Source organism: Quercus robur, chromosome 7, assembly GCF_932294415.1.
Source record: "Quercus robur chromosome 7, dhQueRobu3.1, whole genome shotgun sequence".
In the NCBI taxonomy this organism is placed as follows: domain Eukaryota; kingdom Viridiplantae; phylum Streptophyta; class Magnoliopsida; order Fagales; family Fagaceae; genus Quercus; species Quercus robur.
Window position 1 is genome coordinate 32,361,531 of NC_065540.1, and position 72,089 is coordinate 32,433,619.

A 72,089-nucleotide genomic window follows, 5' to 3' on the forward strand; every position below is an offset into this window, starting at 1 on the left:
AAACATGTTATATTTATTTTTACCCTTTTTGGCTTCTAAATTCTTGATTTTGTATATTTTTCAATTTTTTTGGTCTTTGTTTTGACACGTAAATCGGGGTCGGACAAAATATGGTATCAAATTGACTATTTAAGAATGCAAAAATCAATAATAAAAAACCAAAATTAAGTGAAGACCTATATAAGGAAGGATTTGGTTTTTTCGGTGAGAAGAATTACCTTTATGCATGTGAGTATAGCTATCTTCTTTCGTTTTTGTTTTTCTATTAAAGTAGTTCAATTATTGCTTAAATTCTATGATATTTTAAAAGTATTTTAGATAATGCAATTCATCTTAATTATTGATATATATTTTTTATTTGTTGTTCTTAATTCATTGTGCGGATTATTTTCTCACTTATGGTAATATCAAAATGGTCATAACACTGGTAATTAATATGTAAAGTTTTACATTTATATTGCAATACAATTGTTGTTTTCAAATTATGTACCTTTATTTATCTATTTCTGAAATTGTTTTGATTGTGGTAGCCTAGTAGGTCTAGATACTTGGAAGAGCTATCATCTTTTTTATTGTGTTTATATTTTCTATTAGCATAGTTCAATAACTACTTAAATTCTATGATATTTTAAAATTTTAGATGATGCAATTCATTTTAATTATTGATATTATTTTTTTATTTGGTTTTCATAATTGACTGTACAAGTTATTTCCTCACTTATGGCAACATTAAAATGGCTATGATTGGTAATTTATATGTAAAAAACATTTACATTGCAATAAAATTGTTTTTCTCTACTTTTACCTTGATTTATCTATTTTTGAAATTAGCTTGATTGTGGTATCCTGATAGGTCTAGATACATTTTTTGTTATTTATGAAATTTTTATGTAAGAAATTCTATAGAATTGTGGAACTCATCTACAAAATAAACTACGTATATGAAATTAGGAGATTATATGAGGAGATTTATTATCGTAAGTGTAAGGTTGAATTTATTCAACCATGTGTTGGATTTATTCCGTACGAAATTTGCTTGTAATTCAGCAATTAGAAACCCTATATTTAGGTGGGAATTATGTAAGGGTTATGTGTGAGAGAGTGAAGATTTGATCAAGTATGTGCATTCAAGAGCATTCGCGCGACTGACTCGTGAGTGGTAGCTCGCCAGAAGTGTCACACGTGTGGAGCATGCAGGAAGTTGAAGGGTCATGACAGCTAGATCACTACAGGACAAAAAACAATACAATCTAGTCATTCTGTTAGTTGGCAACTGGAACTCGTGACTTATCCCAGTCGCGAGTCACTCAGCCAAAGCCCCTTATTTTTCAGAGAAATGACTTTTCACATTCCTTCTCATACTCTACTATAAATACCCTTATACCCATGAAATGTAGAGAGTTTCTAGAGAGAATTTTGAGAGATAAACCCTAGAGAACAATAAGATTGATTCATCCACAATCTTATACCTTTTATTCTTAAATTCCTCTACTCTCACCCTCTCCATTGTCATACCCTTGAGAGGATCTTTAGCTAAATCCTTACCTCACCATATCCATATCAGTGAGAAGGTTATTTGGTGTTTAGGAAGCAGTTCAAAGAGGATCAATTCATTTTGATTGATGCAATGGACTTATTGCGGGATCTGGTAAGCTAGAGAAGACAAGGTTAGGCTTAACTCTGTTGGAGCAAGAAGCTTGGAGGACTTAGGTGCATTGGGTAGATTTGGTTTAGAAGGTCTATTGCTATTCATATATCCCATCTGATTTTCTAGTGGATCATTTTACTGCTTGGAGGGCTGTGGAGAGGTTTTTCACCGAGTTCTTCGGTTTCCTCTTCAATAACACGTGCCGGTGTTATCTTGTGTTTGCATCTCTCTAACCCTTACTCTTTGCTTTTAATTACTGCTTTGTTGTGATTAAATTATGGCTTAGATTTATTTGCTTTTTTGGATATAACTTGTACTTATCATTCCGCACAAACATTGTTTGAGTATAAGCTTGTATTGATAATTTTCAAATTGGGGATCTAAACATTCACTAGTGTTTTACACACCAAGTGAACTTTGATGGATTTCTATATCCTTAGTGTGATCCTTAACCCCTAGGATGGATAGGTCTCAATCCCTCAATGCACCTCCCTTCTTTGATGGGAGTAATTATGCATTCTGGAAAATGCATATACATACATTCTTGTGCTTCATTGATGAGAGTGTGTGGGATGCTGTTGAAGTTGGATGGACAAAGCCGGAGGTTGCCAAATCTACTTGGGATAAGGCAGCTCTTGTAGTGATTAATGCTAATAGTAAAGCTTTAAATGCTATATTTTGTGGTGTCTCATCCAATGAATTCCACAGGATCTCTCATGTGGCAATTACCAAGGAGGCATGGAAAATCTTGGAGACCACATATAAAGGCACCAAGAAGGTGAAAGATACAAAGCTACAAATGCTTACCACTCACTTTGAAGAATTAAAGATGAGTGAAGATGAGTCATTCGACTCCTTCTATGGAAAATTGAATGTGTGAGCGAGAAGACAGAGGGCTCCAAGGTTGTTAGGAAGATCCTACGATCATTGTCGGAGAGCTTTCGTGCCAAGGTGACTGCCATCGAAGAGAGCAAAGACCTTGATGAAATAAAGATTCAAGAACTCATCAGTTCTCTTCAAACATATGAGCTATCTCTACTATCACAAAGGAAGAGCAAATCTCTTGCTCTTAAGATGATCAATGAGAGAATTAAAGCTCAAGATTCCTCGAATGAGGATGAGGTTGAAAAAGAAGTGGCATACCTTGCAAAGAACTTTCGCAAGTTCTTAAAATTCAAAAGGGATGGGAAGTATTTTGAGAAAGGGAAATTATCAAATTTCAAAAAAGACAAGAAATACTTTAAGAAGAATGATTCCAAAGACTCTTCTCCATTTCAAGCAATCACTTGCTATGAGTGCAAAGGGCATGGTCATGTGAAGAAAGAATGCCCCACTTATTTGAAGGCAAAGGGTAAAGTCTTTGCTACAACCATTAGTAACTCGGATAGCTCCAACTTCGATTCGGAAGAAAGCTGTGATGGAGAAGGAAACTACACGCCTTTATGACCATTGCACCTGTAGACTCTTTGGAAGATTTGAGCACTCTAGTGGAAGAGCTCGGTGAGCATACTAAAGTGGAGTCTATGGGGGTTAAAGAGGAATCTGATGTTGAGGAAGAAGAATGCATCTATGAAGGAATCAATAGATTACAAGAATCCTACAATGCTCTTCTTGAGAAGAGTGGAGGGTATGCTAGAGTGGCTAAGGCAGCCTTTAGAAAAATGAAGAAAGTAGAACAGGATTACAAGAGCATACTTGTGAGGTATAAAGAAACAAAATGTGAAGTTAAAACGATGAATGAAGAGCTAACGAATACCTATTATAGGATCAAGTTTCTTGAGCTTGAGGTTAATCAAGCTAATGCTAAAGTGGAGCATGTTGCTTCAAAAAAGCTTGATGAGGTGCTTGCCTATCAAAAGCCCTCTTCCGATAGAAGTGGCTTGGGATATACCAGAGAAAGTAGCTCAAGCACTAATGTGTCTAAGGAGATGAAGTTTGTTAAGGCCAAAGAACCGGTGGTTATAACCCCTCTTGTTGAAAGTGTGAAAGTTGAGAAGAAGCCAAATGTGGTTACTTAAAAGGTTTTGACAAAGCCTTCAAATCAATTTGTGGCCAAACCCAAAGGCACAAAGAGGTCCTCAAACTCAACACTTTTGTCATCATTGTGGAGTCTGAGGACATACTAGGCCAAATTGCCACAAGCTTTAAGCATTGAAGAATGCGGGTTCTTGATAGGCCAAGAATGTATTGACCCCTTGTGATGAATTAACAAATTAATTAGCCAAGTTAATTAATTAATTCAATTAGCATGCAATACGTGTGGTAGCACAAAAAAAATCACCAATTAACTAAATGTAGTAGAAATTAAATTGATATGGTGATTTGTTTACGAATGGGGAAAATCTACATGGCAAAAACCCCACCAGGTGATTTTAAGGTCACCACTTCCAAGAATTCACTATTATCACAACAAGCGATTATAAGTAAAGGAATTCCAGTACCTTATACCAACCTACAGTTGAACCCTTACCCTAATACCCAATTGGGCTTTTTTTGTAGTGACAATCTCTCATTTTCAATGCACGGCCCCTAGTACGTAACTAACTAATTCAATGCGCGGATCCCAGTACGCGGCTTACTCACCAACTTGAGAAAGATATTGGCTGCAAAGTTCTTTAGTTCATCACACGATGAAGATCACGAAACTCCTTGGTCACAAAACCCTACGGTGTACAAACACAGCATCTTCTTCAAGAGGAAGATGAACTAGGGCAAATTCTGTCTCCGGTCACATTTGCATGAACACAACTTTGCTTCACACTCATGCAACCTTTGACGGCCCTTAAAATAATTCTTATATATGTTTAGGGTTGTGAGAAAAGAAAACCCAAATATATACACATGGATTGGATGAAAATTAGAACTGAAAATCTATTTTTCATAAACCTCGATAGATAGCTTATCTGTCGAGTTAGCTGTCGAGCATCGGGCTTCAGCAACTTTTAAAGCTCAATAGATACTAGCTGTTGAGATAGCTATCGAGCTTTAAAATCTAGTACTTTACTTGTTTCTTAGACAGACTTGCATGGCTTTAGCACTTGATCTTGAAACCTTGTTTTTTGAAACATTAAACACATCCTAGATCTACCCAATTGAAGTAAAGTGCGTTTTGTTAAAGGATTAGCCAATTCTAATTTGACATATGTTCCTAACATTAACTCACATATGTTCTAATAGTTCTCAAAGGCTAAGAGGACAAGAAAAGGGCAAGGGGATCCACAAGCAATCAAAAGGCCGAGAAGTAGATCCTGGTATTGGTGATGTGATGAAGATGATAGACACCATCACCCCTTATTTGGCAAACTTCACCCTAAGATTTGAGAATCGTAACTTAAGTACCCAATCCTCTAAGGATATCACCCGAAACGCACGTGCCGTGTGGGTGAAGAAAGGTATTCATGCATAAAAATTATTACATGTCTATGCATTAATTCTTTCGATATGTTGTGACATTGTTGGTTGTTTGCTTATGTTTTTCATTCTAGCATGTTTATACTATTTTTTTTTTTTTGTTTAAAAAGCTTTGAATATTTCTTTATTTATTTTTATCAATCTTTACTTGCTTTGTGTCAAAAATTCAAAATACATAAAAAGTAGAAAATCCAAAAAGTTTGATTGGCATTATTGTGTATTGTCACATGCATGTTTAACCTTGTACCTCCGTACTAATGGCTTTGTGCATTTATGAGTTTAGCTTGTTCTTTATGCACATATATCTTTATGGGAAAAATTTTGACATCTATGTGATTGTTGTAAATCAATCTTCAAACTTGTCATAAATGATTAGTTAATAGTTTTGTTGATCTTGAGACATGCGTAGACTTGTGCCTATATATCTTCTCACTGTTTTATGTTTTTGCTTAAAGAGCTCAACCAATGTCAAATCTCAAAAAGAGATAATGAGCTGCAAAAACCATCGCACATACTAGTATTTGACTAGGAAAAAGGGAAAGTGACTTGTATTGAAAATGTATGGTGTCTAAAAAGCCAAAGGCTTACTCTTAAAAATGAAATATCAAAAATTTCAGGCACCGATCTCAAAAAGAGATGTAATGTTCTAAAATAATCAAATGTTATGAATTGTAAGAAGTCAAATGAAAAGCTTCGAAGTTATGTAATCAAGTTTATGTGGGAGGTCATATATGCTTATTTCTATAATTGAGATTGGTCACTCTACTTAGTGCTAATTGTGTATGCTTTGGTTGAATTGATCATTGAAGTTTCATGTTAGACTAAGAATTATCTCACATTTGGTACCCACCCACATCACACATGTCTATGTTCAATGAATGCCTTACTCATTTGTGTGATTGTACTTGATTAAATGTGTTGTACATACTCAATCATATGTTGGTCAAACACAAAAATATTTTTGAGTATTTTAGTTGTTTTTGGAAAGTATTTTGTTTAAAATATTTTCACAAAAATCCAAAAATCTTCAACTCAGCCTTTTGGCGACTCACTCACTAGTCATGTGAGTCGTGAGGCCCCAGTCATGAGCTTATACAAAAGGTTTTGCGAATCCCTAGCGGGTGAGACTTCCAGTTGTGAAAAGTACTTAGAAATTTTTTCAAAAATTCTGGATTTTTGTCATTTTCACGACTACTTCGCAAGTGGAAGTCCAGTCGCAAGGTTACTCAAAGAGGTTCGTGACTCACTGGCGAATGGAAGTCCAAGTCGCAAAAAAGACTCAGAGAAATTTTTCAATATCTTGCACAAGGGATTTTGGCGACTTGCTTGCGAGTCATATGAATCACGAAAAACGCGTGTTTTGCACAGATAAGGTTAAATCTCAGACAGTTTTCAAAAAAATTTCAGTTTCCCTCGCATCACATGCAAACCTCTGTCTTCTCAGCCTCTCCTTCTCCCAAAACTACCATTTTCACTCACAAAACCTTCATTTTCATCTTCAATCTTCAATCAATCTTTAAGAAAAGGTATGAGTTTTTACTTATTCTCACTCTATTTTAAGTTTAAAACCCTAGTTTTCTTGGATTTGGTGTTTATGTTGAGATATTGAAATATGGTTGATGTTTATGGGTTTTTGATGTTTTGTTGAGTTTGATGTATGGGTTTTGTTGGATTTAATAGTATAATGCTTGTTTTACATGTTTATACTTCATGCTCATACATTATACTATGATTTGTTTTGTGTTGTGCATATCATGTTGATGATAAAAATGTCTTATAGATGTTTTTGTGTGTATTTTTGGACTCCATTGAGTACAAAAATTATGGGGATAATCATGTTTCTTTGTCTTTGAAACATCAAATGATTATGTGTTTTCACACATTGCCCCTTACAAAATACCCTAATTGCACACTTTTGCATATGATGCACACACACACCCCCTTTGACATGTTGAATGTATAATGCCATAATTGTATCACGCTTTGATGTTTAGCAACTTCACATGTCATTTTTCTGAATTACTATTTAAATTCCAGTTTTTAGGGTTTTAATTCACAGTTTATGTTTTGGTACTAACTTGTTACTAATCAAGTTTGTTACCGAGTATTGTGCCCTGTTTTGTGGTATTTGTTGCTCTGTTTTGCAATGCCTCCACGAAAAACCACTGCTCAACATGGTGACAAGAGGAAATGCATGGACAATAGCTTGTTCGCTCCACTCAATACTACGAGCGATACTCTCATCACTTTGAAAAGGCTCCAATCATTTAGGAGAGATTTGTGAACCTTGTTGAGCTCAAGGAATCCTTCATCCCTAGCTGTTTTGAAGGAAGAGGCTGGGAAAAGCTCCTTGGTGATCTCCCTAAAGTTTGTGAGCAACTGATTAAAGAATTCTACGTAAATGCTACACTCAAAGAAGATTACATAGAATGTTGGGTTAAAGGTCGTGAATTCACTCTTGATGTGGGGGACATTTATGGTATCCTTGGACATGGAGAAGTAGATCATGAAGACTTCATTCCTTACAAAGACAGAATGGCTTCTCTAGAAATGGTACAATTTTATATTGGTGGCGCTAGGGAGGAAAATGCCTCAACACAACCACCTTCCCTCCAGATTTGAGATGCCTTGCCAACATCATATTATTCAACTTGTATCCAGTAAGGAAGTTGACCACCATCAACAATGCTAGAGCCAATTTCCTCATAGAGCTTCATGAGAGAACCTACATCGACATTGGTGCTCATGTGTACACCATCATTGCTGAAGCTACAAGGACAACCTCAAGGGCAAAGCTTGTTGTTCCAAGTTTGATTATGAGGATCTTTCATGAAAAATGTGTGGAGACTCCATAGGACATAAGCCTAATGAGTGTGCCTCCTTCCATCAACTCTTAAACAATTCTAAGGAGTAGAGTTCATCTTCCGGGCGATGAATAAGCTGATGAACTTGAACAAGCACCACCTACAAATACAGAAACTGAAGTGGAAGGACAACAACCTCCTCCAAGAAGAGGTGGTGGTCGAGGTAGGAGTAGAGCTTCATCGTCTTCAACAGTGCCTCTAGACGCTTTTTAGATCATTTTTGAGAGGATTGATGGTCTAAGAGATGTCCAAACCGAGCACTTCATGAACCTTGCAGCCATCTAGGACCAGATCAACTTATTGTCAGCCAAGTTTGATAGCTTCACTCATCAGCCATAGCCCTTTGGCCATTCCGGTCAAAAAGGGGGAGTAGTATGGAGTAGCTCTTGAGGGGGAGAACTTTTTATTAGTTTTATAGTTTTTATGGTTTTTCATAGCACTTATTCTAGTACTCTATGGTTTTAATACTTTGGTTTTTAAGTACTCTATGGATTTAGTACTTTGGTTTTAAATACTTGGATATTGTGTGCTTTGGATACTTGGGATGTTTTTAGCTATTTAATTACTCTTAATTTTGTACCTTTGCTTTTGTAGCTATTTAGTACTTTTAGTTCATATTTTGCATTTACTTTAGTACTCTTGTGCCCTTGTTGAATCTTGTATCTTTGATGCAATTGCTTTAGAGGTATTGCATCGACTGTGTGTTGGACCAAATGATACTTTGCATTGAGCTTATTTGCTTACATGTTCGAATGTTCATTCACCGTGTGAGTGTTCATTGTAGTCATTTTTTATAGTGATTGTTCTTGTTTGGTCAAGCTATGCTTTATTATCATATTCATACTTGCTTGATCATATTGTGCTTGCTCCATATGCCTTCTAAGATTTTCCCTTACAATAAACTTAATGAGGTGCATTTTGTGATATTGTTTTCAGGAAACTTGTCGGTATGATTCAAAAGCTTCATAGATCTAGAATTAGGTGTGAGTGAGTTTTGGGAACTATTCCCAACTCACATTTTTAAGTCTAGAGTCTGTTTTAGGGTTTTGTCATAGAATAGCCAAATGGGAAGATTGTAAGGTTGAATTTATTCAACCATACGTTGGCTTTATTCAGTGCCAGTTTTGCTTGTAATTCAGCAATTAGAAACCCTGTATTTACGTGGGAATTATGTAAGGGTTTTGTGTGAGAGAGTGTGAAGATTTGATCAAGTGTGTGCATTCAAGAGCATTCTTGCGATTGACTCGCGAGTGGTGACTCTCCAAAAGTGTCACATGTGTGGAGCATGTAGGAAGTTGAAGGATCATGATAGCTAGATCACTACAGAACAAAAAAAATACAGTATGGCCATTCTGTTAGTTGGCGACTGGAACTTGTGACTCATCCCGGTCGCAAGTCACTCGCCAAAGCCCCCTATTTTGCAGAAAAATGATTTTTCACATTCTTTCTCATACTTTGCTATAAATACCCTTATACCCACGAAATGTAGAGAGCTTCCAAAGAGAATTTTTAGAGATAAACCCTAGAGAATAACAAGATTGATTCATCCACAATTTTATACATTTGATTCTCAAATTCCTCTACTTTCACCCTCTCCATTGTCATACTCTTAAGAGGATCTTTAGCCAAATCCTTACCTCACCATATCCATATCAGTGAGAAGGTTATTTGGTGCTTAGAAAGCCGTTCAGAGAGGACCAATTCATTTTGGTTGATGCAATGGGCTTATTGTGGGATTCGGTAAGCTAGAGAAGACAAGGTTAGGCTTAACCCTGTTAGAGCAAGAAGCTTGGAAGGCTTAGGTGCATCGGGTAGATTAGGCTTGGAGGGTCTATTGCTATTCATGTATCTCAACTAATTTTCTAATGGATCATTTTACCGCTTGGAGGGCGGCAGAGTGGTTTTTCGCCGAATTCTTCAATTTCCTCTTCGATAACATGTGCCAGTGTTAACTTGTGTTTGCATCTCTCTAACCTTTACTCTTTGCTTTTAATTACTGCTGTGTTGTGATTAAATTATGGCTTAGAGTTATTTGCTTGTTTGGATATAGCTTGTACTTATCATTCCGCACATACATTGTTTGAGTATAAGTTTGTATTGGTAATTTTGAAATTGAGGATCTAAACATTCACTAGTGTTTTACACACCAAGTGAACTTTCAGTAAGTGATGATTAATTAGCACCTGGTATTGTAATACCTAGAAGGAAGGAAAAAACATATAGTATTTCCCTTTTAATCATTATTTTTCTAATTTTTTCACCTCTACTGCTCTAGGCAAAATTAACATGTTGAAAGCAAGTATAATGGAAGAATAGCATGTCAAAATTTTTAAATGCCACATAGAGAGAGACAAATTACAATTTTACTACAATGAACTTTTAGAAATTTAAAACTTGCCATAAATATTAAAATAGTTTATAATATCTTATAATATATATATATATATATATTTTTGCATAAAAAGATACCTAAATAATAGACATTTTCCATGTAACTTATTTTTATTATTTTATATTTTTATCATTTTATTATTTATTCAATTTGATTATACTATCAAAAAATTTATATTTTTTAAAATTTATATATAATTCTTTTATTAAGCCATGCATTGGGCATAATACTAGTTATTCTAAAATGAATTGTAAGAATAATGATGCTTCCACGTTGGCATTGGAGACACTACAATACTTCAATTGGCCGCAAATGCATCCTAAAGCCAGCTGTTGGTAAACATGAACATTGAACCCATAACTTTGCAAATTGCATTTGGACTATATGGATTAAAATCCGAGGACCTTAAATGATTAGGCTGGACTGATATCCAAGACAATTAATTTGTAGAACTAGGTTTTAGGGCCAATAGTTGAGTCTAAAACAATACTTCCATAAAGAGAATTGAGAATAAATCACTACAAAAAAAAATTGTATGATAAAAAAAAAATTTTGGCATTATTTCTCCTTCCTTGGAATTACTGAAGATTGTTTACACTTTGTAGGATATTGTATTTTGTCCACCCTCGATTTGCGTGCCGGATTCCGAAAATTCCATAAAAATTATCTTTTCTCCACGGGGCCATGGAAGCATCTAGATTGGCATGGCGCAACCCATTCGAGCATCGAAGCACTCGAAGTGCCTTTTTCGGTCAAATTGACCATGATGCTCCTAGTCAACCTTGGGTTGACCGAAAGTCAAATAAGGTCAAAATCTACCCGAAATAACATCTTTCGTGCTTTTACATCAAACCCGAGTAACTCAAAGATTTTTGTCAACTTTGACCAAGTTTGACTAAATATGACCCGACGTTGACTTTTAGGGTGTTGGAAAAATACATGTTTGTATCGCATACAAAACGTATGCAGCAGAAAAATTAAAGGATCTATTTTATTCGTAATTGATAACATGTACTATATAAATTTCAGAAGTTAAGAACAAGAGAGTGTACCTTAGTGTGGTGAATTTCAAAACAAAGATTAGAAGTACTGGGGAACACTTTTAATCTTCACTCCAATTCCACTAATGCCCAAAGAGTGTGGTCTCTCAATCAGTTATATGAATTTGTTCAAGGGAGAAGTAAAGAGTGTCCAACACTCACATACAAACTGTTTCATGTGTATTTTTCAAATTCTATATATTTATTTTCTTATAACTGATTATCTAATTGGGTTAGCCTTTTGGGCCTTTTCAATTAGACTCTAGTATGTGGCTTGGAGTAGGACCAAAAGAGAACAAATAAGACACTAGCTACAATGGGCCTTGGGCTTTTCAGTCAACTCTTGACAAGTCCATAGTTACCATTAATTATATTTAATACCACTATATAAATATAATTGCACTCTAGTCCTTATTAATAAATGATATCCCAAGACTTTATTGTACATACAACCCCTTCCTAAAATATTTGTACTAATACAAAGTCATGAATATAGTCTGCCACTTTGTAAATTACTACATCTTAATCCTTGAGTATCTAGTTTAATCCTTTAAGTTATTCATCATATATTTATGAAATGCAATTTCATAAATATATACTTTAGTAACTATTTACTAAAGTAGTTAGGTCTAACATTCTGAATGAGAAACCCATTAAACTTATCTCAAAGGAATATTTTGTATCTCCGTTATTCCATCTTGAAAATATATGTTCCATCAACACTAAATGTGGCTGCCCAACATACTAAGGTTTTGACTGTGACTTTAGATCTCACTTTTGATATATCAAAGCAACCTACACTTTATGATCAAGTCCATTATTCTCTCAGGATTAAGAGTTCATGTAAATAAAAGTCATGAGATTTATTATTCATTTGACAGTCGTTAAGAGAATAATAAATCTCACAGCGGTCCAGCTCAATATGTTTTAACTCTTAAAACATATCAACATATTAACTAGAAGTCTCCACTTCTATGATCAAGACAAATTATCTTAGTTGATATGTTATAGTCTTCGCAGATGAAATACCCAATTTCATCATCGACTACAAACTAAAATTCTGAGTTTACAAAGAACTTGTGATTTATATCTTCTGTAACTTTTCACATAAATCACATACTATGCATCTCATGGACTATATGATAATGTCCAAATATTCATGTTACCATTATTTTAGATAATAATAAAGCAACTTTATTAATCACAACATTAAGTCATACATAATGTCAAACATAATAACATACATAGCATCATACAATAAGATTTTAGGGCACTAATCCTAACAATCTCCCACTTGCCCTAAAGACTATTGTGCACTAATCTAACTTCCATTCCCTCCAAATGTGACTTGAAAGTCCTTTGAGGCAAGGCTTTTGTAAAAGGATCTGCTAGATTATTTGCACTTTCAATCTTTGCAACTACTACATCTCCACGAGCAACAATGTCTCGAATGATGTGGTACTTTCTCTCAATGTGCTTTCCTTTCTTATGATTCCTTGGATCTTTAGATTGTGCAACTGCTCCACTATTGTCGCAAAACAATGTGATAGGAACTTGCTCCATTCTTACTACACCAAGATCAGAAAGAAATTTCTTGAGCCAGACAACTTCTTTTGTCGCTTCACAAGCAGCAACATATTCAGCTTCCATGGTGGAGTCCGCAATACAAGGTTGCTTAACACTCCGCCAACTTATGGCTCTACCTCCCAAGGTGAACACACAACCTTAAGTGGACTTTCTAAAATCTAGATCTAATTGAAAATCTGAATTTGTATAACTAACGGGAATCAAATTCTCACACCAGTAAACAAGCATAAAATCTCTCATTCTCCGTAGATACTTGAGAATATACTTTACAGCTTGCCAATGTTTTGGTCCGGGATTTGATTGATATTGGTTGGCCATGTCAATTGAATAACAGATATTTGGTCTAGTATAAAGCATAGCATACATGAGACTTCCTACTGTAGAAGCATAAGGAACTTCTCTAATTATATTTTTTTCCTCTTGAGTCTTAGGCCTTTGGTCATCAGATAGAGGAACTCTATGTCTGAAAGGAAGTAATCCTTTCTTGGAGTTTTGCATGCTAAACCATTCTAGAACCTTATCTATATATCCAGCTTGTGATAAGCCTAACACCTTATTCTTGCGATCTTGCCAAAGCTTGATCCCTAGAATAAAGTTAGCCTTGCCCAAGTCCTTCATATCAAATTGGCTTGACAACCAAATTTTTAATGATGACATTACCCCTACATCATTTCCAATGAGTAGAATATCATCAACATAAAGCACTAGAAACATTACTATTTTATCTCGATGTCTTTTGTATGCACATGGTTCATCAAGATTTTGTTCAAAACCAAATGACTTGATTGCTTGATCAAATCTGATGTTCCATGACCTAGATGCTTGCTTAAGTCCATAAATGAACCTTTTCAACTTGCATACCATATGCTCTTGGTTCTTTACTATGAAACCTTCCGGTTGCATCATATAGATTTCTTCTTCAAGATTGCCATTTAGAAAAGCAGTCTCGACATCCATTTGCCAAATCTCATAATTATAATAAGAAGTAACAGATAAGAGAATTCTGATAGATTTAAGCATTTCTGCTGGTGAAAAGGTTTCTTCATAATCAATTCCTTCTTTTTGTGTATACCCTTTTGCCACTAGCCTTGCTTTAAAGGTTTTAACCTTTCCATCTATCCCTTTCTTCTTCTTGTAAACCCATTTGCAATCAACAGGTTTAAGCCGTTAGGCACCTTTACAAGATCCCGAACTGGTTGGAATACATTGAATCTAATTCAAATTTCATAGCTTTGATCCAATGATGTGCATCTATATCATTCATTGCTTCTTCATAAGTGTAAGGATCAATTTTGGCCTCTTTTGAGATAGCTTCATAAGTTTCTCCTAGACCTATAAATCTTATGGGTGGCTTAACAATCCTTCCACTACGACGAGGCACCTATGTACTAGAAATCTCATGAGTAATATCATGTGGTGTATCCAATACAACCACATCATCCCTAGTTTCATCCATTGGTTATTCATTTACAGGTTCATTTATTTCAGCCAAAACAACTCTACTTCTAGGAGTATAATCATTCATATAGTCATTTTCCAAGAATTTGGCATTTGAAGTAACAAACACTTTATTATCTTTATGACTATAGAATAAGCCTCCAACAGTTCCTTTTGGATACCCTACAAAGAAAACCAATTTTTTTTTAGACTGTAACTTGTCAGACTTTCCTTTTAACACCTGTGCTGGACAACCCCAAATATGGAGATGTCTCAACTAGGCTTATGCCCATTCCACAACTCTACAGGTGTTTTAGGAATAGACTTCGAAGGTACTAAATTCAGAAGATACATTGCAGTATTTAAGGCATATCCCCAAAAAGAAATTGGTAGAGTCGAATAACTCAAGATGGACCTAACCATATCTAAAAGAGTCCTATTCCTTCTTTCTGCTACGCCATTTTGTTGTGGAGTTCCAGGTGCAGTCAATTGGGATACAGTCCCATTTTTAGTTAAATAATCCTTAAAATCCCCAAGAAGGTATTTGCCACCACGATCAGATCAATGGCTTTTATGCGTTTACCCAATTGATTCTCTTCAGCCCTAAACTCTTTGAACTTTTCAAAGGTTTCGGACTTTCGTTTCATTAGGTACACATAACCAAATCTAGAGTAATCATCAGTGAAAGTAATGAAATACTCATAAGCACCTCTTGCTTGGATTGACATAGGACCACATACATCTGAATGCACTAGTTCTAGCAACTCTTGGGCTTTTCTACCTTTTGCATTAAAAAGTCGTTAGTTCATTTTACCTTCCAAACAAAATTCATAAACTGGAAATTTATCAAAGTCCAATGGCTCTAAGAGACCATCTTTGATTAGTCTTTGAATCCTATCTGAATTAATATGACCCAAACGTAAATGCCAAATGTTGGGAAATTTAGACCCTAGTTGATAGAATTAACAAGTTTTAAATCCAAGTTGTTAATTAGATTTATTATTGATAGGCCATAAACTGAATGACCCCTTGTGATAGAAATTAATTGATTAATTAGCCAAGTTATTAATTAATCAATTTATCATGCAAAAGCGTGGTAGCACATACAAATCAGTAATAAACTAATTATGTAGAGGAAAATAAATAACACGGTAATTTGTTTACGAATGGAGAAAACCTAACGGCAAAAACCCCACCGGGTGATATTCAGGTCACCACTCTCGAAACTCCACTATTATAACAACAAGCAGTTACAAGTAAAGAAATCTCAAGTACCTTACCAACCTACAGTTGAACTATTATCCCAATACCCAATTAAACTTATTTTGTAGTGACAGTTCCCTTTTCTGGTGCATGACTCCCAAGTATGTGACTAACCAATTGCGCGAATCCTAGTACGCGACTTTGTAAGGTTGAATTTAATCAACCATCTTGTAAGGTTGAATTTAATCAACCCTTTTATTGGCTTTATTCCGTGCCAAATTTGCTTGTATTTCAGTATTAAGTAACCCTGTATTTAGGTGGGTTTGTTGTAAGGGTAATGAGTGAGATAAAGTGTTGATTGCTCAAGAGTGTGCAAGAAAACAGAGACTCGCGGCTTGTTCTCGCGGGTGGCTCACGGCTTCAAGCCGCCAGACGCAGCACACGTGTCAAGCGTGCCAGAAGGTGAACAGTTATGCTAGCTGGAGCACTACAGGACAAAACAGGACAACTGGCCATACGGTTATCTCGCGACTCCGTCAAGTCGCGAGGTCAAGCCGCGAGCCACCCCTGTTTTGTAAATCCTAACGTTTCACATTCCTCTCTTACTCCAGTATAAATACCCCTTTTACCCACAAATGAAGGAGAGCTTCCAGAGAGAATTTTGAGAGAGAAACCCTAAAGAAAAACAAGATTGATTCACCCACAATCTATACATTAGAGTCTCTTCAAATTCCTCAACTCTCTTCCCCTCCATTGTCAAATCCTTAAGAGGCATTTTACCAAACCTTGTTCTCACCATATTCATCACTGTGAGAGGGCTGTTTGGATTTCTGGGAAGCAGTTAGGAAGGAACCAATCTACATTGGTTGATGCTACGGTCTAGTAGCGGAATCCGGGAAGCTAGAAAACAAAAAGGTTTGGCGCAACCTCGTTGGAGCAAGAAGCTTGGAGGGCTTAGGTGCACTGGGTAGATTAAGCTTGGAGGGTCTATTGCTGTCCATGTATCCCAACTACATTTTCTAGTGGATTGTTTACCGCTTGGAGGGTGGTGGAGAGGTTTTACGCCGAGGGCTTCGGTTTCCTCTTCGATAACACATCGCGTGTTGTCTTTGTGTTTGCATCTTCCTTCCCTTTCATCTTTGCCTTTTTATTATCTGCTGTGGGTTGTGATTTTAATTTGGCTTAGATAGTTTTTCCAATTCTATATTATAGCTTATGTTCATTTTCCGCACACTAGTTGTTTGACATAATGCTTGAATTGGTTAAGTTGTAAATTGGGGGTCTAAACGTTCAAGGGTGTTTATATACATATTTGAACTTTCACATCTTATTGGCTTTATTCCATGCCAAATTTGCTTGTATTTCAGCATTTAGTAACCCTATATTTAGGTGGGTTTGTTGTAAGGGTAGTGAGTGAGATAGAGTGTTGATTGCTCAAGAGTGTGCAAGAAAACAGAGACTTGCGGCTTGATCTCGCGGGTGACTCGCGGCTGCAAGCCGCCAGATGCAGCACACGTGCCAAGCATGCCAGAAGGTGAACAGTCATGCTAGCTGGGGTACTACAGGACAAAACAGGACAACTGGTCATACGGTTATCTTATGACTGGCCAAGCCGCGAGCCACCCTTGTTTTGGAAAAACCTGACGTTTCACATTCTCCTCTCACCCCAGTATAAATACCCCTTTATACCCACAAATGAAAGAGAGTTTTCAGAGAGAATTTTGAGAGAGAAACCCTAGAGTAAAACAAGATTGATTCACCTACAATCTATACATTAGAGTCTCTTCAAATTCTTCAACTCTCTTCCTCTCTATTATCAAACCCTTGAGAGGCATTTTACCAAAACCTTGTTCTCACCATATTCATCACTGTGAGAGGGCTGTTTGGTGTTCTGGGAAACAGTTAGGAAGGAACCAATCTACATTGGTTGATGCTACGGTCTAGTAGCGGAATCCGAGAAGCTAGAAAAGAAAAAGGTTCGGAGCAACCTCGTTGGAGCAAGAAGCTTGGAGGGCTTAGGTGCACTGGGTAGATTAGGCTTGAAGGGTCTATTACTGTCCATGTATCTCAACTACATTTTCTAGTGGATTGTTTACCGCTTGGAGGGCGGCGGAGAGGTTTTATGCCGAGGGCTTTGGTTTCCTCTTCGATAACACATCGCGTGTTGTCTTTGTGTTTGCATCTTCCTTCCCTTTTATCTTTTTCTTTTATTATCTGCTGTAGGTTGTGATTTTAATTTGGCTTAGATAGTTTTTTCCAATTCTATATTATAGCTTATGTTCATTTTCCGCACACTAGTTGTTTGACATAAAGCTTGAATTGGTTAATTTGTAAATTGGGAGTTTAAACGTTCAAGGGTGTTTATACACATATTTGAACTTTCAGACTTCAATCACCAACTAAGAAGATTGTTAGTTGCAAAGTTCTTCAGTTCATCCACACGATGAAGATCAAGAAGATGCTTGGTCACAAAACCCTACGGTGCACATACACAGAACTTCTTCAAGAGAAAGAGATGAACTAGGGTAAGAACTTCGTCTCTGGTCACAATTTGCTTGAACAGAGTTTGCTCAATGCTTATGCAACTTGTGAACTATTTGACGGCCCTTAAAACAATGCTTTTATATGTCTAGGGTTAGGAGAAAAGAAAGCCCAAAGACATATTCACAGATCCCAAGAAAATCAAATCAGAATTCTGAAATTCTTAAACCTCGACAGATAGGAGGTGTTGAGCAGCTGTCAAGTAGATGTCGAGCACACGGGGCTTGAACAGCTTTCTTAAGCTCAATAGATGCAGCTGTCGAGCTTTAATGAATTTGCACTATCAGCTTGTTTTCTTAGACAGACTTGAAGGCTTCAACACTTGATCTTGAAACATGGTTTCTTGAAGTATTTCAACACATCCTAAATCTACCCAAATACAAGTAAAGTGCGTTTTGTCAAAGGATAAGCCAATTACATAAAATAGTGGCATATGTTTCTAACAAGTGAAACACATATGTCCTAACAATTATAACTAAAACTTGTTAAAACAAATAAACATCAATATCATGTCAAAATCATGCAGCAGAAAAATAAATAAGACAAGATATGATAACCCAGGAAAACCAATGAAACAAACTAGTTTCACAGTAAAAAACTTGGGGGGAAACCTTCCCGAAAAGCAATCCACTATATTAAAGAAAAGTTTCAGATCTAGTACAAAACCTTTGTCCCTAGACTCTACAATCCTCGTAGATGAACTCATAGCAGAAACCTTCTATCGTTTCAGAACCTCTGAACTCTTCAATATATGAACACCACCCTTTGATGCACGAAACCCAGTACATGACTAACCAATTGCGTGGATCCCAGTACGCGACTTAATCACCAACTAGAAGAAGATGTTGGCTGCAAAGTTCTTCACTTCATCAACAATGAAGATCAAGAAGTACTTGGTTACAAAACCCTAAGGCACAAAAGACGCAATAGCTTCTTTCAGAGAGAATAAGGCATCGGTCACCTTTTGAATAGGTTCTCCTTGTATTCTCTTATATGACGGCCTCTAAAATAAGCCTTATATAGGTCTAGGGTTGTGAGAAAAGAAACCCTACACATACATGTCAGCATGGGCTGAAAATCAGATCTGAAAATCTGAAATTCGTAAAGCTCGACAGATAAGGTTTCGAGCAGGTGTCAAGGAACATCTCGATCGATCCACTAGGTGTTGAGAAGCTATCGAGGGGACAGGAACTTTCTTGATCGATCAACCAGCTATCGAGAAGGTGTTTCGATTGCGATAAGAAACACCTTAAGAGACTCGATAGATAGCCTAGCTGTCGAGAGGTGTCGAGCAACTATCGAGCTTTAAAAACTCAACACTTCTTCACTTGTTTCTTGGACAAACTTGATGACTTCAACACTTGATCTTGAAACCTTGTTTCTTGAAGTATTTGAACACATCTTAGAACTACCCAATTACAAGTAAAGTGCGTTTTGTCAAAGGATTAGCCAATAACATAAAATAGTGACATATAATCCTAACATGTGAATCACATATGTCCTAACACCAAAGATATGCATCACTAGTAGAAGGAAACTTTCTCTTTAATGATTTCACATGAGAGTTATTATCTAATTTAGAATTATATAATTCATGTTTATTAGGAGTTAATATATAAAGACCATCCACAATATTGCTAGAACAGATGAACACTTAACCCTTCTTTATTACAACATTGTCTTTAAGGATAGCACAATATCCATGTTTACCTAAATATGTTACAGAAATTAAATTCCTACAAACATTAGGTACATATAGACAGTCTTCCAACATTAAAACCCTAGACCAAAGCATAAATTAACAACTCCAACAGCTACAACTGAAATCTTGCTCCTATTAGCCAAAGTAAAAAACAATTCTCCTTCATTAAACTTTTTGGTCTCTTGGAACCCCTACAAAGAATTGCAAATATGATTAGTACAACCTGAATCCACACACCAGGAATCTGTGGGATTTTGTACTAAACATATTTTAAGGAGGAATGAACTTTTCATACCTTTATTATTGGCAGCCCTATATTTTGGACAATTCCTCTTCCAATGTCCTTTCTCACCACAATGGAAACACTTTCCTTTGATCTTCTTTCCTTTGTCGGCAACCCCTAAGGCAATTTGTTTACCTTCTTGCTTGGTGAAATCCTTCTTCTTCTTCTTCTTATCCTTGCCTTTCGACTTAGGTTAAGAAGTAGAAGCTTCAGCCATATTAGCATCAACACTAGATGTACCAAGAATGCCTTCCGTCACTACCAACTTATTCATTCATTCAGACAATGAATAAATATTTTTGTTCATATTATAATTGAGTCTGAATTCCTTGGATGATTCCGGTAGTGACTAGAGTATCATATCCACTTGTGATTCTCCATCAATATCGGCACCTAAAACTTCCAATGTATTCAGATTAGAGATCATTGTAAGACAATGCTCCCTCACTGAACTACCTTCAGCCATTTTAGTATTATAAATTTGCCTCATATTTTCTTACCTTGTAGAACGACCTTGCTCACTAAACATCTCCTTCAGATTTAACATTATGTCCGGAGCTAGTTCTACATCCTACATTTAATGCTGTAGAACATTTGAGATAGATGCTAGGATATAGCACTTGGCCATCTCATTAGATTTCTGCCAATAATCATATCCTTGTTTTTCCTCAGAATAAGCATCTAATGAGGGAAAGCTAGGACATGGTTGAGTAAGCACATATTTGTGCTCTTCAACTGTAAGAATAATGTTCAAATTTCTTTTCCAGTCAACATAGTTGGATCCAGTCAATTTGTTTTGATTAAGAATAGTAACAAGTGGGCTAAATGATGCCATGTTCAAATATGAAAATAATAAACATGAATATAATAAGTAAACTGGATATTATCAATTTAGCATATAAACATATAGTATGGAATCTTAATAAAACCATAATATAATATATGCAATGACAACCGAATCTCATATTCAATATCCCTCAGCATAGAGTGAATATTAAATACTATGATTGATTGAGAACTATTCTCATTATTAGAGCTATCATGACAACTCTTATCAAACACTAATAATATGTCGTTATACATTTGGCCTCTAAATAATAATAGTAAGAACTCAACATAGAGGATACTATAATATTTAGTCTAGTGTATACCATTGTCTAGAATCATGTGTAGCCACATTTCATCTCCTTAACAAGCTTATTTTGTAGTACCATGATACAAAACACCCTTCGCATGGAGTGCAAAGCATGAAGCTAAGACAAGGTGTTTGATCAAACCACTATAAACCAGGAAATTCAATCTTGTAGGATCATGAAATAAATACTCTCCGCATGGAATGCTAAGCTCAAAGTAAAGACAAAGTATATATTTCACACTACTATGAACTGACAATGGAGGCCGTGAGATCCAACCCTTGTATCTCTCTCCCACTAGATGTCTTAAATTAAAGGTTTTTATTTTGTAAACATGTGTAGTCTAATCACACACAGCCTTGCACTTTATACATTTGAAAACCCTTAAAAAGCATTTTCGTGAGAATCTCGCGACTAAGCTCTTCCTACGAAAATGGGTTAAGGCAACACAAAATTCAGATAGAAACTTTTGCGACTGTTTCATGAGTAAAGTTTACCCACGAAAAATTTTGTTCTTCAGAGACATATTTCGCGAGTAACTTCGCGAGAAGTTAACCTATGAAAAATGCATGTTTTTAGTTTTTAAAAGGGTAGATGCAAACAGTTTTCAATAGTTTTTCATGAACAAACAACCACCATATGAACATAATGGATAGAATTTGATATCAAAACTAAATTCCATTGATGTTATAGCCTTAAAGTTCAATTTAACATAAATTCAAATTTAAACAACATCATAACATCAATATCAGTTTTCATCAAACCATAGTTTCAACAACCATGCAGAAAATTAAATATAATCTTTTAACATCATGAAACTATTATCCCTAATTCCAAAATTCACAAAACATGTTATACAGATTAGAAATTGAAGACCGCTTTGATAACAATTGTTGGAAAAATACATGTTTGTATCGCATACAAAACATATGCAGTGGAAAAATTAACGGATCTACTTCATTCGCAATTGATAACATGTACTATGTAAATTTCAAAAGTTAAGAACAAGAGAGTGTACCTTGGTGTGGTGAATTTCAAAACAAAAATTAGAAGTACTTGGGAATACTTTTAATCTTCACTCCAATTCCACTAATGCCCAAGAAGTGTGGTCTCTCAATCAGTTATATGAATTTGTTCAAGGGAGAATTAGAGAGTGTCCAACACTTACATACAAACAATTTCATGTATATTTTTCAAATTCAGTATGTTTTGTGATTAATAAAGTTGCTTTATTATTATCTAAAATGATGGTAACATGAATATTTGGACATTATTATATAGTCCATGAGATGCATAGTTTGTGATTTATGTGAAAAGTCACAGAAGATATAAATCACAAGTTCTTTGTAAACTCATAATTTTAGTTTGTAGTTGGTGATGAAATTAGGCATTTCATCTGTGAAGACTATAACATGTCAACTAAGATGATCTGTCTTGATCATGGAATTGGAGACTTCTAGTTGATTTGTTGATATGTTTTAAGAATTAAAACATATTGAACTGGACTACTGTGAGATTTATTATTCTCCTAACGACTGTCAAATGAACGATAAATCTCACGAATTTTATTTACATGAACTCTTAATCCTAAGAGAATAATGAACCTGATCATGAAGTGTAGATTGCTTTGATATATCAGGAGTGAGATCAAAAGTTACAGTCAAAACCTCAATATGTTGGGCAGCCACATTTAGTGTGGATGGAACATATATTCTCAAGATAGAATTCATAGTCTCTTAACGAAGATACAAAATATTCTCTTGAGATAAGTTTAATGGGTTTGTTATTTAGAATGTTAGGCCTAATAACATACATAGCATCATACAATAGGATTTTAGGGCACTAATTCTAACATAGGGTACCAGAAACCCTAATTTTGATTCGACCATCAGAATAGGTTAGGACTAGTGCCATTGCGAAGAATATCAAATTCGCTTTTCAACAACTATTCATGGATCAAAATTGAAGTTAAAACAGTTGAGATATCTAGAAAACCATGTAAAGCATATTAGCATACTTACTGAGGCCATAACTTTTGATCTAATTGTCAGATTTCCAATTTATTTAGCTTTCTGGAAACTAGACATCCAAATCTTTCCAAGGATACCAAGATTAGGTTAATCCGAGTCTGGGAACACCTTCAAATATGCATCCGAAACTGAACCAGAAGGAGCCAGAACTGTTGATGTCAACAGGGGTGGTCGGCGGCCACTCAAGGGCCGCCAGAAGCCAAAGGGTTAAAATTCCACTATAAATGCTTCCAGACCCTTCATTTTGCAAAAAAAAAAAAAAAAAAAAAAAAAAAAAAAAGGATTTTAGGTAGTTTTCTAGGCAAATCCTCTCTCTCTTCTCTCTAATTTCTCTCCTAAACACATCCAAACAGTTTCGATTCTTCTCTTTTATCTACAATCACAAGGTAGTATTCTTGCACTCAATCTTCCTCTCATTGGTTCCATACCTTGGATTTTAGGTTTAGGGGTGTGGATGTAGCTTTCTCCACACCATTTTCTTTTCATAGCTTTTCCTAGCTTTTCTTGTTCAATAATATGCTTTATTGCTTTTCTAGCATGTTCTTGATTTATTTTACTTCCAAGCATGTTTTATGGTCTCTCTAGCATGTTTCCTTGCTTTTTTCCATGATTTATCGCTTTGATGTTGTTGGCCTAGCCTTCTTGGGTTAGGATATGCCTAAATTCCATGCTTTTGCTTAGATCTACATGCCTATGTGTTCTTTGCCATGTTTATACTTAGATCTACATGCCTTTTGCTTTCTACGCCATGCCTATGCTTAGATCTATATCTTTGAGTGCTTTATACCTTGTTCATGTGTCTATATTTACATGTTGGTTGCTATGCTATGTGCTTCTAAAGTCCGTCTATCTCTTGTTATCATCTTCTGCCTATGTTTTAGCCATTTTTGGTGGGGTGTAGATCTAGATCTTGTGGTCTAGGCCTACATCCACACACTTAGGCCTATATCAAAGGGTTTGGATAATTTCCTTTATGCATGTCTATGTTTGCTTGCTTGCTTCTATTGCTTTGTATTCATGTTTGCTTGTCTAGATCTAGGATTTACCATGCTTTGTACCCTTTGGGGGTTTGTTCTTGTCGGACTTTGAGGCTACTTGCTTGTGTGGTTGCATCCGTCCCTCCTAGGGCTTGTTTGGATGTAACTAATTGTGAGATACACATCTGTGGTGTTGGTGTGCTTGATTCACACCTTTCTCAACTCCGTGCGATGTTTATATACTTGCTTTGCTTGCTTAGTGCCGCCTGTTTGACTTTCTTTACTTCTTTGCATCTTTGCACGCTTGCCTACATGTTCATGCATGAGTCTGTGTGTCGTCCATACTTTAATCCAATGGAAATATGGACCCTCAATCCAAATCTACATTTGTCCTCCTAGGACACCCTTTTTTGTTTGATAACATGGTTGTTTGATTCTTCGTGTGCTTCACATGCTTGTTTGCCCCTGCCTGCCATCTTTTGTCAGTTTGTCTTTTAGCATGCTTTTCTTTCTATTTGTTCCCTTGCTTGTCTGCTGGCTTGGTTCTTTTGTCTTTGCATGTACACGCATGGAGCATGGACACTTGGAGCAAGGGTGTGACCTCCTAGGAGCAAGCAAAAAGGGCAATGATGCAAACAAGAAGATACAAGCCCACATAGGGCAATGTTCAGTACATTAGGGGGCCTAGCCTTTACAGAGTGGTTTTCTCTTTCTCGAAGCCTCTTCGCTAGAGCATGTATTAGGGTTTCCCCTCTCCTTGTACCCTTTACTTTTCCCGCTCTTTGCTTGGGGCAGGTTCCTTGAGTATGGCAATGTCTGTTTTACATTTCCTATACCTTGCTGGGCCATACCCTTGGAATGTTGGCAATATCTGTTTTATTTTCTTGCTCTATGTGATAACATTATGCATGATGTATGTGTGTATATATATATATATGTCTGCATGTGTGTGGGAGATCGTACACTTTGTATGATAGACTTTCGTGGCTACGTGAGTGACCCTCTCTAGTCATGAGTGCTCTTGACTTTATGGCATGAGTATGTGCTCAAAGTGATTGCTGTAGGTGCATATTTGTGTCATACTGTGTGCATGGTCACCGCGGTGTGATCGTCTCGATCCATGTCACCAAGTGACATTGGTTTTCTCATGTATGCGTCACGTATCAACATGTTTAAATGCTTTGAGGGGCTCCTACTCATCTTAGCGTAAGCATGTTGGCACGCGCCATATACACAGGCACGAAATGCTGCCGGTGCGCCATAACGCACTAAACGCGAAACTTTTTCGGATTTCTGTCGTGAAAATGGGGCATCCCCATTACCGTATTTTCACGTTGAAAGCTTGGTGAGAATAGCATTTTGTGTGCTATGACGCATCTAAAGTGAAGCGCTGCCAAATTTCCATCACGAAAATAAGGCAAAATGCTGTTGGGTTTTCACCGTGGAAATTTGGCAACGATTCCAAACACACTTGGAAAGCATCGATCTAGACCACAGCCATTCCAAAACCAAACCTCAAAGCCCAATACGTTTAAAGCCCTAAAAGCTAATGCCAATAGCTTATTTTCAACTGCCAATGTCCTTAAATTATGATTTTACCAAATGTCTACAAATAGGCGTTGTGAGGTGCCTAACACCTTCCCCACACATAACTAGCCTTCCAAATTCAAGAATCAAGATTATTTACCCATCCACATTAGATTAGGAAAAATGCCATTTTTCTTAACTTAGGATCAGTAATAAAATCAAATAGAGTTAGGTGACCAATCACACCTTAGAAAAACCCAAAGATTGGTGGCGACTTCACTTACCCTTGGTAATTTCCTTAAAATTGACTTAGATTTCAATCACACACCCAAGGTACGCATTCCACTATATTTTCTTGCACCGAGGAAGTGCATGAGCATCACCATGATGGGTGGTCGGGCAGCCGCGAGGTGTCGATAGACTTGAAGAAAGGTACAAAGTTGGACTTCTCTCAATGTTCTAAGTGTTCTATCTTCTTCTCTCTCTATTTCTAGATCAAATTCCTGTACATGGGAGATCTCTTCCTATTTATAGATTTAATGCTTCAATCCTAGCCCTTCACCTAGGGGGTGGGTGATTCTTCTCCAAGATACTTGTTTCATCCTTCTCCTCCCCTCCTTTTGAGATTGTGTTAAGCAGGTAACAGACTATTGTGGCATTGTTTAGGTGTCATTCAACCATTAATGCGGCATGCATGATTGGTATAGTGCATTTAATGTGGAGGTGATGGTGTTTTCGCCAGGGAGTTTCCTCCATTTCTTACCTAAGATAGTTACTGTCACCTTCCTCGGACCAACATGTTTAGTTCGGCCTAAGAATTCTTCAACCTCCTTGGCTTGTCCATCCCTTATTTTCTACCTCAAACTAAGTAGCTCCTCAAACAGACTTTTTCTTTAGCCTATCGGGCCCCACAACTCACTTAAACCTTTGGTTGGGCCCATTTAAACTCTGGCTCAAGCCCAATTTGCTATAAATCTCTTTGGTCCTCACATGAACCATTTGATAGAACTTGCCATATGACATATCATCAACAAAACATCTAATCCATTTTACCTCTAATGCTTGCCATGTATATTATTTTGTTGCACCTCTCTCTCTCTCTCTCTCTCTCTCTCCCTCTCTCTCATATTTATATTATTCTCATGGTCAAATGGTGTACCAATTTATTTATTTATTTTATGGTTTACTTAGTTTGAGTACCTAGATACCATTGGTTTTGGTATAACTTATTTTCATTAACTTATTTTAGTTAAAGACTAAACCGAACAAATTTCTAATCATACTTGAAATAGATTATAAAAAAATGAAACACTATTTTGGTTTCTACATTTTGGGGTAATTATCAATTTAGTCCCTACATTTTTTGTAGCACTCAATTTGGACCCTACTATTTTCAACTTGTAGTCAATTTGGTCCCTATCATCAAATCACAGGTTTTCTTGCGCTCTCTTGGCAACCAAATACAAATCAAATTTACCATCCTCTCACGTCAGCAAATCCATATATCAACTCAACAACAGAAACAAATCTAATTTTGGACCCAAAATAATTGTTGAAAGCTCAATGTTAGAAATGCAAGAGCTAATTTAGAACCCCTATTTTAGTTGCAGCTTGATTAATTTTAAGCTTAACACACTTAATGTCGAATATACATGATTAACATATTAATTGATCGAAGCATTCAACAATTGCATGGATGAACAAATAGATACAATGCTAAAATGTGAAGGGTGGTAGGGAAAAGAATAGCAAACCCAAGATAACATTGTGATGTGTTATTGAAGAGAAAAACTGAAGAACTTAGCGTAAAAACCTCTCTGTGGCCCTCCAAGCCAAAATGATCCACTCGTGAATAAGTTGGAATATAAGGATACCAAAAAAAAAAAAAACCCTCCAAGCTTAATCTACCCAAAACACTTGAGCCCTCCAAGCTCCAGCTACCAACGGACTTTATGGAGACTTGTCTTCATTAACTTCCCGGATCCTGCAATACAACTAGATTGCATTACCAAGCCTCACTGGCTTATTTTTACAAAGATCCAATGCTTCTCAAGCTTCAAAACACTCTCTACACTTTAAAATGGGTGTGGGTTATATTTGAATACAATCTCCCTCTCAAGGTATGACAATGGGAGAGGGGAGGAGAAGGGACTACTAAGGAATTCTCACTTTAGGATCGGTAGCTCTCTCTAAAAGGTGGGTGTTGTCAAAACCTCTCCCTAGTGTTTTTCTTTTAAATAGTCTCCTTACAATTTTGTGGGTAATGAGTGTATATATCCTGTGGATAAAGAATGTGAAGAGTCACACAATAATACCCAACTGTTAGAGCATCTCACTGGTCACTCACAGGTTGGTCAAGTTGTGAGTTACTGGCGAGACATCATGACTCTTGAACTTCCACATGTGCTTCTCACATGGCCTTTTGCAGGTTCTGCAATCTTGAGCTAGTCGTGAATTCAGTTGTCTTGATCAAATCTTCACCACTTAAGACTAAATCCATTACAATTAAATCCAACAAAATACAAGGAAATAAATTAATGAAATTACAACACTTTTTTCATGGAAAATAGCCAACATAAATGATATGTAAAAAAAAAAAAACATAACTTAACAACTTTAAATTGAAAAAAAAAATGGAATGATTTGACTGCTACCAAAATATATGGACCAAATTGATATTAACTACAAATTGTAGGGACCAAAATGATATATATATATATATATATATATTTTTTTTTTTCCCCAAAAAAGTACTAATAAATAAGCTAAATAAAAACTGTAGGGAAGTGGACTTAACCTCAAGTAATGTTGGGTCCCAAGTAAGAATAGCCCAATTCTTGCCAACCCAAATATGATGGTTGGTCACTATGAAGGAGCCTAACCTCAGACCACGGAACATGATTAGTCACCCTTTACGTTAGCTAGGTCGGTGGTTGGTAGGCTGAGGACGAGGTACTTGTCAAGCTACCGAGGAAGAATATTGAAAGATATAGAGTTGTCCGAGGATGCCTGCTGAAGCTTCCTGATAAAGTAATAGTCACCTCCACATTAATGAGATTCACCTGCTTGGTACAGTCACATTTATTGATAAATGACTGGTCTAAGCAGTGTTGAAGGCCCCAAAAGTCTCAATTCATCATGAAAATGGGGAAGTAAGAGCTTGATGGGACAAGGGGTCTGCCAGTTGTGCAGAGATAACACATTCTAAAGAAAAAGGCAGGGTAGATATAAGGGGACGCAAAGCACAAATAGAGGGAAACACACAGAAAAATTAGGGAGAGAATTATAGAGAGAAAAGCACAAACTTGAGAGACTTTCAAGAGCATGTTCTTGAGAGAATATTTGTTAATGTGTTTTGGATTTTCTTTTATATCAATAACACAAGTCTTTTGTCTTTATTCAACCATTGTTTAGTTCTTGTTCAAATCTCCCATTGTAAAACTATAGTAACCCTCCTCAATCAAATTAATTGTGACATCAAGAGTCCTAATCAGTTTTTTGACCCACACAAAAAAATTATAGACATTTGATCAAGTAAAGTTTTCATCTAGTGCTATTGTAGGTTTAATGAAAAACTAGACTAACACGTGATTATTTTAAAACAAGTTTGTTTGCAAATGTATACTAAATATGAGCCAAACCCTCATTAGTCTACCTTTAGCCAATGCTTGGAACAAATGAAAGAGGAGATAAGAAAAACGATATACCAATTGAAAAAACTACTTCTTTTATTTGGTTGACATGAGAGAAAAGCAAACAAGGAAAGGTTGATTGAAAACATATATGTTGAATCCACCATTGATAATCAACCAAAATTGGGCGAGAGTTGAAAAAGTCCTGAGCAGAAAAAGTTACAATTGGTTGTTTGAAATTAATGGCCTATAAAATTACATTTTACCCATAAACCTTTACACTCACTATTTTATGGATATTATGTTTTCATTTCATTGGGCAGGCCACATACATAAATGATAAATTATATATTTTTTCTTTTCCTATTTTATTTCCTCTCTTAGTTTTAAAGTGGCCAACTTGGGTGTAAAGTCTTTTATCGTCGCATAAGAGATTTAGAGTTCGATTTACGTCTACACCTAAACTAATTAGTGTATTGATCTAATAATAAAATAATTATTAAAAATGAACGATATATATTTAAATTATATCTCAAAAAAACTTAGATCTAAAGTGAAACACAAAAAAAAAAAAAAAAAATGACAAGAATTTATATTATATTCCTAATACTTGCCATTTTCAAACATATCAAAAGGAAGCTTTTTCTTTTTCATTCCTTTCATCTTTTCTTTTTCCTCCCCCAATTACATTGAAACAAAGATTTAAAATTAAGATAATCATTAAAAAAAATGAAAAAAAAAAAAACTTTAGTTAGATTGTTGCTTTTTGAAGCTTTTTTTAAAAATGGGACCGGACCCACGAGGAACAAACTTGGCAAAAGACATTGAAGGCGGCGTAAAAAGCGAGCCCAAACCCCAAGTCGGCATATCACCTTTTTTTTTCCTCTCTTTCTCTTTTTCTTTTCCTTCAAAAGAGCGGCCCCCACACCCACATCCACACCCACACCCACGCACACGCACACGCATCCAACCCTTTTTCTTGTCTTTCTGATCTCATCTCCATCCTTAGCCACTACATCTCTTGGCTCTGATTCTCCTCCTTCGCTTACTCGGATGCCATGTGGCACTTCCCCAGTTCCCACGCGCATTCCATAAATTCAATATATATATATATATATATATATTTGCAGAGAAATATTTTACAATAATTTTAATATCACACTTATCACACTCAATTATATACCTAATTTCAAAATATATTTATAAACTCAAAACTTATAATTTACTCATAGTAGGTATTATTAACATATTATAAAATTAATGGGTGTAATTCGTATTATAGTTGATTTTTGTGTGATTACTTATCATGACTATAAAATGGTCCACGGTATGTTATGGAAAAAAATGTGATTATTAAGTCTTTAGTAGACCAGTTGGTCAGATTGTGAGAAAATTTGTGTTATTTAAAAAAAAAAAAAAATTGATTTTAAATTCCAAGACGCAAGCCTTTTCCACAAAAGTAAAAGAAAAAAAGACGACAATATTGTAATTAAAAGAGAAAAGTTAAGAAAGGATGGTACTTTGGTGATGCTTCACGTTCTTTGCGCTTTTTGCTGGGAACTTTTTTACTGGAGAGGGTTTTGTGGTTTTTTTAAACAGAAAAAGAAAAGAAAGAGACTGTGTGTGTTTGAAAAGGGTCTTGGCTTAGGAAAAAGAAAAAGGGTCTCTTTTTATGTATAAATATATGGGTTTTGGCGTTGGGCTTCAAATTTATTTGCAACAAGTCTTGTTTTCTAAGTTTGAGAAGAAAATGAGTTGTGGAGGAGATATGTGTGAGGAGACAAGCAAGGATCCTGGTATAAAGCTGTTTGGGAGAACTATTCCTTTGCCGGAATGTCAGATTCAGCCCAACTCCCAACTCATGGTACATGCTATAACCATGATTCTAATTCTATAAGGCTTCCTTTCTTTCTTTCTTTCTTTCTTTCTTTCTTTCAAATACTGAGAAAAATTTTGCTGCTTTTTTAGGCATGATGAATCAAACTTACTTCTTGGTCTTTATATTAAAAATGATTGTTGGTGAGTGGTCTATTAATTGTTTGTTACTTCCATTTGTTTGGTGCTAATGGATTTCATGGAATTCACTTAGTTTGTGATTTTTTCAATAATTTAGAAACGGGAAAAAGAGGAGGGACTTATGTTTCTAATTGATGTTATTCTCCAAAATTGGGTTTATGTTTGTTTTGCTTTGACTTGAAAGAATTGAACTTGGCAATGGTGGGTAAATTTTGTTTTTAATTTTAATTATTATTTTTCAATCAAGACCCATACTTAAATTTAAATTGTGAAATATTAGTGATCTTCTTTTCTATCGATTCTATACCCAAAAAAGCAATGAAAGAAACAGTCAAACAAACAAACTAGTTCTTGGTTAAAATGGTCAGTAGGCTGGGATTCTCCCTGGTGTTACAACCAAATTCTGAAATGAAAAATTGTGTCCTTGTAAGAATAGTTTAACTGTTGGAAAGAAATCTGGGCTTCTCTAAAAAAATTTTTGTCTGGAAAGTTAAATGGAAAGCACTGCTCAGTTCAATAGGGGGACAACTATGGTCACTTAAGTTATAATCAGAAATTGTTGTTGGTAGCTCTGCAAATTTATTAATGATTAAAAATGTGTCAGTCGCAATATTGATTTAATGGGCTGATGCATGTCTTTGTGCTGGTAAATTTTGTTAAATTTATCAGCATTTCACTTATTCTGTTATTTATTGGTTTCAACATAAATAGAGGAGTTAAAAGTTAAAGCCAGAAGAAATAGCAATGACATTGATCCACTTTTTAATCAATTTATCCCAGATTAGAGGGATCTGGGAGGAATAGAAATTACAGTGGTGGTATCACCCTTCTCGTCTATCATTCACAGTTTCATATACACAGACAAACCTGCTGTATAAACTCTATAGGAAGTTTGGAAATGGTTGTTCTTCTCTTTCTTCTCATTTATTAACTCTGTGTTCATAATGAATCTGTACTTATGAAAAAGTTCATTAGAAAAAGTTAATTTTTTTTTGTTGTCCAGTACTTTCACTATCCAATTACCGCTTCTAAGCAGGGCACCAATTGTTTGATTTTGAATTGTCAGGATGCTTGCAGTGATATAACAAGTGCAGAAGTGGAGAGCTCTTATGCTGAAAACTTAGGGAAGCATGAGAAGTCCACTGATTTAGGGGATAGGAATGAAGGGCCTCAAACTCCTATGCAGGTTGGGCCACAAGTATATCCTACACCAAAGAAAGACCAGATAGATACCAATAGTACAGAAGAAGAGAAAGTATTTAAGAAGCCAGACAAGATACTTCAATGTCCAAGATGCAACAGTTTAGATACAAAATTTTGCTACTTCAATAACTACAACGTCAACCAACCGAGGCATTTCTGCAAGAACTGCCAGAGATATTGGACAGCTGGTGGAACAATGAGAAATGTTCCTGTGGGTGCTGGGAGACGAAAGAACAAGCACGTAACCTCCCAATACCATCAATTAATAGTATCCTCCAATGGACAACCGACGAGATTAGAAGCCCCAGACTCATCCAATCACCAACTTCTCTCATGTGGTGAATCTTCAACTGCTTTCAGGTCTTCAACAGGAAACGAGAGAGTCCTAAAATTTGGTCCAGAAGCACCTCTCTGTGAATCCATGGAGACTGTTCTTAATATAAGAGACCAGAAAAGATGTGTTGAGATGGGTTCTGTAAATGTTGGAGAAAATGGAGAAGAGCCTTCTCCATGCAGACCGTCCATGACATTTTCCAGTAATCAGGGGAAGCAATTACCTGAAAATGTTGTGCAAAAGGAGCGAGTCAGAATGCCAGGATCTTGTTACGAGCTTAATACCCCACATCCTCAGCATTGTTACCCTGTTTCTCCTTGGGGTGTCCAGTGGACTGCAGGTACCCATAATTTTACCTCAGTGGAAACAGCACAACAAACTTCTGAATGTGTTTCTGTACCAAACAGCAATGATCCCAATCCAGTTCGGTTGTACCCTGCACCAATGCTTGCAGTTCCAGGCTTTTGTCCTCCACAAGTCCCTTTTCAATTCATACCAGCAACGTATTTGGCTTGTATGCCTGTTTGTGCAGCTGGAGCTGGGAGTGTCTCATTGACTGGATCTAGTGGATGTCTATCTCCATCCTCCTTTGCTAGCAACAGTTGCTGCTCGGGCAATGGCTCACCAACACTAGGCAAGCATTCGAGACTTTACACAGATGAAGAGAAATCGGAGACATGTGTTTTGGTTCCAAAGACACTGAGAATTGAGGACCCAGATGAGGCTTCAAAGAGTCCTTTCTGGGCTACTTTAGGAATTAAGCCTGGTCAGAAGAAATCTATGTCCCGAGGTTCTCTTTGGAACATTTGAACCAAATGTAGATGACATGAGCCATATAGCTGATGCATCTCATATCCTGGAAGCAAACCCAGCAGCTCTTTCTCTCTCTCTCATACATTTAAAGAGAGCACCTAACAGGCTCTGGGCTATGAATTTTTGCTTGAAAGACTTGAGATATATGATTTTGTACATATTCCTGGGACTAGCTGTCTGTAGAATGTGGGAATGGCCGTCAGTAAAGTGTGGCATTAGCTTCTCATTGTGGTGACAAAGCCATCGTTTAATATGAATTGATTATGTACTTCGAAGTTTTGGATTATGAACAATGAGATAAACGAATTCTTGGGAATTCTGAGTCTGCACTGTAATCAACAGTGATGTGGTTATGGCTGTTTCACATTAGGAGTCAATATTGTAAATTAGATACTAACTAGTGAGTGGCTGTTTGTGGTTTGCGACTTATTTAGGTTTCAGTTTAAACACTGATGTGTATTTCTTTCAACATGAGACAAGGTTGCATATATGAACATTCAAGAATTTAGAATGGAAATCTCATTTTCCTTTTTTTTTTTTTTTTGGTCTTGTAAACTGTTTGGATATGTTTAGAGTTTAGACGCCAGTTGTACCAAATTCCAATTTTAAAGTCGAATTGAATTTGTGGGGGTTGAAAATACAAAGATTGGGCCGAGGCCTCTACTAATACCTTGACTGTCACAACAAATTTGTAAAATAGGAGGCAATCCATAATGGAAGATCTAAACAAGTAAAATCTAAGTCTAAATGAATACTTTATTGATTATTGATACGATTACTCTCTTGCCAAGGTTGGAAGCAACCAAAAACAGAAATGATCCTGCTTACTTTTCCCAACTTTTTCCCATCAAGTGTCTCCTCCCTCTTTTTGAAGATGAAAATGAACTTTTAGGGTGTAAAGCACTGTTCACATCAATCATTTAGTATTAAATGCAGCTTGTGTTGGGTGTGAACACCTAATTAATGCGGAGGTGATTGTTGCTTGGGTTGTGAGCCATCTCACCTGGCTTCACGGCCCGATTTTTGGGTTCGATCTTCTCCTTAGCCACTTCACTAGCCATTTATTCTCAGCCAAAATTGTCTGAGGTACAATGAACTTCATCTACTCTCCTTGGTGAATGGAGGCCACTTCCCTTCATTCCCTTTTTTATACTTGAGCCTTCCTTCCCAAAGGACATGGGCTAGGCTTGGTACCTTGGACTATTGTGTTCTCTTACTAGGCCTATGGTCTGCGGCTCGTGGAGCATACTTAGGAGACCACTCCCCTACACGCAATATCCCTAAAACACAAATAGGGGAAAAAAAAAAAAAACTGTGATATGGTGATTAAGAGAAAACTCGATTCGAGAAAAACTCACCAAGGTTATAATGACTAATCCCAAAGAAAACAGATGTATTAAAAATAGAATAGAAGTTTACAACAAAATTAACCTTAAATATGTTACTACAACATGTAGACTTGTTGATGTGACCTCACAAAACTCCAAATCCTTGGATTCTTCTATCCATGAACTCTGTTCAATGTGAACACTTGTTCACAACTTGAAGAACCCTCTTGAAGATTCTTCACAACAATTGGTTTATGAGTCGATTTTAGTAATTAACACTACAAGAAAAACAGGCTCTTGTGGCGGGCCAAAAACGACACTAAAGCCTAAAAAAGCACCGCTAAAGGTACATTTCACCTTTAGTAGCAGGTGCTATTGCGGCGGTTCATCCCATTAGTGTTGTAGAGCTGCAGTAGATCTATTGCTATGGTAACAAAAAGCGCTGCTATATATGCACATTTTAGTGGCGGTTTTGGTTTATTGCAACAGGCAAAAAACCGCCGCCATATCAAGTTAGAATTCAGGTCAATTGACTTTTAGCGGCGAGTTATGTGCGCTGCTATAGGGTATCAATTAAAACGAACTAATTGCACTTGTAGCAGCGGGCGAGAAGTGTTGCTATATGAGACAACCTTTAGTGGCGGGTGATAAGCACCCTTATAGGGCTGCATGTAAAACAAAACATATACAACTTGTAGTGGCAGATATGACTGTCGCTATATGTGTGAACCTTTAGCGGCAGGCAATAAATGTCGCTATAGGGCTTTATTTAAAACATAACATGTGCACCATTAGTAGCGCTTCTTGACCATTGCTATAGGTTAATTTTTTTTTCCCCATTGGGTTTTAAAACCACTTTTTGCTGATAAATTGTTCATAGACCTGTTACAAAGAACCTATAATAGTTTTAGCTCTACTAACACAATACCACAAATGTAACTAATTAATAACACCACAAATGTCTCCAAACTACGTAATATTAATATAGAAATATATTATCAAATACATAACATTGTCTATAACCATCATCATAAGATGAACAAAAAAAGATGGGGTCCTTTGATTAAAACAACTGCTCAAATTAAATTAATACCATAATCAAAGTTCCAAAGTATTTAAAAATATCCTTCAACACTAGCAAAAAATGCGGTTATTCAAATGTAGTTCTATGTACACAAAAAAGTCCAGACCAAGATAAAACTTATAAGCTGCTTGGTTGATGGGATACGACTAATGATTTTTGGAGAGCTGGAGATTGTTGGATCGGAGGAACATCCTACATACAAATTATGATTACTCAATAAGTTCATATAAATGGAATATAATGACAAGAAAATATTACTAAGACAAAAAATGGGAACAAGTTAAATAGAACCCCTCTCAAAATCTAATTGGATGACTTGTAATTTAGCTACAATTAGTATATAATTTTTTTGAATACAATAAAATGAACAGTTAGTATATAATTGATATTAAGATATGGTTGTTAGTTAATGTTACCAATCACTACAGTATAAAGAGAAGTATATAGTAGTACCAGTCCATTTGGATTAGGTTTTTTTTCCATTAACTTACTAATTTATTTATGTATATATAGTTTTTTAAAATCTCTCTCTCTCTCTCTCTCTCTCTCTCTCTCTCTCTCTCTCTACAATTGCACATACATTAATTTTTCAGCAAATAAATAAATAAGTTTTTCAGCCAAAAAAAAAAAAAAAACTTATCCTAACGCACACTTATGCATTCACAAACATAGTTATTTTCTTCGTCTTTTTTTGAAATTTTTTCTCTTTAATTTTCATGTAAAATTGATAGGAAGGACAGCTTCATAACCCATAGAGTATTTTGTGATGCATTGGCTGAAGAGAGTGCAAGACTATCAGCAAACCAATTAGCCACAGGTAGCACAAACCCAACAATAGTCCAAACTCTTTTTCCCTTTCAAACCCAACAACACTTCACAACCCCACCACAAACCCACAATAGTCCAAACTCTTTTTCCATTTTCCTTTTTGAAAATGGCCACTTTTGGGATGCATATTCCTATGTCTCCAACTACTTTAAACTGTCATGTCCTATGGGGTTTTAAATGAAGACATGTCTCTTATATTTTAAAATTGAAATTCTAAAAGTCATTTATCATACCTGACTACATTGTGAAGAAATTTATTGCATTTGTTGAAGCATGCAAGCCATTCTTTGCTCCATATCTTCGAATTGACTAAGTCTTTCCTTCATTTCATCAAAACTTGCCAGTTTCTCCTCCATAGTACACCATAATAAGTAGCACTACCTTCAGTAACAACACAAACTCCACTATTTTGAGTTTTCCTAGTTGCCTCAGACTGTTTGGTGCGAAACTTCAAACCATTTATAACATAATGCTTAAACTGTTTTTTTTTATTATTTGGATATCGAGCAAGCCATCTAACTTTATCAGAGAGTTCCTTTTTCTCAGAGGCATTCATTGACATCACCTATTATAGAGAATGACTTTTATTAGAAGTATGCTATCTAAAGTGTTACATCCAAAAATAGTTCTATATATATATATATATATATATGCTTTACTTACATATTCCCTAAACCAACTGCAAAATTTCTCCATGTGCTACCTTTGAATAACATCATCAGTCACATGAAAAGGGAAATCAGCCTTGATCTCTACTATGTGTACACTGTGTAGACAAACGTGTTAGTGTTAAGCTCGAGTATTGTATTGGAATGACATGAAAGGATACGCAAGGACATATCACTTACTTGCGAAATGGGGTGATTTCTTCACATAACGATGTGCTTGGATCCATGAATTTGAATCTAGTGTAATGCTCACCACCGCACCCATGGATTCCTCAACATTCCTTACAGACAGATTGAATATAGTTTCAACAGATTTAAAATAGCGTGAGCAAAATGTTAAGCATTCCTCAGCTATATACCCTTTTGTAATGGAGTCTTTTGAATAAGTTTTATTATGCACGTAAGACTTAAGTCTTGACAAGTACTTATTGGAAAAAGCAAGATCAACAATAGGAAATTGTTAAGTTAAACAAAACCAAATAGACCAAGTTACTATATGTGTTACCTCTTTATAGGATACATCTAACGATAATGAACTAGACCAGCAACGTTGGCTTCGCTAGCCAAATGCATGACTAGATGTACCATCACTATAAAGAAATAGAGAGGGAATATCCTTTCTAACTCACACAATTTCACTACAATTCTCTTCTCAACAGCCCCAAGTTCCTCTACATTTAGTACTTTGGAACATATCTCCCTAAATAAATAAGATAAGTCAATTAAATGCTTACACACTTCAGGGGGCAAAGATCCGCATATTGCTATCGGAAAAAGTTGCTACATTAAGATGTGATTATCATGGCTCTTCATCCCACTAATCTTGCATTCTTTGAGTTTGACGCAACATGAGATGTTTGAAGAATAACCATCTAGCACTTTCACATCTTTCAAAACTTGCAGAAAACCATCATTTTCACTAGCATTCATATGGTAGTAGGCATGTGGCATACATGTCTGATCATTCCCAACCTTTTCCAAGTGAATTTCACTTCTTATATCCATATCTTTTAAGTCTTAGCGTGCCCGTGCCTTCAAGTTATCATTTTTCTTGCCATCCAAGTTCAACAATGTGCTAATTATATTATTGACTACATACTTTTTAATATGCATAACGTCAAGATTGTGACACAACACATGGTCCTCCCAATAAGGTAAGATTGGACATCTATATCGTTCCAGAGAGAGGTTGGATTGGGAATCAATAATGATAGCATGAAATTAGACCTTTTTATGCACATCCACGGAGGGAGATTGTATGGGATCAAAATGACAAGTCACATAGTATAACTAGTATTCATATTTCCATACGAGTTGAATCCATCGACTGCTAATCCAAGCCTCACATTACAAGGCTCGGATGAGAACTCTATGTACTTAGAGTCAAATGATTCCAAACTTCAAAATTAGTAGGATGCCTCAATAACTCGTCATTCACACGACCATTGGCATGCCACTTTATATGATTGGCTATTTCATGAGACATAAAATGTTGTTTCAATCTAGGCTTTAAGGGGAACCACCATAGGATCTTAGCAGCTTTCCTTTTTTTTTTTTCTTGGGGGAAGCATTAGTACTTTGTCAACCTAAGGGTCATAACCCCTACAAATCCCATGTGACACTAAGTGAGCCTGTACAACATCTGTAGGCCACGAATCTATATGCACACATTTTTTATACGGACGTAAAATCATTCCATTTGGGTATGCATGGTTAGATGCAAAATTCAGAAACTGTTGGACTCCATCTAAATATTCTCACAGTCTTCTATTGGTAAGTCTCTTACAACTCTTATCCATGCTATAAAGTGGTTTACAAGAAACACCTATAATGTGATTTCATGAAAACACAAACCAAGAGTTAACACACATTTCATTTAGTTAATTTCACTTTAAGTTAAGAAACAAATCATCTTTAATCATGCACTTTCAGCTATGTTCCTAAGAAAACAACGAATTTAAACGCATAAAGAAGTTATTAACACATTTGGTAACTATAACATCATTACTAGCAATATTCTTTAGGAATGGACATCTCTTTAAATATCCCATTTAATTTCAGTGTTCCTCATGTGAAAAAAAGATAGAGAGAAGCCTCTAAAATTAATTAATCAAATAAAAACACTCCATGCAAGCCACCTGCTTGCCCCAATTCAACAACCCACCACACACACACACACACACACAGTACCTTAAGTCTAACACAAACAAATTCACTTGCTTTGATCACACGAACTTGTAATGCCTCTTTTTTTCGCAATCTACCAACAAGGAAAGAATATATATAAACCTAAGTTCATTCTAAAATCCAAAACTAATATATAGTTTACTGCGTTCTCAAATCAGCCTAATTAAGAATGTTAGCCAAAACTATCCATCAACATGTAAGCATCTAAAGTTGGAGCTTAGTTCGTAAAGTAACTGCAACAATCATCAACTATCCATCAAATTTTAATTATTTACAGACCTATAGCTTTAATAAGTGATGCATGCAACATTAATAATTATGATGATAATCAACTAGCATTCAATGATCCATTGTATGTTCTAGTTGGGCCTATTACTAAAGCAAGATCTAAGAATATCAAAAAAGCACTTAATGGGCTGATTCAAGAGATTTGGGCTGATTCTAATGCAGGACATTCCAAGCTTGGCCCAAAGGAAGATGAATGCGTAATAAATTTAATCCAAGCTATTAAGGGTTGATTTGGCTTAATTGGGCATGATTTATGGTATGGATTAATGGCTAATTGACTTTCTAGCTCCATATCAGTTAATAGAAATTTTCCTTGTCTAGAGCTTCTAATTTCAGACCAAATCTACCTTAATTTTAGGCTTTTATTATTAAGAACGTTTTTTAGCTATTTTCCTATTTTGGACATGCTAATTTCAGACCAAATCCACTTTTATTTAGGGTTTTATTATTTAGTACGTTTTTTATATTTCCTATTTTCATTCATGTCTTATAAATAGCATGCACTCATTGTAATAGAGGATTATTGAATAAAAATCAGACAAATGTGAGGCTTTTCTCTTCTTTTGGTTCTTTAAGGACTGTGAACTTATCTAGGATTCTTCCTTGTGGCGTTCAAACTTTATACATTTGGTTTGTGATTCAATTATAATCATTGGGTCAAGGTCTGTTACTTATACTTTTGGTTTGTGTTTCACTTATAAACGTTGGGCCAGGGTTCTATCAAAATCTGAATTTTAACTTTCTTGGGCAAAAATATTCCAATATTATTTGTTAGGTCTCAAAGCGTGTCAATTGAGGTTCGCATCAAATTATTTACAGTCCTACAACATTTTAATGAGCTATAATCATTAAACATGCATCAGCAATCTCCAATGTCTTGTTTCACCCCCTTATAGTAGCTATACAACAAAACAAAAGAACTTGGCATCAACCCACCAAATGCAAAGTTGCAAACTATAGATGTCAAGCATAGGACGTGTAAACTTTTGTTCAAAATAAATTATGAGACATGCTAATTTTTTTCCATAAGAAAATTTGCATTTTCAACAAACATAATGAGTTAGTCTCATAGCTATTTGCATATCCAAAGCATATCTGTATTTCCACATAAAGAGAGGAAATTATTTTTTTTCAAATTGGTAGCTACACAGGCAGCCAGTGGAACTTTAATCCACAATCTCATCCTCCAACTTACTCTTAAAAAGAAAAAGAGGGGTAATTTAAGCTAGAGCTCATTTGCCAGAGGAAATGAAAATTGACCATCAAACTCATACGAACCATATAAATTGAACAACATGAAAAAATAAATAAAAAATATGCTAATTAATTTCTAATATAAAAATTCCACACCTTCAAATCTTGCCAGGAAGCAGAATATGGGAGCCCATGAACAACAACTGTAGAACAAAAATAAACATGCATCAAAACCGTTAAAGCTAAAAAGGGTCATTGAATTCAACCCCAAAACAACAAAAAATAATCATTGCAAAGTGAAATGAAACAAATAACAAAACAAAATTTTGACAAAGCAGGTCTCTCTCCCATGTCTCAAACTAATAAATGAATCATATCCAATTCTACAGTATTTTCCACATACCATAAACTATCAAATTTCCAATCTTTGAGCTACAAAAACATAAAACAAAAGCTACCCACAAAATATTCACACATCATTAACCAAATTACCAACGGATAACCAATCCATTCACATAAAACACAAAAATTATTCACTTTCAGTCCATTTATAAACTATCAAAATTTCAAATCTTTGACACAAAACATAATAGAAAAGCTACCCACAACAAATTCCAACATCATTATCTAAATTATCAACCAACAACCATTCCATCCATGTAAAGTAGACAACAAAGGCTCTTTCTCACACCTCAACTATTCATTACTCCAATCAAACTCCATAATACTGTGGCCAATCACAAACTATAACATCTAATCATTAGCCAAATTACTATTCGAATCACATAAAACACACAAAAAAACTATTCATTAGTCTAATCATTACCCACTTTATACCCAAGTCCACGATTCATCCGAATTTATTCATAACCCAACAATTTTTACAAAATTATAATAAAAATCATACTAATAACAAAACACTACCTTCATGGCATGGTCACTCTCCCATGCCTCAAACTATTCATTAATCCAATCAAATTCCACAATGTATCTCTATATAAGCATCAATGGCAGCTCCAATATGATCTTTCTTGAGTAACTGCACTTGCTTGATTAATGTTTCTCCAAATTTCCTTCAAAACACATATTGAGGCAGGTTTATGGAGTGTTAGGTTCTAAGACTTTAGGAACTAATGTATTAGAACTTCAAGTTGTATTATGTTGGCAAACCATGATCAAAACATAGAGTCGAGGTTTAGGCTTGCTCAAAGTGTGTTTATGTGTAAAATTGGAATAGAGTGATTGCAGAATTTATTGGACAAAAATGCAAGGCTCAATCGATCAAAATTAGGCTTGATCGATCGAACCACGTGCAGATTTATTTTTCTGCAAAAATTCCAACTTAGCCCAAGCTCATTTGACGTGTAGGGTTTTGCGTTTTACTCCAAGTATAAAAGGAAAGACCCTAGCTATGTGGACCAAAGAAAGAAGTAGTCCATGGACTAGGAGCTGTCATATGGTCGTGATAGTAAGTTTTCTACTCGAGGTAGCAATAGGATGTTAGTGGTCTAAGTTCTATTGTAAAAACTTCAATTCTTTCATAATGGATCTGTTTTACCTTGAGGATAGCTAGGTTAAATCTACCCCAGATTTTTTACCAATTAGGTTTTCTTGGGTTATCATATCGTTGTATTCTTATTTCCACATTATTTACTTGATATGATTTTATTGTGTTAACCTAGAACTGAATAATTTATCTAAGTAATCACTTGGCTAAATAACTAGGTTAAACAACTTGTGTTAAGGGGTCTAATAACTAGCTATTTTTAATGCTGTTTCTATGGAGGAATTTAAGAGAATCTCAAATGTTGAGGTTGCTTATACTGTTTGGAATATTTTCCAAACTGTGCATGAAGGCACAAAGGCAGTTAAGATTAATAAGTTGCAGCAGTTAACTACTAGATTTGAAAACACTAGAATGTCTGATGATCAATGTTTTGTTGAATTCTATGCTAAACTTTATGATTTTGTTAATTCTGCTTATAATTTGTGAAAGCTCGAAAATGTGTGAAAACACAAGAGCTTGTTTAGACCCCCAATTAAAATTACGGCTTGATTAATTTTACACTAACTTAATACTAAGTGCGAAATAGTATAAATACAAGTGAAAAAACAAATAAGCAACTCTAATCCATATTTAAAGCAACACAGCAATAAAACGAAATGTAAAAGAGTAGGGAAGAAGAATGCAAACACAAGATAACACGCTGATGTGTTATCGAAGAGGAAACCAAAGAACTCAGCGAAAAACCTCTCCGTCGCCCTCCAAGCGGTAATCGATCCACTAGACAATCAGTTGAGATACATGGGTGAGAAAGAGACCCTCCAAGCCTAATCTACCTTCTGTACCTAAGCCCTCCAAACTCTTACTCCAACAAGACTTCTCGGAACTATGTCTTGTCTAACTCTCCGGATCCCGTAATGAGCTCCATGTTGCATCTGCCATCCTTGGCTTCTTCCAATACTTCCCAACAGCATCAAATGATCACTTGACACTCTAAAAAGGTGTGATAAGTGTTTGGGCTATCAATCTCTCAATGGTATGGAAATGGAGAGGTAGGAGATGAGGAAATTCCACAAGCAAGTGCGTAAAGAATTATTGGTATAACAATTTCTAACTCTCAAGTTTTGTATCTAGGGTTTTCTCTTAGAAGCTCCCCTTAACATTTGTGGGTAAAGTGGGTATATATAGTGTGGGTACAGAAAGTGTGTATCAGATAGTACAGTTTGGCAGAACAGAATGTTTCGCGGGTGTTTCGCGGGAAGGCCTTACCCGCGAGCTACTCGCGAAACATAGCTGTCTCCATCTGTACTGACTCTTCACATTCCAGTCATGTGCAAGGCACATGCTTCACTTTGCGGGATGCTTAGTCGCGAGTTACCTGCGAGAAATCTTCTGGCTTCAATTGCTTGAGTCTTCACACACTCTCTCTCTATCACACAACCCTTACAATCAAATCCCACAATAAATACAGGGTACACAAGATTGAATAAAATTACAATCCAATTTGGCACGGAATAAAAGCCAACTAAATACATAGTTTTAAATCACAACTTTACAATTTCCCCCTTTGGCTACTCCATGACAAAACCCCTATAACAGACTCTAGACTTAAATGTGAGTTTGGGAATAGTGACAAAACTCACTCACACCTAATCTAAAAGTTGTGAAGCACTTGCACTTATATACCTATAACCTGAAACGCTTGCACACAACCAAAACTTCCATTAAATTTATGACAAGTTGAATACATGGTACGTATATAAGCAAGTAAAATGCAATCAAGTTAGTAAACACACTAGAGCATGTAAGCAAAACTTGATCAAACGGGATTAGTCATTGAAGAATGACTACAATGAACATTTAGCAAGTAAATGCTCATCCGGACACGTAATGCAATAAAGAGCAATCCCATGAATCAATTGCATGTCCATCACTCGACCAATGCAAAATACATGAAGCATATGCATCTAGGAACAAAATCCTACTAGGGCACAAGAGCATGATGCGATGAGAGTAGCAAAGCATAGATGATACTAAATATAACTTAAAGCACCATAAAGCAACGAGAAAACAAGCATAAAGTAAAACAATGTTCTCTCATAAAAGAATGAATGTCTTCTCCCCCTTGGTATATGCATCTCCCCTATGACTTTTTCCCCCTACAAATGTGCACGAGGTAGAATTACTCCCCCTAAGAGTGTGCACATGAGTCATAGAGAAAGTGGGTATATATAGTGTGGGTACAGAAAGTGTGTATCAAATAGTACAGTCTGGTAGAATAGAATGTTTCACGGGTGTCTCACGAGAAGGCCTTACACGCGAGCTACTCGCGAAACACAGCTATCTCCATCTGTACTAACTCTTCGCATTCCAGTCATGTGCAAGGCACATGCTTTACTTCGCGTGATGCTTAGTCCCGAGCTACCCGCAAGAAATCTTCTAGCTTCAATTGCTTGAGTCTTCACACTCTCTCTCTCTATCACACAACCCTTACAATCAAATCTTACAATAAATACAGGGTACACAAGATTGAATAAAATTACAATAAAATTTGGCATGGAATAAAAGCCAACTAAATACATAGTTGTAAATCACAACTTTACAATTTGGGTGAAATTTATGATCAACCTAAGATTGTTAGGAAGATTCTTAGATCCTTAACTAAGGACTTTAGAAAGTGACTGTCATTACTAAAAGCAAGGATGTGGACTTCATCCCTGTTGATGAGCTTGTAGGATCTCTCTAGTCCTATGAGCTAGACGTACCTAAGACAAACAAATCCAAATCAATGGCTCTTAAGTCAGTTGATGATGTTGATGAGAATGGATTTGATGATGAACTCTCTTCTATAGAGATTGCATATCTTGTCAAGAACTTTAGAAACTTTTTTAGGAACAACAACAGAAGGGCAAGAGATAAAATCAATGTTGAACCTAGGAATTTTAAGAGGAATGAACCCACTAAAGTGAACAATATTGATAAATCTAAAGAGAAAGTAGTTCAAATCTCTAGTAATTCACTTGTTCAAAAATGTTTCCGTTGTCAAAGGTCTAGTTATGTGAAATCAAAATGTCCTACATTCTTAAGATCAAAGGGTAAGGCTATGGTTCTAATCCTTAGTGATGATGAAGTTTTTGATCACGAGTCTGGTAGTGATAAAGATGGAAACTTCATTGCTTTCACAACTACTACTGTAGTTGATGAAAGTGTTGTGGTTGAAGAGAACCCTTCTGATGGGGAACTCTCTGAATGTGCTGATTTGCAAGAAACTTTTAATAAGCTATGCAAGGTTACTACAAAGGATGCAATGAGTGTAGACTTAGGTTTAAAGAAGATTGCCTCCCTTGAACTTGAGAATAAAAACTTGTTGTTTAAATTGCTTGATGCTTATGAATTTATTAATAAGGTGAAGATTGAAAACATGATGTTGCTTGATAAGATTAAGAACTTAAAACTAGAATTATCTGTTGTTAGAGAACAAACAAATAGGCCTGCTAGTTCTAAACTTGATCACATGTTGAGTGTTCAGAAGTCTCCCTTAGAAAAAACTGGTCTGGGTTTTGTAGATAGCATCTCGGTGTCTAAAACTTATTCCACAAACTTTGTTTCTTCTTCTGAGCCCCCCAAGAGTGAGATTGTCAAACCAATAGAAGTTACACTACCTCCTAGGAAGATTAGGGTTGATCTTAAAGATTCTAAGCCTAAAAATCCTAACCCTTCTAAGGATAAGAAGCATGATAGACCTCTGTGAGTTTGTCATTTTTATGGAAAGGTTGGGCATACTCGCCCAAATTGTTTCAATTTGCAAGCTGCAAAGTGAGCAAATAAGCCAAGAGTACCTATGCCTCAAGCACAAGATCATGTGGTACTTATTTGTGAATTGGTAAAGGCTTTAAACCTTTTTACCAATCCTGGAGTTGCACATCATTCTCATATGAATAATAACTCCAATGCCAAAGTTACATCTAAAAAGTTTTGGATGCAAAAGGCTCAACTTAACTGAGTCTTTTTGACTTGGTCCTTGTGCTTCATCTCAATACTCTTTGTGACCATTTTTCTTTTGGTGTTTTGTTTTCTTTTTGCTTTTAGGATTTGCATTGCATTACATTTATGCATTTCATGATAGGTTGTTTTTTGTTATTTTAAAAAATAAAAAATAAAAAAAGGAAAGAAGGATATGTTTTGTATTATATATCTTGGATTTGTAATCAAGGTTGGCCTATTATTTTTACATTACATGCTTGTGTACCTTGTTTAGCTTGGATGAGCTAATTTCCTCCGCACTTTGCTAGTATTAGCTATGTAGTGCATGATTTTAATAGGAACTTTGAATCATTGTGGGAAAATGGTTTGTTGCGTTTAAATCACTTTCTTGTATCAACTGCTGGTTGTTTATCTTTATGCACTATGGACTTCCAACAGGAAAACAAAGAAGGCTCATTTGTGACTAATGACTTAATTTTCTTATACAAAATATTGATTAGTCAGATTTTGTTTTAATCTAAAATAATTCTTGGTTCCTAAATGGCTATTTTGCTTTATGATATTTTGCAATTTACTTTTTTGCAAGTGTGATGTATAGCTGAGATGATTTTGGTTTATTTTTATTTTTATTTATTTATTTTTCTACTGATTTTTTTTCCCAGAAATAATTGAAGAATTAATATACCAATCTAATTGAATATAAATCCAATTCGCATCTTGTTTATCCATTGTTTCATTGGGGGATGTCCTAAGTCGTTTTCTGCTTCAAAAAACCAATGAGGACAGTTTTAATAACTTCTTTAATATTGCCTTTTATTTTATTGAAAAGGTTAATGTTTGGATTTTCTAAGGTAGACAAACAAATTAAGACGGAGGGAGTAAATTGCTTTGCAACTTTACTGATGCATGCGCTTCTAGGGATTTTTAGGTTTCAACACTGCCTTTCCAATCTCCTCATTCATTTTATCTCCTCTTCTCTTTTAGATCTTTTTAGGGTTTGGGGGGGGGGGGGGGGGGGGGGGGTGTTATTCGATTATACAAATCTTCAAGGCTGTGATATCAGATAGAGTATTGTTAGTTGGTGATATATGACTGAAGTATCTGTTTGGTTCTAAGTAGTCTTAGATATATATAAAATTTCCTAGATTTATTTGTAAATATTAGGACTTATGTCTACCAATTACCTGAATAATGGTTACTAAGGAAAGAAATTTAGAAACTTCCACCATTATGTGACATAGAGAGAAGATGGAAAAGTCTGCCAGCAGTAGATTATCAAAATTTTGAATAGGCGAAATCAGCTAGCAGCTAATACTTTTTAAGGGCAGTGTTCTTTATTGGAATTTAGTGAGCTTTTTACCCTTTAATCTTTTATGATAATAATTTTTTTCCTAGCTTCTTGCACCTCCTTGATTTTTGTTAAAGTATGCTTCACACCATAATTTCTTGTTATTGTCAAAGCATCTTGAAGGTGAAGGACATTAATAAAGTAGCCCTTTACATGGGTGGCGGTTATTGAAAAGATTCTTAATATGGACAATTTGAGGAAGAGAAGTATTTGTATTGCAGAATGGTGTTCTAGATGCAAAAACAGTGGGGAAATCTATGGATCACTTTCTTCTCCTCTGTGCTTATGTATAAAGTTTATGGTCCTTGGTGTTTTGTTTGTTCGGCATCACGTGGTGGTGCCTAAGCGAGTGGTGGACTTGCTGGCATGTTGGAAGGGGTTTTTGGTGGTCATAATTCTGCAGAAGTGGAGATATATGGGGTGCTATCCCACTATGTATTATGTTGACTATTGTGCAGGGAACTAAGGCCATATGCTATATCTAGTAGACGTGCTGTACTTGCTCATATTGAGCTTCCTGATTGGGCAGCTGATGTGAGTTTTTTAACTCATTTCTTTTTACATGTTGAGTATCATTTTTTACACTCATATGCGTGTCTTTTTCTTCTCACTAGAGGATTTTTTGTCCACAAATATGGATTCACTCAATATTTTAGATGGACTTTGTCCTTGCTGATTTGATTGTAGTTCGGCAATTGCTGAAGCTGGATTTTGTCTTTTCTAGCCAGAGCGCTGTGGGCACTGTCCACACCCACGCTCTTTATATTGAGTCAAATGTGGTTTTCATGCAGCTTTTCTTGCCGTTTAACTTGTAGGGTATCCCAAAAACTGAGCTCAATAGTGATCTGCAGCATGTTGTTGAGGTACACTTGTACTTACACTTTTTAGTGGAATTTAATGTGCAATAAAATTGGAGTGGTTCATGATGCAACTATTGCGGCTGGTATGGGCTTTTTCATTCTTTAGAATATGTTAGTACTTTTATTTTCTCCATTTTTTAACCCTTGAATCAAAATTTCCTTTCAAGCATGCAATATATGATTGATTAGATTATTTTAGCAATGATATGTCTCTCGAGGGGTACTTTCAGATATGATCTTTTAAGGGTTGTCATTATTTTTGTTTAATTTACCTTTGTTTGTGTTGTATTTTAAATTTGTCTTTTGAAGAGTGAAACTGAGTGGGGATTGATTTGTAAAGTCCTCCATCCTATATGACAAGGGTGTGGTGTTTCTATCTTTATCTTTTTGTTTAATTAGATATTTTTTTTGGTGGGGAGGGGGGCCGTTGGGGGATAAATAAGAAAAGCTTTATTAGAAAAATAAAAATGAAAAGAAATTATGTAGCGTTCACTGCTTGAATTTACGAGGAGTCATGGATTCTAGGCCAGCAAGCCAATTATTCCACTGCCACTGGGCTAGAAGTCCAATTCTCCCAACTATTTCAAGCTCACTGCTTGAATTTTTAATTTATAAAACCAAGCCTATTGCCCAAAATTGACAATTTGTATTAAAAATTTTTAATTTATCCTCACTGTTTGCTTATTGGATCAGTAAAGCCCAAATTGCTTTTTTTTTATTTATTTTATTTTTATTTTTAAGTAGAGCCCAAATTACTCAATGATACAAATTGATGGACACTTATTGCACTCATTAGTCCAGACCGTACCTAGTCAGTAATATTTCTAACCAAGCTAAAAAAAAAAAAAAGGTCAAGGTCAAGGTGTTTGATACAATGAAATGAATTCCATATTTAAAGCTCCCAATCTAAAATAAATAATACATACAAATTGTAGTCATTCTACCTTGAGAAGGGATGGGTTCATGCATATTGATGATTGCCAACAGAATATTATTATTATTATTATTATTATTATTTGCTGAACCAGTACAATTACCATGCAAAATTTCTATTTTATTGTTGGAGAGAAACTTTTGAGTTATATATAGAGGTATGCATCAAACTCTTTGAGCCAGAGATCATTTGTGAAATTTTTTCTTTTTATTTTATTTTATTTTATTTTTTTAATTTGGAACCTATGCCTTTGTAATTTATGAGAGGATCATTTGCAAGACTGAAGTACTTATAAATTTAACTTTTCTTTTGCAAGGTAAATACACATTGTTTGCAATAACTTTGGATTTTTTTTTTGAAAGTTTAAGCTTAACTTGAGCAAAGTAATAAAATTTTAGTTAAAAACTTATAAAACTCTATACTTGTGATATTAGAAATTGGATTTGTGGTGGTATGTTGTGTTGGAGCAAGTGGGTGGCTTGCATGGTGTTATAAAGTGATTTAAATACATATTCGGAGTGTTTTTCAATTCTTGCAAATGTGAATGAGTATTGTTGATTAGATGTGATGAATAATATTTTATTTGATTTAAATACTTGTAATCATTATAGTTGTGATGTTGAAAATTGGTTTTGTGGTGGGTTGTTGCATTGAAGCAAGCGAGTGTCGTGCATGGTATTATAAGGTGGCTTAAATTCATATTGGTAGTGTTTTTAGTTTCTTGCAAATGTGAATGGACCTTGTTGATTAGATGTGATGAATAATACTTTAATTGATTTCAATACTTGTAAAAACTCTATACTTGATGTAATTGGTTTTGTGGTGGATTTATAAGGTGATTTAAATTCATATTGGGAGTGTATATTTGTGTATGCAATGTATATTTGTTTAAGTATTAATATAGACTTGTGCATTCATGAATGAGATAGAACTTTATCTAAGTAACTTATAGACTTAGATATTAAAATACATTATGCATGAGTTGTCTTTATTTTACTAAAGTAGCATTCGCCTTGCAATTGTAGTCAAACATGGATAAAGCTATAACATATGTAGTATTAATATTGTGATTGTTTGTTTCTTTCTCTCTTTCAAATGATAGGAAAATATTCTCAAAGTGCAAGATGATCATTGTCAAGATCCTAATGCAATTCTCCTTACACAAGAGGAGATCTCAAACTTGGTTTTAAAAAGAAGTCCGGTATTGTAAAAGGACTTGGCATGAGACCTTCCTCTTCTCTAGTAACCACCGCCTCATCTAATTCCTCGATGGATTATATCTAACGGCTAGAAAATGAGATAATTGAGCTCAAAGAGGCAAGAGTTAGGGATCAAGAGGAGCGAGCTAGGGACCAAGAGGCACGAGCTAAGTAAGAAGAGGTCCAAAAGAATATTCTTAACTTTTTGAGGAGTAAGGGTTATGATGAAGCTCTTACCAACAGGGGTGGTTCAACTTCAAGTTAAAACACTTATTGTATGTGTTGCAAACAATTATTGTATGGAAGAAGGTTGAATTGGATACTTGTTTTATTTTTTACTTGTAGAATGTATGGATATTTTGTTATAAATGTGTTGTTGAAATAAATGTGTTATTCAAATGTAAGGTTTTAATAATGTAATGAAAGGTTACAGGTTAATATCAAAACCATGAAAAAAAAAATAGAAAATAAGTTTTAGTGATGAATTTTTTCGTCACAAATATAACAACAGAAAATTGTTTTAGTGACAAAATATTTCGTCGCTAAATGTAGCAAAATTTTGTAAGAAATGATTTTAGTGATGAAAATTTTCGTCACTATATATGCCTAGATTTTCTTAAAAATAGTTTTAGTGACGAACTTTTTCGTCACTATATGTACCCAAACGTAGTTTTAGTGACGAAATTATTCGTCACTAAATATGATTTAATAAATTAAAGTGTTTTTAGTGACGAAATATTTTCGTCACTGAATAGTGCTTTTAGTGAGGAAAACATTTAGTGACGAAACGTTTTCGTCACTAAAAGTTTTTTTTTTTTTTTTTAAATCAAATCGGACTTTTAGTGACGAAATTTTTCGTCGCCAGGACTTTTAGTGACGGGGCTACAATGACAAAATGAGTTTCGTCACTAAAAGTCCAATTTCGTCACTAAAGGTCCTTAGTTAAAAAACTGGACTTTTAGTGACGAATTTTTTCGTCACTGAAAATACATTTTGTTGTAGTGAAGTCACATGTTTTTGATTGTTAAGACTAGAACCTAATGAGAAAGGCATAAATAACCATCTTACCACTGTTTACTAACCAATCATGGACACCTTAGTGCATATCGTTAGATTTTGTGCTCGAGAAAGTGTAGCACATGCACCAAAAGAACATAAGGTGTAGCCTCAGATTAATAATAAAATTGGTGTATACATTATTGGGCTATAATTAAGATGACACAAAGAAATGAAACTGGTGTGTACATTATCTGGCTAATATAACAATTTCACAATGAAATAAAAATGGTGTGTAAATTATGAGGCAAAAAAAAAAAAAAAAAAAAATTACATAATTGCAAGCTTGTTTTCTAGGAGATGTGAGAGTTATATGATGTAACTCTTTAGGTAATAGTCTCTTTCAAACTTATGTGATGAATAATGTAAATATTGTGGATGATTACTATCTATATATCACCTCACATGTATCTCATGCCATTACTAGTTGCACACACTACACAAGTTATTCTTTGCTAAACTTAGTACATGATATTGTGTGTGAATTTTTTTTGGCCATCCAAGATTGTATGTTCCTTGATTTTGATGTAAAATATATTTAATGTTTGAGTTTTGGGGACAAAAAGGTTGAAAATCTTGTTTTTGGAAGATCTGGGTTGAATTCATTTGTTTTTGAAAAACTTTTAAACTCGTACTTATGCATTTCATTCATGAACCATGTTGGTTTAAGTGGTTTCTGCATAAAACTTGCTCTGTTTTTCAAAAATTTCAAAATTCCAGTTTTTTGATAGATCTAAGCTATTGCACGACTGATTGAAATTGCGTTTAAAAATTAGGTTTGAATATGCCTGGCTCGATCAGTGCTCAATTGATGCTTGATTGATTGAAGTTATTTTCGATCGATTGAAGCTCAATTTCGACCAATCGAAATTTGAAATTTGAGTTTTATAAAAAGCTTCTCCTCACGTGCTCTTCACTATTTCAAAAGCTTTTCCAAACTTTTTCTCACTCTCTCTTCGACCGATCCAATCTAAGGATTTTTGTCATTTTCTTCCACAATTTTCTCCAAGGTTTTTGTCCTCAACTATTGGTAAGTCATTTATACCCTTTCTTTTTCAACTTAATCACATGTTTCATGCATTTTTTTTTGAAAAAATTAGAACATAGAAATTTAGGGTTTTTTGTTCATTTCAATTGTTTTTAATCAATTTTGTTCAATGGGTTTTTGTTCTTAAATGCTATTAACATGAATCCCATGCATTAATTTGTTGGTTTAAGAACAATTGGAAATTCTAGGGTTTGGAATTTTTGTTCAATTGGGGATTTTGTTCAATTAGGATTAATTCGATGCAATTGACTTGTGATATTGATAAATTAATTCATTATATGATGTTTCCTAACTAATATAATGGTTAATTGATCAATTTGGTTTAATTTTTGGAATTTTGTTTTTCAAAATTTGGGGTTTTTGGACTAAAACTCTATGTTCAATTCAATTAATGGTTTTGATAGGCCAAAAATGTATTGACCCCTTGTGATGAATTAATTGATTAATTAGCCAAGTTTTATAATTATTCAAATTAACATGCAAACGCGTGGTAGCACAAACAAATCACCAATTAAACTAAGTATGCAACAGAAAATAAATAGACACGGTAATTTGTTTACGAATGGGGAAAACCAATACGGCAAAAACCCCACCAGGTGATTTTAAGGTCACCACTCCTGAGAATTCACTATTATTACAACAAACGGTTACAAGTAAAAGAATCTTAGTACCTTATACCAACCTACAGTTGAACCTTTACCCCAATATCTAATTGGACTTGTTTTGTAGTGATAATCTCTCCTTGTAATGCACGGCTCCCAGTACGTGACTAACCAATTGCGTGGATCCTAGTACGTGACTTCAATCACCAACTAGAGAAGGTTGTTGGTTGCAAAGTTTTTCAGTTCATCACACGATGAAGATCGAGAAGATGCTTGGTCACAAAACCTAACGGTGCACAAACACAACAATTTCTTCACAAGAAAGATGAACTAGGGCAAATTCTGTCTCTGATCACAATTTGCTTGAACAAACTTTGCTCAACACTTGTGCAACTTGTGTTCACTTTGATGGCCCTTAAAATAATCATTTTATATGTCTAGGGTTATGAGAAAAGAAAGCCTAAAATACAATCATGGATTGGAGTCAAAACAGAACTGAAATTCTGTTTTTCATAAACCTCGACAGATGGCTATCTGTCGAGCTGCTGTCAAGCTACGAGCTTCAACAGCTATTCAAGTCTTGATAGATAGCTAGTTGTCGAGCTAGCTATTGAGATTTAATGAACAACACTTTCTACACTTGAATCTTGGATAGACTTGCATGGCTTTAATACTTGATCTTGAAACACGGTTTTTTGAAGTATTAAACACATCCTAAATCTACCCAATTACATGTAAAGTGCGTTTTGTCAAAGGATTAGCCAATTACATTAAGTAGTGACATATGTTCCTAACAAGTGAATCATATATGTCATAACAGGTTTATACAGTAAAATTGAAAAAATTTCAATGCATTAGAGCATGCATCATATGTGCATTCATTTCATGCATCATATAGATTGTTATTTATTGATATTTTTGTGCTCTAACTCTCTCTAATGCAGTCTGCCCTTGGGTATTTTTTTTTTCCTTTTCCCTAAACCCATAGCATCATTATTAGGAAGAGATGAGCTTGATCTTGAGATACATACGAATTTTGAGCGTAGGGGTTGGTTACCACTCTTAGAGGTAAAGCATCCTCTTCCGGCTACTTTGATTAGAGAGTTCTACTCGAACCTCTCTGTCCACTCCGATGATTCCAACTTTCAGTTTGTGAAGGTTGGATAAGGGGTGAAGAGTATGTCATTACTCCTGTTGTAGTGGCCTCTGCTCTTGGTGTACCTTTGATACGGCAACCCATGTACCTTTATATTGAGACGCCTCACCTCGATGACATTATGTCACTCCTCACCAGTACTTCCATTAGTTGGGTACTGATCCTCGTGTCACTTCTCATGAGCTTACTGAGCTCAACTATTTTTTTTCTCGGATTTCTTGTCATTTTATTTGGCCTATCTCTCATCTTCATACTAGTCCCATTGGGAGATGTGCATTTTTGTACGCTCTCGTCACTGATGCTTCTATGAGTTTTCAATCTCTTTTCATTAGGTCACTTGTTGAGGTTTGAAAGTTCAAAAACGTGTACAAAAACACTTTTGAACGTTTAGACCCCCAAAAACAAATTTAATCAACACAAGCAATATGTTAAACAACTAGTGTGCGGAAACTTAACATATGCTATAACATGGAATTGATTAAACAACTATCTAAGCCACAACAAAATAAACCACAGCAGATAATGTAAAGGCAGAGATAGAGAGGAAGGAAGATGCAAACACAGCGATAACACCAGATATGTTATCGAAGAGGAAACCGAAGACCTCGGCGAAAAACCTCTCCGCCGCCCTCCAAGCGGTAATCAATCCACTAGAAAATACAGTTGGGATACAAGGACAGCAATAGACCCTCCAAGCCTAATCTACCCAATGCACCTAAGCCCTCCAAGCTTCTTGCTCCAACGAGGTTGCGCCGAACCTTTTTCTTTTCTAGCTTTCCGGATTCCGCTACTACACCGTAGCATCAACCAATAAAGATTGGCTCCTTCCTAACTGCTTCCCAGAACTCCAAACGTCTGTCTCACAGAGATGATAATGGTGAGAACCAGGTTTGGTATAATGGCCTCTCAAGGATTTGACAATGGAGAGGAAGAGAGTGAGGGAATTTGATGAGACTCTAAGGTAGAGATTGTGGGTGAAACAATCTGGTTTTTCTTTAGGGTTTCTCTCTCAAAATTCTCTCTGGAAGCTCTCTTTCAATCGTGGGTTAAAAGGGTATTTATACTGAAGAGGAGTGGAATGCGAAACGTCAGGTTTTTCCAAAACAGGGGTGGCTCGCGGCTTGACCTCGCGACTTGACTAAGTCGCGAGTTCCAGTCGCGAGTTAACCGTATGGCCAGTTGTCCTGTTTTGTCCTGTAGTGCTCCAGCTAGCATGACTGTTCATCTTCCAGCATGCTTGGCACGTGTGCATCTTCTGGCGGGTTGAAGCCGCGAGTCCAGCCGCGAGTCCCAGCCGCGACACTCTGTTTTCTTGCACACTCTTGAGCAATCTTCACACTATCTCACTCACTACCCTTACAACAATCCCACCTATATACAGGGTTACTAAATGCTGAATTACAAGCAAATTTGGCACGGAATAAAGCCAATTAGATGGTTGAATAAATTCAACCTTACAAGGTTCATAGGAGTAGTGCCAAATCCCATGGTTTATTCTTTCCAGTATTCATTCATAGGATTCTTTTGGACTTAGGTTTAAAGGACTTTCCCGCATCTGTGCCTATCCATATCATAGCTCCTATAGGTGCCACCTTCCTTAGGCAAAGAGCAACTCTGTTGAAAGCTAGCTCTAAGCGCCCTAGAGTCAAGTCTTCTATAGGTGATGCATGTAGGCCTCCTCCATCTAGTGACCCTTCTGTTAAGACATATGTAGACCCTACAACTGCTCTGGATCCTCCACCATCTACATCGAGCGACTCTTCCTTGCATGCCATGTTGGATACTATTATGACTGTTCAGGCGGCGCATGGATAGCTTCTGTTGGATGTGCTCAATGAGCTTCATGCTTTACGAGCAGATTTAGTGGATGCTAGAGATTCTGCTCCACCAGCTCCACCCTTTGATGAGTCTTGATTACCCTTAGGCAATTTGTCACAAAAAGGGGGAGTACATACACATGGAGAAATGGGGAGGTTGGAGTTAATAGATTGTATCTAGGAGCTCATCCCATTTGATGTATTTTGTTTTTGGCTTTGATGTATTTCTTTTTTATAGGTTGTATATGTTAGGGGGAGACATTACGCTTTATGTTATTTTTTATTTTATTTTATTTTATTTTTTTGGTGTTTCTTGATTCACATATGGTACATTTGATTATTGATTTATATTTATGAGGTTATTCATAATATATGTCTTTTATTTTATGTTTAGTGAAATCAAGAAGTTTAATTTTATTTTACTTATATTTTCGACACATCCGTTTATGTGTTTGCTGAGTGTTTCAGGAATTTACAGGTTAATTTAGTCGTGGTTGCTATCTACTTTTGCAACTGATAGATAGTGGTTTAGGTTGAATTGTAATTAGGGATTTTTAAATTTAATGGGCTATTTTTTACTTTGAGCATTTAATTTTTGTGATGGGTTTTATCACAGATTGCAAAAGGGGAGTTTGTTAGGGTCTAAGACTTTAGGAACTAATTTATTATAACTTCAATTTGTATTATGTTGGCAAACCATGATCAAAACATAGAGTCTAGACTTAGGCTTGCTCAAAGTGTGTTTATGTGTAAAATTGGAATTGAGTGATTGCAGAATTTATTGGACAAAATCTGCAAGGCTTAATCGATCGAAAATTAGGCTCGTTCGATTAAACCACGTGTAAATTTATTTTTCTACAGAAATTCTAATTCAGCCCAAGCCCATTTGTCGTGTAGGATTTTGTGTTTTACTCCAAGTATAAAAGGAAAAACCCTATCTACATTTTAGAAGTCTTTTGAGTGTTTTGTGTTGAATCTTCTATGAGATCTAGAGGTGTTTACCTTCATACACACACATAGAGTTGCCAAGATCAAGATTCGGTTCAAGAACTTGATGATCTCTTTAGTTGCTGCATAAAGAATTTTAAAGAAGATATGAAACCTTTGAGTGGAGTCTCAAAGTCACAAGTAGGATAACTTGTGGTTGCAGTGAATCAAAGAAAGAATCAGTCCGTGGACTTGGAGCTGTCACGTGGTCGTAGTAGTAAGTTTTCTACTCAAGATAACAATAGGATGTTAGTGGTCTAAGTTCTATTGTAAAAACTTCAATTCTTTGATAGTGGATCTGTTTTACCTTAATGATAGCTAGGTTAAATCCTCCCCAAGTTTTTTACCGGTTAGGTTTTCCTGGGTTATCATATCGTTGTATTCTTTACATTTCTGCATTATTTACATGATATGATTTTATTGTGTTAACCTAAAACTGAATAATTTATCTAAGTAATCACTTGTCTAAATAATTAGGTTAAACAACTTGTGTTAAGGGGTCTAAAAATGTACATAGAGCGTTGCTATTGCTAAGTCTAACGCCGCTAAAACATGTATATTGTAGCAGTTTATACAGAGCCACTGTAGTACGCCGCAAAAGGCTACATCTATTGCAGCAGTCCAATAAAAAGCCACAATATATCCCATCTACAGCGGCGGGCCAAAAAAGCACCGCAATATGTGACATATAGCGGTAGTTTTCGCAACCGCCGCAAAAAACCACCACAATAGCTCGATTTTCTTGTAGTGTAAACTTTAACGGATCACTAGAAGTTTGAATCTCCAACCTTGAATCACTAGTTGAAGCTTTAGGAAAGCTCAGTTAACCCTAACCCTAGATTCATAGTGCGTAGCTCTCCAAAAGTTCCTTTTGACATCCTTTATGTTTCCTTTTATAGCCTAACTTTGGAGGCACACAATCTTATAAGCTTGGACGGCTGTTTGGGTTTGATTTGGTTTCTATCAACAAAATTCTTGATCTATCAAGTTAAATGGCATGCATCAAATATTTCAATTGACCGAGCATGTCTTGAGAATGCTGAATGTGTAGTTTTCCTTGAGCAGTCTTTAGCACATATCTTGGAGTTACAAGTACAAATGAAAACAACGTACAATACAATATTTTTGTTCATAGTTTGCTAACCTAACATTTTGGACTAAAAAAAAACCTTATTGTGCGCTTGTTTGCTTCATCTTGATTTTAAAATTTGTGATAATCTTTCCTAGGAGTTCAAACAATTTTTTTCCCCTTCAGATCGAGCATATCAAGTTCAACTAATTGATATATGGGATATGTCACGTCACAATATGGAGGGTAAGATCAGTGACATAGAATGAGAAGCTAGAGTTCTTGTTAATTAGATGAAGACATAAGACTTTTCGTTCTATGGAGGAAAAACTCATCAGAGAAACTTCTATTAATAGCAGACTATTCATTTTATATATACTGCACTTATTTATAAACCCTAAAAGACTTTAAATTTTTTTTTTAGGGTTTTAGACCCCAGTTGAGTCAAATTTTATCAAATTTCTAGCCAATTAATTAAGTGATTAATTAAGCATTTAGATATGATTTAAACTAACATCACACATTCACAAATCACATGAACACTAAGAAGGATGACCCAAGAAACTTTTGAAGCTGTGATTTCAAAGTAAAAAAACATGAGGAGGATTTAACCTAAACAATTCTCAAGACAACATTTCACTAATAGAATAGAAGTTTGTACAATAGACTTAACCCTAAATCTATGGCCAAAATGGCCATATACCACCTTTTTTGGAAATTTTTAGCAAAAAAACACTATTTCAGAAATAAAGGGAAAACTACCATTTTTTCCAGAACTCGAGTTTCAGAAACTCAAGCTCCTCATCAGTTCTGCCATCGTGGCACTGCTGAGTTGGATTTGTGCGATTAAAAAAAATTATGTGGTACTCGAGCTTGGTAAACTCGAGTATCATTTACACAATACTCGAGTATACCAAGCTCGAGTACTTTTTATAAATAAAAAAAAAAAAATTTACACAGTACTCGAGTTTACCAAAGTTTGGTAAACTCAAGTACTGTGTAATTTTTTTTTTAGGGATAAACAACAAATAAACATAAAGATAAAAATAAGTAGCTTTTTTTTTTTTTAATTTAAATAGAAGCATTGTAAAATATAGAGATTTTAATTTCGAAATATGAATTTAATTTTTACATTAATTAAAATTGTTCATTATTTTCTCATAAAAATTGTTCACTGTTTTCTATATAAACAATTTCTACGATTTTGCATAAAATTATTTTCTATTCAACATTATTTAAGAAATTGTTCGCTCTCTTTTTTGTATAAATTATTTTCTGTTCACTGTTTTCTCATAAAACACCTAGTGAAATTGTGTTTTCTAAATTAAAATGCCAAATCTGAATGCTTTTTCATGTTTGAATTTCACAATAATCGAATATATTTTTCTGAATTGATAAAATCTGTTTCTACATTAATAAAATTTTTCCCTTTGCACATCATATTTATTGTATATTCAAATCTGCTTACTGTATTCATAAAATCTATTTTCTGCATTAAGTAAAAATGTTCACTGTTTTTTGCATAAACTATTTCAAGCATTCTGCATAAAATTATTTTCTGTTCAGCATTATTTAAAAAATTGTTCACTCTCTTTTCTGCGTAAATTATTCACTGTTCACTGTTTAAAAAATTGTTCACTGTTTTCTCATAAAACACATAGTGAAATCGTATTTTCTAAATTTAAAAGCCAAATCTGAATGCTTTTTCATGTTTAAATTTCACAATAATCGAATTTATTTTTCTGCATTGATAAAATATGTTTCTATGTTAATAAAATTTGCTCTCTACACATCATTTTTACTGTATTTTCGAAGCTGCTTACGGCATTCATAAAATCTGTTTTTTGCATTAATTAAAATTGTTCACTGTTTTCTCATAAAAATTGTTCACTCTTTTCTGCATAAATTGTTTTTAGCATTGGCGCAGTTATTGCACTTATATGGTTTTTGTGTGTGTGTGTGTGTGTGTGTTTTTTTTTTTTTTTTTTAAATGTGTAACCATATGAATAATGGACAAACTCCATGAAAGAAAAATGAATGATTCGTATAAATCACCTAATGGTAAATGCCTTGAAAAATTCAAATTTGTAAAAAAGTTCGAATTAGTTGAATGTAGAACTGTTCACTAGGTAAAACTATTTTCTACATTAAGTAAAATTGGTCACTGTTTTCTCATAAAAATTGTTCACTGTTTTCTGCATAAACTATTTCTAGCATTCTGTATAAAATTATTTTCTGTTAAGCATTATTTAAAAAATTGTTCACTCTCTTTTCTGTGTAAATTATTCTCTGTTCACTGTTTAAAAAATTGTTTGCTATTTTCTCATAAAACACCTAGTAAAATCATTTTTTCTAAATTTAAAAGCCAAATTTGAATGCTTTTTCATGTTTAAATTTCACAATAATCGAATTTGTTTTTCTGCATTGATAAAATCTGTTTCTATGTTAATAAAATTTGCTCTCTACACATCATGTTTACTGTATTTTCGAAGCTGCTTACCGCATTCATAAAATTTGTTTTTTGCATTAAGTAAAATTGTTCACTGTTTTCTCATAAAAATTGTTCACTGTTTTCTGCATAAATTGTTTTTAGCATTGGCGCAATTATTGCATTTAAATGGTTTTTGTGTTTTTTTAAATATGTAATGTAAGGTTGAATTTATTCAACCATCTAATTGGCTTTATTTCGTGCCAAATTTGCTTGTATTTCAGCATTTAATAACCCTATATTTAGGTGGGAATCATGTAAGGGTAGTGTGTGAGAGAGTGTGAAGAAATGCTCAAGATTGTGCAGTGAAGCAGGGACTCACGGCTGGATCTCGCGGGAAGCTCGCGGCTTGCAAGTCGCCAAAAGTTGCACACGTGCAGAGCATGCAGGGGAGCTGAACAGTCATCCTAGTTGGAGCACTACAGGACAAAAATCCAGATTGGTCATTCAGCTATCTCGCGACTTGAACTCGCGACTTAGTCAAGTCGCGAGGTCAAGTCGCCAGCCAACCCTGTTTTTGGAAAAACTGACTCTTCGCATTCCATTCTCACACCAGTATAAATACCCCTCATTCCCACAAAATATGTGTGGCCATTCAGAAAGAAAAACCCTAAGAGAGGTTTCTTCAAAACACCCACCCAATTAGAGAGAGCTACTCATTCTTAGAGAGAAACCTTTGTAGTCTCTTCTCATTCCCTCTCTCATTGTCATACCTATTGAGAGGAGATTTCTATCCAAACACTACCCACACCAATTTAGAGTGTTGAGTGTTTTTAGAGTTTTGGGAAGCATTGGAAGATGCCAAGGATGGCGGATGCTACGGTCTAGTAGCGGAATCCGGTAAGCTAGAAAAGAAAAAGGTTCGGCGCAACCTCGTTGGAGCAAGACGCTTGGAGGGCTTAGGTACATCGGGTAGATTAGGCTTGGAGGGTCTATTACTGTTCATGTATCCCAACTACATTTTCTAGTGGATTATTGACCACTTGGAGGGCGGCGGAGAGGTTTTACGCTGAGGGCTTCAGTTTCCTCTTCGATAACACATCGTGTGTTGTCCTTGTGTTTGTATCTCTCTTCCCTTTATCTTTGCCTTTTATTTTCTGCTGTGGATGTGATTTTAATTGGCATAGATTGTTTACCAATTCTATATTATAGTTTATGTTCATTTTCCACACACTAGTTGTTTGACATAAAGCTTGAATTGGTTAATTTGTAAATTGGGGGTCTAAACGTTCAAGGGTGTTTATACACATATTTGAACTTTCATTTGGTATCAGAGCAGTCCAGACTGAGCACTCTGAGATGATGAGAGCCATGCAGGACCAGATTGATGTTTTGTCTGCAAAACTTGACAGCTTCACCACCCAGCATGAACAGTGACCCTTTGGCCATTCCGGTCAAAAAGGGGGAGATGTTTCTTTCTGTTGTTGATGACATTGTTGATGAGAAGCAGAAAAGCAGCTCTTAAGGGGGAGTAATGTGTTGAGGGGGAGTTGTCAAAATCAGAGACTTTGTTGATATATGCTTATGTTTTGGACTTTTAGTGTTTATATGGGTTTGATACACTGTGTTTTTGGTGTATATTTGTTTCTAACTCATAACTTATACTCTTGATTTAATCTTTTATATATATTGTTGATGTTATTCAGAATATTTTGTGTTTGTACCCATGTGCTTTTGTAAGCTTTTAGAGTTAATGTTTTTATGCATATTTTGTAGGCTTTATGGTATGTACCTTGCTTAATGCAGCCTTTATGCTATGTTGAAATCAGTACTTCAATCTAAATGTCTTGCATTTTGATTTATGTACTGTCACTCTTGTGCCCTTGTAGGATTGTTCCTAGATGCATATACCTTGTGTATTATGCATTGGTTGAGTGTTGAGCATACAAGTATCTTGCCTTGTGCTTGTTAACTTGTATGTCCTTGTGTTCATTCCAAGTGTGAATGAGCATTGTGGTCACTAATTTGTAGTGATTACTTGGGTGATCAAGCCATGGTTTGTTTCTTAACTCCATCTTTGCTTGATTACATATTGCCTGTTTCATATGCATTTCACGATTTTCTGCTTACAATGATCATGGTGTATTGTTGTGTTTCAGGAGTCTTATGTTGATATGATTCAAGTGCTTCACAGCTTCTAGAGTTAGGTGTGAGTGAGTTTTGTTCAACTGTTCCCAACTCACATGTTAAGTCTAGAGTCTGTTTTAGGGTTTTGTCACGGAATAGCCAAAGGGGGAGATTGTAAGGTTGAATTTATTCAACCATCTAATTGGTTTTATTCTGTGCCAAATTTGCTTGTATTTCAGCATTTAGTAACCCTGTATTTAGGTGGGTTTGTTGTAAGGGTAGTGAATGAGATAGAGTGAAGTTTGCTCAAGAGTGTGCAAGAAAACAGAGACTCGCGGCTTGGCCTCGCGGGTGACTCGCGGCTGCAAGCCGCCAGACGCAGCACACGTGCCAAGCATGCCGGAAGGTGAACAGTCATGCTAGCTGGAGCACTACAGGACAAAACAGGGCAACTGGCCATACGGTTATCTCGTGACTGGATCTCGTGACTTAGTCAAGCTGCGAGGTCAAGCCGCGAGCCACCCCTGTTTTGTAAAACCTAACGTTTCACATTCCTCTCTCACTCCAGTATAAATACCCGTTTTACCCACGATTGTAAGAGAGCTTCCGGAGAGATTTTTGAGAGAGAAACCCTAAAGAAAAACAAGATTGATTCACCAACAATCTATACATTAGAGTATCTTCAAATTCCTCAACTCTCTTCCTCTCCATTGTCAAATCCTTGAGAGGCCTTTTGCCAAACCTTGTTCTCACCATTTTCATTACTGTGAGAGAGCTGTTTGGATTTCTGGGAAGCAATTAGGAAGGAACCAATCTTCATTGGTTGATGCTATGGTCTAGTAGCAAAATCCGGGAAGCTAGGAAAGAAAAAGGTTTGGCGCAACCTCGTTGGAGCAAGAAGCTTGGAGGGCTTAGGTGCACTGGGTAGATTAGGCTTAGAGCGTCTATTGTTGTCCATGTATCCCAACTATATTTTCTAGTGGATTGTTTACTGCTTGGAGGGCGGCGGAGAGGTTTTACGCCGAGGGCTTCGGTTTCCTCTTCGATAACACATCGCGTGTTGTCTTTGTGTTTGCATCTTCCTTCCTCTTTATCTTTGTCTTTTTATTCTTTGCTGTGGGTTGTGTTTTTAATTTGGCTTAGATAGTCTATCCAATTCTATATTGTAGCTTATGTTCATTTTCCGCACACTAGTTGTTTGACATAATGCTTGAATTGGTTAAGTTGTAATTTGGGAGTCTAAACGTTCAAGGGTGTTTATACACATATTTGAACTTTCATTTGGTATCAGAGCGGGTACACTCTTATTGGTTTCAATACCATTGTGTGATCCTTGACTCCCTTTTGAGATGGATCAATCTCAATCCCTAAATGCACCTCCATATTTTGATGGTAGTAATTATGCTTTTTGGAAGGTTCGCATGAGAGCTTTTCTGTGTTCTATTGATGAATCTGTTTGGGATGCTATTGGGATTGGTTGAACCAGACCTGAGGCAGCCAAATCCACATGGGATAAGGCAACACTTGCTGCATCTAATGCTAACAGTAAAGCACTCAATGCCATTTTTTGTGGTATGTCTCCAGATGAATTTCACAGGATTTCTCACATTAACATTGCCAAAGAAGCATGGGAGATTTTGGAAACCACCTATGAAGGCACGAAGAAAGTGAAAGACACCAAGTTGCAAATGCTGACCACTCGTTTTGAGGAGCTCAAAATTAGTGAGGATGAGTTCTTTGACTCCTTCTATGGGAAGCTAAATGAGGTGGTTGTCAGCAAGTTCAACTTGGGGGAGAAAACGAAGGATTCAAAAATTGTAAGGAAGATCCTTTGATCATTGTCGGAAATTTTTCGTGCTAAAGTGACAGCGATTGAAGAGAGCAAGGACCTTGATGACATCAAAGTCTAGGAGCTGGTTGGTTCTCTTCAGACTTATGAGATGTCGCTGCCCAATCAACGGAAGAGTAAATCTCTTGCTCTTAAGACCATTAATGAGAAGGTGGAAGATCATGACTCATCGGGAGAAGATGTGGTTGAAAAAGATCTTGCATACCTTGTTAAAAATTTCAGAAAATTCTTGAAATTCAAAAATAATGGTAAATTTGGTGATAAAGGAAAATTCCAAAGTTCAGGAAGGGAGAAAAGGGAATTCAAAAAGAAAGATGGAAAAGAATCCCAACCTTCACAAGGTGTCACTTGTTTCGAATGTAACGGGCATGGACACTTTAAGAAATAATGTCCAAATTATTTGAAATCGAAAGGCAAAGTGTATGCCACAACACTGAGTGACTCGGATTCATCCGACTCAGAATTTGAAGAAAGCTGTGATGGAGAGGGGAACTACTCAGCGTTTATGACTATTGCTCATGTTGAGTCTTCAGACGAGTTGAATCTGCTTGTACGAGACCTTGGAGAACATAGTGATGAAGAATCATTGGGAATTGTTGAAGAATCGGATGCTGAAGAAGATGAAAGCACAACCAATCTTCAAGAGAATTATAACTCACTCCTGGAGAAGTCGGGTGAGTACACAAGGGTGGCCAAGGCTGCTGTGAGAAAAATGAAGAAGGCAGAAGAGGACTACAAAAGTCTCCTAATCCGATATAGGGAGGCCAAATGTGAGATAGAAACACTGAATGGTGAGCTGTCCGAAACTTACACAAAAGTGAGATTTCTTGAGCAAGAGGTTGTGCAAGCAAATGCTAAAATAGAGAGGGTCACCACCAAGAAGATAGATGATGTTATTTCATCTCAAAAGAGCTTTTCAGAAAAATCCGGGTTAGGATATACCGGAGGAAGTAGCTCATCTGGAAATGTCACTAAAGAAGTGAAGTTTGTAAAGGCTAAAGATCCAGTTGTAGTTGAACTTACTGCTGAGAAGCTCAAGATGGAAGAAGAATGTGGTGAACCAACGGTTGTTGAATCCCCGTAATCAATCTGTGGGCAGGTCTGAATCTCGTGCCAAGTCACGTCCACGACCACAAGGAGGTCCTAGAGCAACTTATGTGTGTAATTATTGCGGACTTCAAGGGCATACTCGACCAAATTGCCAAAAGCTGAGAGCAAAGAATAGTGCAACTCCTCAAAGGTCAGGAGGACCTAGAAATGATTGAAGAAATTGGGCAGGTGAACAATCTAGAGATCAGAATGGTGATCCCGAAATGATGAACGTGATGAAGATGATTGGTGCATTCACCAACTGCTTGGAAAGCTTCTCACGAAGGTTTGAAAGCCCTAACTCCCGTACCCAATCCTATAAGGAAATCACCCCAAACGCAAGTGACGTGTGGGTGAAAAAGGGTACTCATGCATAAGCATCATAACATGTCCATGCATTAATACTTCCTATGCTTTGTGACAATGTTTGTTTGTTTGCTTGGTGTTTTTGCTGTTGGTTGGTTTGCTTGTCTACTTGTGCATACTTTTAATCTATTTTGTTTTTGATCAATCTTTTTCTTCTAGTGTCAAAAATCCAAAAATCACATAAAAATTAGAAAATCAAAAAGTTTGATTGACATTGTTGAGTTTTTGTCTCAAAACCTGTTTTGCCTTGTACCTTTGTGCTAATGGCTTTGTGCATTTTCGAGCATTGCTTGTTTCTTTGCACTCATATCTCTGTGGGAGAAATCTTGAAATCTATGTGAGTGTTGTAAATAGATCTTCAAACTTGTCATGAATGATTAGTGAATGGTTATGTTGATCTTGAGACATGCATAGACTTGTGCCTATATATCTTCCCACTCTTTATTTTTGTTTTTGCTAAAAAGAGCACACCAAATGTAAATCTCCAAATGAGAAGAGATATTGAGCTGCAAAAGCCTGTCGCACATTCTAGTATTCGACTAGGAAAAAGGGTAAGCGACCTTATATTAAAGAAAATGTTTATTCAAAAAAAAAAAAAGAAAAAAACCAAAGGCTTGTTCATTAAAGTGAAATATCAAATATCACTCTCACAATGAGAGGTGATTGCCTCAAAAAATCAAAAAGATCAAATGTTATGATTGAAAGTGGAGTCAAATGTAAAGCTCCAAGTTATGTTATCAAGTTTTGTGGGAGGTCATATATACATATTTCTATAATTGAGATGGTTCACATGATCTAGTGCTAATCGTGTATGCCTTGGTTGAATTGATCATTGAAGTTTCACATTAGACTAAGGACTATCTCATTGTTGATATCCACACACAACACACAAGTTTATGTTCAATAAATGCCATATTCATTTGTGTGATTGTACTTGATGAAATGTGTTTTCACATACTCAATCTTTGTTAATTCAAACACAAAAAATTTTTTGAGTGTTTTAGGTGTTTTTGGAAAGTATTTTTGTTTAAAAATCTGAAAATTTCAAAATTCCAGTTTTGCCCTGTTTTGGCGGCTCAGTCGCGGGTAAGTCAAGTCACGAGCCTCAGTCTCGTCTTTGCGGGTCATTTTTGGCGACTTGTTCACGAGTGGAAGGTCCAGTCGCGAGGGTTACTCAGAGATTTTCGCGGCTTAGCTCGCGACTCTCTCGCGGGTAGACCTTCCAGTCGCGAAAAACACTTAGAAAAATTTTTCAAACTTTTGCCTTTGAGTGTTTTGGCGGCTTAAACTGGCGACTTGTTGGTGACTCTATTCAGTCGCGAAAAACGCGTGTTTGGCAAAAATAGGGGCAGTTTTTAAATCTTTTTCAGTTTTTCCCTCGAACTTTTGTGACTGTTCATCTTCTCTCTTAACTGTCTCCTTCCCAAACACTCCGTGCTCCCATTTCCAAACTCCATTGTTGCTCCTTTTCAGCTCAAAATCTTCAAATAACAGGTATGGGTTTTCATTCTTGAACTCCTTTCTACTTGATTTTGTGTTTTCCCCCCTTGATTTTTCGCGTTTGTTTATGTTTTTGAGATGGGTTTGTGTTACGGCTATTGCTCTATGTTCTTGCTAGGCTTGTGGTTGCTGCTGCTTGAGTGTGAAATTATTTTGGTTGATGTTTTTGGTCCTCATCATGTGCTTAGCTAAATTTTTTTTACTCATTTTATCTAAACTTGTGCTGATGAGTTGTTTCTAAATGTTCCCATTGTGGATGTGTAGTTTACTGTGCTGAATGTGCATGTTCTACTATGTGAATCTATTGGGAGCATCTATGAGTTTCACTATGTTGATTATGAGTCATGTCATTTTCATTCCATTGTATGTCTCATTGACATATATTTGTCTTTAGGATGTCTTCTATCTCTGCTGATTATCCCCTGCATTCTCCCTGTTGCTCTTATGTTTCCTCTTTTAGGCTTGTTTATCCATGTGGTTAATCTGAGTAGCATAATGTTTAAGTGTTCAAGTTCATCTGTGTGGCTGCAAATTTCTTTGTTAATTACATGGTACTGACTAGTTCTACACATGTATTGTTATATTCTGTTGTGGCCTCTTCTGATTGTTCACAGATGGCTCCCTCACCTCCGAAGAAGAAAACTCCAGCAAAGAAGGCTGACAAACGACTGAAAATCGATTCTAATCTGTTTAGGTCAGTTCAACACTTTGAGAGATACAAGGATTTCTTCTTGAAAGCAGGAATTATTCAAGAAAGATTTGTAGATTTGGAGGATTTAAGAAACTCCTTTATCCCCAGCTGTTTTGAAGGGAGAGGATGGGAAAAGCTTCTGAGTGATCTCCCTGTAGTGTGTGAACCCCTAATTAGGGAGTTTTATTCAAATGCTGTGATAAGGGAGAATGATTTAAGCTGCTGGGTTAGAGGTAAAGAATTCATTTTGGATGCACATGTCATAGATGATGTGTTAGGGCTTGAAGGATTAGGAGAACAGGAATTTATCAATTACAAAGATAGGATTGTATCTATTGAAATAGTTCAACAAAGGATAGGTGGACAGAGAGAAGGGAAATGTCTGAATACCATAGCTTTTCCAGTGGACATGAGGTGTCTAACAATAATCATGATGTTTAACCTCTATCCCATAGAGAAGTTGACTAAAATCAACTGTGCAAGAGCAATTTTTCTGATGGATCTCAAAGAAAAGAATTTCATTGACATAAGCTCCCACATATATTACACCATTGTGGATGAGACAAGAACAACCTCTAGGCCAAAATTGATCTTTCCTAGTTTGCTAATGAGGATCTTTAGAAAGAAGGGTGTTCCAATCCCTCAAGACATCAGTCCCATGTCCACACCCTCTGCAATTAACAAGCTTACCTGTAAAAGGATAAGTGTTAGGCTTCCAGGAGAAGAAGATGAAGGTGATGAAGGAGAGGGTGTCCCAATGGAGACTGAGGCAGAAGCAGCAGGGCATGCATCAACCTCAACACCAAGGAGGAGTGGCAAAAGGTCTAGAGCTTCAACTTCTTCAGATACACCTCCAGATGCTTTCAAAATCATTCTGGAAAGACTTGATGGGATCAGAGGAGTCCAGACTGAGCACTCTGAGAGGATGAGAGCCATGCAGGACCAGATTGATATTTTTTCTTCAAAACTTGACAGCTTCACCACCCAGCATGGACAGTGACCCTTTGGCCATTTCGATCAAAAAGGGGGAGATGTTTCTTTCTGTTGTTGATGGCATTGTTGATGAGAAGCAGAAAAGCAGCTCTTAAGGGGGAGTAATGTGTTGAGGGGGAGTTGTCAAAATCAGAGACTTTGTTTATATATGCTTATGTTTTGGACTTTTAGTGTTTATATGGGTTTGATACACTGTGTTTTTGGTGTATATTTGTTTCTAACTCATAACTTATACTCTTGGTTTAATCTTTTATATATATTGTTGATGTTATTCAGAATATTTTGTGTTTGTACCCATGTGCTTTTGTAAGCTTTTAGGGTTAATGTTTTTATGCATATTTTGTAGGCTTTATGGTATGTACCTTGCTTAATGCAGCCTTTATGCTATGTTGAAATCAGTACTTCAATCTAAATGTCTTACATTTTGATTTATGTACTGTCACTCTTTTGCCCTTGTAGGATTGTTCCTAGATGCATAATACAATTGAAAGTTCAAATATGTGTAGAAACACCCTTGAACGTTTAGACCCCCAAATTACAACTTAACCAATTCAAGCAATATGTTAAACAACTAGTGTGCAGAGAATTAACATAAGCTATAATATGGAATTGGTAAAACTATCTAAGCCAAATTAAAATCACAACCCACAGCAGATAATAAAAAGGCAAAGATAAAGAGGAAGGAAGATGCAAACACAAAGACAACACGCAATGTGTTATCGAAGAGGAAACCGAAGCCCTCGGCTTAAAACCTCTCCGCCGCCCTTCAAACGGTAAACAATCCACTAGAAAATATAGTTGGGATACATGGACAGTAATAGACCCTCCAAGCCTAATCTACCCAGTGCACCTAAGCCCTCCAAGCTTCTTGCTCCAACGAGGTTGCGCCAAACCTTTTTTCTTTTCTAGCTTCCCGGATTCCGCTACTAGACCGTAGCATCAACCAATGAAGATTGGTTCCTTCCTAACTGCTTCCCAGAAATCCAAACAGCTCTCTCACAGTAATGAAAATGGTGAGAACAAGGTTTGGTAAAAGGCCTCTCAAGGATTTAACAGTGGAGAGGAAGAGAGTTGAGGAATTTGAAGAGACTCTAATGTATAGATTGTTGGTGAATCAATCTTGTTTTTCTTTAGGGTTTCTCTCTCAAAAATCTCTCTGGAAGCTCTCTTACAATCGTGGGTAAAAGGGGTATTTATACTGGAGTGAGAGAGGAATGTGAAACGTCAGGTTTTACAAAACAGGGGTGGCTCGCGGCTTGACCTCACGGCTTAACTAAGTCGCGAGATCCAGTCGCGAGATAACCGTATGGCCAGTTGTCCTGTTTTGTCCTATAGTGCTCTAGCTAGCATGACTGTTCACCTTCCGGCATGCTTGGCACATGTGCTGTGTCTAGCGGCTTGCAGGCGCGAGTCACCCGCGAGGCCAAGCCGCGAGTCTTTGTTTTCTTGCACACTCTTGAGCAAACTTCACTCTATCTCACTCACTACCCTTACAACAAACCCACCTAAATACAGGGTTACTAAATGCTGAAATACAAGCAAATTTGGCACGGAATAAAGCCAATTAGATGGTTGAATAAATTCAACCTTACAATCTCCCCCTTTGGCTATTCCGTGACAAAACCCTAAAACAGACTCTAGACTTAATATGTGAGTTGGGAACAGTTGAACAAAACTCACTCACACCTAACTCTAGAAGCTGTGAAGCACTTGAATCATATGAACATAAGACTCCTGAAACACAACAATACACCATGATCATTGTAAGTAGAAACTCGTGAAATGCATATGAAACAGGCAATATGTAATCAAGCAAAGATGGAGTTAAGAAACAAACCATGGCTTGATCACCCAAGTAATCACTACAAATTAGTGACCACAATACTCATTCACACTTGGAATGAACACAAGGACATACGAGTTAACAAGCACAAGGCAAGATACTTGTATGCTCAACACTCAACCAATGCATAATACACAAGGTATATGCATCTAGGAACAATCCTACAAGGGCACAAGAGTGACAGTACATAAATCAAAATGCAAGACATTTAGATTGAAGTACTGATTTCAACATAGCATAAAGGCTGCATTAAGCAAGGTACATACCATAAAGCCTACAAAATATGCAT

At 35.9% G+C, this 72,089-nt stretch overlaps 1 pseudogene; it reads left to right on the forward strand.

Moving 5' to 3' along the window:
* Positions 1–30,866: 30,866 nt before the first annotated feature.
* Positions 30,867–34,290, forward strand: LOC126693130 (cyclic dof factor 3-like; annotated as a pseudogene).
* Positions 34,291–72,089: the final 37,799 nt, after the last annotated feature.